Raw genomic sequence first — 72089 nt, 5'->3', positions numbered from 1 at the left:
TGCAAGCTATCTTCTAAATCAAAATCCCCCCACATAAAATTATCTACATTAGTTATTTCTAAATTACAAATATCTCTTAACCAATTTGTATTTTCAATTCCTTTCACAAAAATCTCATCCTCATCATCATAAATATACTTCCTTATAATATCTTTATATTTATAGTAGGGTGAGTAGCCATCCGTCCAATTTAAACCGTGATAATTTAGAAAGAACCAGCTAAAAAGAAACATTATATTAAACAAAAATAATATATATTTTTTCTTTTTCATATACTTACTCTGTCCGCTTTCGCTCCTCTTCACTTAGCCACGAATATGAATAGGGCGGTGAAAATAAAATATGGAACACTTTTTGTTCTTGTATAACAGCAAATTCTTTGATTATAAATGACTTATCCGTCAAACGGAATCCTTGAAAATCAACGAACGATGGTGCCATTATGCCTACGTTTTTTATACTAAAATAATTCTATTTAAATATGAATGTTTCATAAAAATTTCTCCCTCTCTTCAAGCTAATTGTTCTTCATCCCTCCTACTATCCTCACCATAGGTCAAAACTATCTCCCACTATACGTAGCATAGGTCATAAATATTTTCTTGAGGACCAATGACGTTTCCGTTCTTCCAAGAGTGGCAGGTCAGTCATTTCCCCACCGTAGGACAAAAGTTTTGTCAACCCTTAAAGCATCTTAGAATTACCGCCCACTACATGTAGCATAGGGCAGAAAATATTCTCTCTTAGAGCCAATGACGTTTCCGTTTTTCTAAGAGTAATATAGGCATCTTCCTACCGTAGATTAAAAAAATTGTTGACACCTCCCTAACAGTGCTTAAAAGCTCGAAGAAATCGTAGGACAGGCATCAGTATTGCTTGAACGTTTGATTCGTACGACAAATAACATTCCATTTTAAAAATGTCTTCACTGTTTCATATTACACATATAATCGATTTTGACGGGTTTATGATAAACAGAAAGTTTGTGCATAAAGAAGTGGCAATCAAAAACTTAACTACGGGAAATACGAATTACGGTGCATTTCGTGTTCATGAGCCGTATAAAAGTTTATCGACTAAGGACCAAAAAAGCGTAAATTTCGTCTTCAAAAATATTCACGGGATAAAATATTGCAACACAGGATATGAACATTATAATCAAGAAGATATTTACAAATTTGTGAATAGAATAAAATTGGATTGTGAATACCCCCTAGTAGCTTATAAAGGGGGACATGTAGAACGGGATGTTCTGAATTACTTGGATATCCCAAATACAAATTTGGAAAGGTTTGGTTGTCCTAAATTTGATAATTTGATAGCCACTATAAAACCTTGCAACACCCCGTGTAAACTACACGTAAAAATGTTCACCAATCATACGAGAAAGCCTATACATTGTGTATATCAAGAGGTAAACGTTTTCGCACGATGGGTACATCAACAAATAGATGTGAGTATCAAATGTTAAACTTACAATTTGTAAAATATTAACTGGATTTCTCTGTTTCAGATGATTGAATAAAATATATATATATATATATATATATTGATATAAGTTTAATTATTAGTTTAATTGTAAAACATTTAATTTTATATATTTGTATAAATTGATGTATATTTCCTTCATTTTTTATATATTTGTATATCAGATCAATTATAAGTTTTTATCATTTATATAAATTTTATGTATATTTGTTTAATTATAAGTTTAATTGTAAAAACATTTCATTTTATATATATAAATAAATTCCGTCTGTCATGTAACTCTTCTACCAATTCTTTCTTCTCCTCACTCCCATGACTATTCCACTACGTATTGTTTACACTAGCTCATCAATCACTGGCGGTAATATAAGTTTCTTTAGAGCATAATTCCAATCATTTTCTCTTTTCTTCTCATTGGCAGTCGTGATTTCCTCTTTTTGATGCTCATTAGAGATATAATTTGCAACAATTTTCAATCTACCATACATATCTTTCCGTAATGCCTCAACTTTTCGCTCCAATTTATTTTCAATATAATTGACTTTATCATTCAATTGATTAATTCTTTCACTAATATCATTAATTTTTTCATCAATTTCATCAATTTCATCAGTTTTTTTCAGCAGAGTTGTAACTTTTTCCTCAAGGCGGTTACCTTTTAGGTAATAGTGAGTTAGCTTTTCACTGTATTCAAACAATTCCCTCATTAAGGTATCACGTACAGTCATCGAATTACGTAACAGAGCAGCCATATTCACAGCACTTGTCTCATCAGTAACATCACATTCTAAGTTTGAAATTATTTTCTTCTTGGCATTAAATGCATTCCTTTTTATATCAAACTTTAACGTATCATTGTCAATTTTGTGTGAATAATTTCTCACTTTACCGGTATTGAAACCAGATCCGAATTTATTTATCGACATAGTGAAGTAGCACGTTGAACTAAGAAAATCTTGAAACTGCAATCTCTTTTATAAGATACATAGGTTTAGTAACAGCTAGGACTTAATAAGTTGCCCTATCAAAATATTAATATTCCTGAAATTGATGTTAAATTGTTATTCTCCCCAATAGGGGAGACTATTAAAACTATACCCTTTCATTTAGAGGATATTTCGTTATTCGCTTCATAGGTTTTGTTAAAGCCATGCAAAGTTATAATTCCATGCTCGATGGAAAGTTAATTCCTTGCACGATATCAGCAACTTATCACAATAGCTATCTACAATTTAACTAACGAGAAAAGGGGGGATTGCGGTAGCCACCTAGCGGCAATTACTGGTACTATCAATTAAATTGAACTAGTTCACCCGTGTGTGTAATTACGTAATATTAAAATACCATTAGCGCGAAAGACGATTAAGGAAGGCAGTCACCTAGCGGTGACTACTGGAACTAGCAATTAACTCAACCTAGTTTATCTGTGTAGCAGAGTCGGAAATAGTTAGGCTACGTAAGGTAACTAACCATCGACTTCGAAGGGTGAAAAAACCTTCCCTCAACTAGGGCCCCGTAGGATAACTTAGGTCCCCGTAGGATAACTAACCAACGGTACCATAGGGTGAAAAATACCACCTCCCTAACCAAACCCGGTCCCACTATAAGACCTTCCAACTGTGACATAGGGTGAAAAATACCCCCTACCTAACCAAACTCGGTCCCACTATAAGACCTTCCAACTGTGACATAGGGTGAAATATACCCCCACCCTCCCTAACCAAACGCGATCCCACTATAAGACCCTTTCCTTCCTCATCCCTACCACTACCATACTAAGAGAGTCTTATCCCCACCCATCCCCCTTCCACACCACAAAACAGCTTCCCCCACTCCCTGTCATCGGAACCGCATAGCTCCTCTACTGTTGTAAATAGCTTATTTTGTGAATAAACCTCAGAATTTTCCTAGGTAAATCGTGCCTTTTCCTTTATTCGAACTTTACCCCATTCGTTAAGAATTCCCTTAGTCGTTTTAGCGAAAGCCTCTCCTAACCTGACCCCTCTCCATCATTCAGATCGGGACCGAGCTAGCCCAGCATTTTGGGGAAAACTCTACTTATCGAAGAAGTGAATTTTGCGGAGAATAGCAGTCTAGAGAAAACTGGTCTATGTGGACCTGGTGCCCAACCTATCGTTCATAGAGTTCCAGTTAGAGCATTCGAAGAGAGACGTAGGAATAATCGCGAATCAGTTTTTGACTGTATCGTATCGTTCCCCAAATACCGTTAATAGAGTCTTGCATATTTTGCTCTACGCAGCAAGTTTTATCCATAGGGATTTTTGCCGCGTAACACACTATACCAAAAACGTGCTCGAGCAGAATCAATGGGCACATGGGGTATCATATGCCTTTCTCTCTCACTCTTATGCTATTAGACAGAGGAAGAAGAAAATTCTTACTATACAATTTTATCCCGAGATGATATATTTTTGACAAAAGTAAGACGATCAACCGCTACACTCGAGTATATGCAATTTACCAGATTCTCCTTATTCTCCCCACCACGACTCCTATACGTCATCGTGACGTCATCTGACGTCACCGTGACGTTTCACGTTTTGGTGAGAACTAGAGACCTGAAGCTGTCCAGCTAGTTACCAATCTAGTAGGCCATTCTTCACGAGCAGATTCGATGAATGTCAGTGTACTACTAATCTTATTATTTTTCGCATCCACAATTAAAACATATAATTTAAAATGTAGATATACAAATTTAAGTTCAATAATAATTTGAAAATATATATTCTCCCTCATTACTAGTAAATATATGCGCCGCAGTTGCGCTCGCATATGCGACGCTGCCATATTTATTGTCTTTCACGTATATCGTGTTACAATAAAACTTTGAATTACATTTTCTTGGCAACGGTACGTGTCATATTTTTCATTTTTTTTATGTGCTGTTAACAAGTATAGTCCGTAAAGCATTTATTTTTTAATAAAATATAAAGAACCGTTTATCTAATATTAGTAAAAAAGTTGTCTTTTTAGCAGAATCTCCTATATGTTCCATAGTAAAAGTGATAACATTGATATTGAATTTCTCTAGCTAGAAACGTTTCATCAATCTCAGATTTGACTATCGTGTCAATATTGTTATATTTAACCCATTTCAATTAAAATTTAAACAATCTTAGGAAAATCATTTTGGGGTAGAACATCCTTAATCCAGTTTAAACAAGACTTGTGGAACCGAGCCTTAGCTGGCTTGTCGTAAGTCAGGGCTGGACGCTGTTGGGTATAAGTACCTATCTGCTATAGTCAAATACTTTTCTATATATGTGCACTCGTAGTAACTTATAAAGACGACGCGCAGCAGCACAGTCGCATAGTAACTAGTACAGTACAATGATGGCAGAATTAAGCCTTTTTGCAATAAAATAAAAAAATAACAATCTTATGTAAATATGCGTTTGTTGTGTGGATTTTTATAATCCTTGGTTCGTTTTTTTCCTGTTGCCAAGAGACTCAATTCAGCCAATTCTAGCATCACTAGTGAGCAGGGAATACTGGGTAGAAGAACGGAAGACGAACATAAGAGTCATAAGACGTATTTCAGAGCTACAGGAAGCAGCTGCATAAGTAGTGCAATTACTTATATTAGATATTGAACAATATTTGTACTGTTATTTCATCTGTGGTGATACGAAGTATATTTTTAAGAGCCTGCTGTTTCAGGTAATTAAATAAAGTATTTTTAACAACAATTCCTTTTACGAATAGAAGTGATTTAACTTCATAATAATGAGTGGTTCGATGTTTTGTTATTGTTCGACGTTTTTCTCGAAGCTTCGAAAAAGTTAAACTTTGTTGTTAACAGTATCCCACAAAAAACAGACTTCGCCTGTAAAAAAAGGCGGCAAGTACATAAACCATCTAGCATAAATAATATAGTAAAATTATCCAATTAAAAATAGTAATGAAATCCAAATATTAGGTAAGTGTATTTTTTAACCTTAGCAAAAGTTAAATTTTTGAAAAAAAAAAGGAACAATCAGTTACTTGCCGGGCACGTAATGTCCATGCATAATGGGAAATTGAATCGTCTGTGAGATTCAGCTATAGCGTAGTACAGCAAATTTCATGTTAAATACAGAGTGAAGTTAGCCGAACCACAGACGATTCTATTTCTCACTGTGCATGGACATTACGGGCCTGGCAAGTAACTTTTTGTTCCCTTTTTTTTCAAAAATTTAACTTTTGCTAAGGTGAAAAAATACACTTGCCTAATATTTGGAATTCATTACTTTTTATAATTGGATAATTTTACTATATTATTTATACTAGATGGTTTATGTACTTGCCGCCTTTTATTACAGGCGAAGTCTGTTTTTTGTGGGATTTCATAACGTTTTCTAAGAGTATAATATTTAAAAAATTAAATAATTCTTTTAATTTTTCTACAGAATTTAAAGAAAATTTTCACACTTCTCATTTTTTGATACAGCAGCGCTTAACTAATAAAATAATATATATTAATATTGAAAAAATATCACAGTCAACATATTGAATTTATTGATATTTGTAAATCATTCTGCACTAATGAACTTCTTAATTAATGTCCCGGCTACTTGTTTAATATTTTCAGTTTCACTATAATAAAAGTTTGATTAAATTTTTCATAATCAATAAACATACTTTCAACATATAAAAATAATTAAGTAAAATGTATGTTTTAATTAATTTACATTTACTGTTTATCAACATTTGACTTTTTACCACCATCTGACGTTGCCAGATTTCACTAGTTTCATCAACTACTTGAGTTGATACTGGGGCAAGACTAGACAAGCAATTCGCAAAGCTTTGAATAAGCTGCAATCAAGCATATATTCAAAGCTGACATTGTCGTTTTTCATACCACATTTCTTTTTATCACCAATTATTCTCACATTTATGCTGCTAATTTTTGACAAAGGTGACATACGAGATACATTGGCGAGTCGTCCTTATAACATTTCCTGTGCCAGAGTCCTCAAATGTTCGTTTCGCTAATTTCTATACACTGTTGAAACTGGTCGGATTTCTGATGCTGCAAAATGGAGTGGAAACCATTAATTTTTGATTGAGTTTCAATTGAGAATAAACGTGCATTTTTTCATCCATACCATTGACCAGTATACTGCCTTTGGCCTAGAATACTAGCATAGGTAACGGAGTAAAACAATCAGCAGGTACTAATTCAATTTTACAGAATTTCATCTAATGAATTTCATCCTTAAATTATGGCTGAGCAATGGATTACCTTTTTCTGGAAATTGGCTTATTCTTACTTTGCCAATCTTTCAATGCTTTCATCTTTGCCTATTTCAAGTACTAGAATGCAGGAGTGAAAAGCCCAATGTTTGATTCAACTCCAATAGTCAATATGTGAGCGAATCTTCTTCCTTGGTTTTCTAATTCAATTGTACCAAATGTATTTAACTGAAAGCACAAGTATTACTATTTGCTATAATACACTTGCACAATGACTATAAAATACTAAATGATAACACTATGAGTAAGCCTGTAATCAAATTCATCATTTAACAATCTTAATCTTCAAAGAAAATAAATATTTGAAGGAACGTGAAGCATCTCAGTTACTTACCAGTATTTGATGTTGCCCAATCTCCATTTTCTTTATTGCTTGGTGACCTAACTTCTGTAATATTTGGTTGTCTTCGCATCATTTGTAAACATCTGTAATCGTATAATTAGCTTAAATCCAAACACTAGTCAACTTGTACTTTACGTGGATGAAGGTTCATCGGAATGCTTCATATTTTCGAAACAAGCATTACTATAATTTAGTCTGAAATATTTGTTTACATAAATGATAAAACCTATTGAACAATTGATATCCATATCAGTTTAAAAAGAGAAAAAGTTAAACATAAATTTAATAAAGATTTCCACACCTGGAAGGCGAGCATATGATTATTAAATACCTTAAAAATTTCTTTCAATTAATATCCTCCTGATAATGACCGATGCACATTAATGTTGAAAGAATGCTTCTCATTGGCACAGAGTTGTAAATATTAATCTTCTTTAATTCAGTCAGCTCTATCCTCATCAAAGAATATGAAAATGTTCTGTCTTAATTTAATCTGAAATAGAAATACTACAAAGTACCACAAAGTATACTACATCCTGTATTGTAAAATATAATGTTATACTTATCTAATTCGCGAATCTTTCAGTCACTGTTAATTGAATTATTTGTGATGGCAGAAATTAACAGATGCAATATCGCAACACGATGAATAACCTCACATTACAATTTACACAGTTCAATAAAGTCGCCTAAATAACAGTTTACAAACATATATAGTTTGGTCGTTGAGTATATTATGTTTGAAGCGTTGTGAAAATGACGTTACTTTCCTTAGCGGCCAACTTCAGCCATGGTACATACATTTTGGCTGGAAAAAGAGATGAGGAAGAAGAAAAATGTTATTTCGGCATATATATAGATAACAGAGTATAATATCTCTGGATTGCGTGAACCGATTTTCATTTTCGTGGGCTCAAATGAAAGGGTTTTCAAAACCATTTTAAGTAAAGCTTCACTTAAATCATGACAATTGATCATTCATAGAATTAAATTGGTTTGCAACTTGGAACGGCTAAACTTGCTGTATAAGTTACACGGTAGTGCTCGGCGGTATAGACATGTCATTATCTACTTTTATATATACTTGCCGTCGAGACACTGCCGTGTCTCTTGATTTTGGAATATATAAAATTACTTATAACTGATTTGGCATTTTATAAATTTAACTTTACATTTTATACTTCTATTTAGATATTATTAAAAAAACCGTTGAAAGATACTGTTTATCAAACAGCTACGTGCATATATAATTAACATTGGAGAAAGTCATTGTTACACGGTTGCCAATTTGATGCTCTTATATAGTTTCAAAAAGTATAAAGTTGTTAAAAACTAATGAGATGGATGCTTACACTGTTGCTTTATTAGAAAATTGGGACTTTTCAAGGTTGGTTCCCATTTTTGCAGGTAAATAATTCTTATATTTTATTGTTGACTTTCTATTGAAACGTAGTACATTAGATTATGATATTATACTGTTCAGGTATTACAGCCTATTTCTATACAATTTTACAAGATTTAAAATAATTATGGAAATATCAAATAGTAAATTCAAATGGTACTAGAAGTATTTTATATTTCCTATGGAATACTGTTAACATTATATTTTATTACTAATATGTATTGGTATGTGTTCTTTCTGTTAGAGCCTTTACTAGCTAAAGTAAGGTTTCTTTCTACTTCCATTGGTAAAATTAGTTTAATTACTTTTTTGGTTAGTACACAAGTTTGTAAACCTTCTTAATATTTAAATAATTAAACTATAAAATTGTTTGGTATTCTCTTAAATATTGGTCTCTTTCATAATATCTAGCCCATTTATTTTTCTATTGCATTAAATTTGATAGAAGTATTTCACAAATTATATTCCCACTTTTACCTACAGAGCTATCACATATAATACTTCTTCCTATAAGTTCTGTTGGTTTTCGCAGAGCATAATATTAATGAAACTGTGATACCTCAATTAGACTATAATCTTTTGAATGAATTGATTCCTCAAATAGAAACACGAGTATTATTTAAAGAAAAATGGAGCAACCATTTCAATAAAAGTCTAGATTTATCTCATTCATCGTCATGTTTGTCAAAAGTGTGTGTATTTTTTCATATAATTTCTTTTTTAATATGATAAAGGATGAGTCACTTTACACATCCTAAACGATAAAGATTTTGATGCTACAAAGTGTTATCTGTGTAAAGCCGGCGCAGTACACGATGCTGTATTTCGTACTAGATTGCTTACTACATTTGTGAAAATCAATAATGATTCAGTTATGAACTAAAAGTAATAATCTCATTGGACCTAACAAATTCAGCAAGCCGATCCAGCACGGATCCAGCATCGTGTACCGCCGGCTTAAAACACTAAAGGCAACCAATTTTTCATAATTGCCTAGAAACTATCAAATGGAACACCCTGTACAGTATTTTAGGATAGAATTATTTTTAATTAAATTTTGTAATTGTAATAATAATTACACCGAAAGGAGTAAGAAAGTATTTTCAGCCAGGTTTAATGAATTTGTGGAAGTAAATTTCAATAAAACAAAAGACTAAGGTTGAAATAAAAATTGTCTTACTGTAATAATTTTTTAATTTATTTCTCATAAATATATAAATGAAGTCATTGTTTATTCTGTGTAGAAGAAATCCTCAGACAAAATTGAAACTATCGTTTCTATAGAGAGTGATTGTCAGTCAGATTCTGAAAAAGAAAACTGTTTGATTCCACAAAACCTTTTCACAAGTGTGACGACTTATAAAATTGAAAGTTTATCTTTATGTAAGATAATAAAGAAATCAGTAAAAGGAGTGGCTATTTTGAAATCGTATAAAAAGAAAAATTGTTTAACGAGGAATTTGAGAAATATTTTGGTTGACCTTATTATTGCAGATGTTTTCAAAATAGCAAATAGGTAATCATTTATATTACCAATATAAATAAATTATTTTATATTTTTAATGTTTTCTGTTTAAATGAAATTAATACCATATATGATACAAAATTTAAAGATTGACAAATGATCATCTCTATGAAATAAGCAACAAGATTGTTCAGTTATTCCCTACGGAAGATGCAATGACCTATTATATACCTCCGATAAATAAACGTAATTCTGCTTCTGGGAAATCGATTATTTCGACAGGAAAGATAGTTAGCAAATACAGAAATTATTTGCGCAAATTAAAATCATTTCAATATACGGTTGAGCACAACGGTACAAGCACAAATGATATTAGTCTGGTAGAAAGTGAAGGTAATATCTTAACAAATATTTTCTTTAGGTGAATATTTCTTTAAAAAATCATTTTATATATGTTTATCTTTACAGTTGAAGCAGAAAAGAGTGCTAAAATCTGGCTTACCAAAAATGTTGCATCTTTTGAAACAGTATTATTACGTTGGGGCGAATCATTTCAATTACGACAGGATATGCTAAAAAATTGTAAAAAGTCGTTAGATGAAATTCTCGATGAATGGCCAATTCTTAAACAACCAAATGGCTTCAAGTTGATAGAATATGATTTTGAGCATATGTCTATGTCTCAACAAATTTTTAATAGTGAAATATGGGATTCTTTTTTCACAAAGGTGAAGATTCTCAGACCTTTTAAATCAAAGGATGACAATGCAAAAGCACTAAATGATTTAATGTTGTTAGAAGATATAAATGAAGGTAAATTGAAATATTGTTGCATGTATTTCAAGAAATGTAGTTGAGTCAAATATAATCGAATTTATATACCAGACATTATATTATTCATTAAATAATTGTATTTCCTATTTTATCAACAGATACAAAAGTTACTTCTCAATTATTACTTTTACCTCATTTGATAAGTCCAAAAGGAAGAATAAAATTTGGTAACCATCACTGGAAACCGTCAATTTCTGACTGTAAAGACAGTTTAATTGTTTATTTAAAAGTAAGTAAATGTAGTTAAAAAAATATGTTTTATTTAATATATAAAAATAGCAAAGTAACATACATGCTCTTTTAATTAATACAATGCTGTGAAATGGGATATTTAGTAACAGTGATTGGGTAATTAGAAACACCTACAATAGTATGCTTTGGCTTTATTACTACTTAGTTGCTTGCTGACTTGTATGAATAATAAACAACAATCGTATTGATAAAAATCTGTATGTAATCTGGCGGTAAAAAGACAAAAACAAACTAATATAGGAGTGTTACTTTTTACCCGTCACTATTATTAATTATCCCAGAAAATTGAATTACATTAATTCTTATATTTTATGTTCATGACGAAAATACCTCTTTTCTTAAGTTAAAATAAACAAAAATCTTACATTTTTATTGTAACAAATGTTGAAAATGAAAAACCACTATCTACAGTGTAACGTTGCGTTCCCGCAGCGTTACAATAGCTGCCATCTAGCGCTTTGCTAATCTCAAGCGCTAGAGAGGCGGGTCGTATGCGAACTAGGAAGTTAACAACCGATGAGTTATTGATCGAGGATCGATAACTTGTCGGCTTCCTAGTGTCGCGCGATGGGTGTAGCGGGGCAGCGGCGGGACAGGCGCAGGGCCTTACCTGCTCTCGCGGACTGCCCCGACACACGTAGTTTAGATGTCAAAGGTGACACTTGGTGCCAGGATATTTTCCCCGCCGCCGATACCAGTTCTGCGATAGAGCAGCAGCCGCCGCATACCGAAAAAAAAGGAAAACGTGCGATTAAGTGCGACGACTGCCACCCAGCCGCCAGCCGTACCGGACAGCGGAGCTTTCCAGCCCTAAGGGCCAGCATTGGGCATTCGGAGAGAGAGAGAGGGACGAGAGAGAGAGATAAAGAAGAGAGCCAGCCCAAGGTAGCTGATATAAGGGTGATTATTCGTATTGTAAAAAAGTCCAGTGACGTCCCGGGGTGTGCTAGAGCTTTAGGGCTCGTAGTACCGAACGGTGTTATAGGGAACCGCTAGCCCGGCTCACCTGTCACGGGTAAGCGGGCAACCTAGCGGAGTGGTCATTCCGTCGGACCGATAACGAACGTCATAGTGTGTAAAAGCGCGAATTAGTAAAAGTGTTCGCGATTACATCGATTCGTTGTGCGTTTGACCGTTGACAGGATCGTTCCCTTGAGTCGGTTCAAGGCCGCGGACTTAGTACAGTCATCGTGAGGACTCGCGACCTTAGACTCCCAAACATGAACAATCTGGGTCGTGTTGTCATCGAGTACGCGAGAACGGAGTGAGTGTGAATAACCGTCGAGTGACGCGCACGCGCGGAAATAGGGACTTATCCGCGTAGCGTCGCGTAGTGGTTAGCCTAGGAATCCGCCGGTGGCGCGCGAGTACCGCGCGACTTGGTGGGGACCGCCGCGAACGCCGACTAGTGGCTCGAGCGCGAGGCTAGCTACTACGTCATCGGGGCTTCAGCCGCGTTCGCACTACTTAGGCCGCGTCCACACTTAGGACCTCGCGTCACACCATTGTACCGTGTAAGGAGAACCGGTTATTGTATCAAGTACGGAATTTATAATAAAGTGAGTTAACCAAAGCTGAGGGATTATTGTATTAGCACCCCTTCCCCGATAATCGCGTACGAGGGTTAGAACCCCCTCTGTATAAATAAATATTCGGGTATTATAAACAAATTTACATCGAAGGCGCCCGGGTCTTGTAGGGAGTCGCCTATTGGGACGCGAACGCGATCGGTGAGGGATTACTCCTCCCTCCCCTTCTACGCTATCCCTCGGGATAGATAGTATCGTCACAACAGATATAAACATGGAATCTTCCACCAAACACAAAATTGCAGTAATGTAACTGTTAGTTTTAATTTCCTATTCAACAATATCAATGCGATATAACAGGCATATTTTAGAACAATTATTTATTATAGTACATAGCTAAAATTGGGTACATATTTGATCCGATCATCGTCCCGAACCGAGCAACTAACCACACATACATGTTGGTAGGGGCCAAAATGTCAGAAATAATATGGTGACAAAATGGCGGCGGCATCATCTGTTTTCCTAATGGTGTATACCAATCTTGATAGTTACTTGAATTCTGTCTGTAAATTCGATCACGTCAATATGCACTTCCGGTGGGTACAGTTCGCGAGAATAAATCATTTGAATAATCTTGAGATTAGGAGGTTGGAATTTGGAATAATTTTTCCACTTATTCGAGTAAGAAGCTGAATAAGCACAGGATTACAATAGATAATTATATATATTAACTAAATTATATGTTCGGTACAAAAAGAAATAATTCGTGAAGATGCCAAAACAGATACAAATGACGATTGTGCACAGTACAATTTCCAACAGGAATTAATAGAGGTAAATCGGCAGGGTGTTTAATGTTTACTCGCTAAGCCCCATATATTATTTATACTCTTTATTTTAGATATGATGGAACTGGTGGTCATGAGAATTATCGGGTGTACAGAGCTGAAGAATTCCCAATATACGAATTTTTCAAACTTGATTCCCTTGTCACGTCGCCTAATATTAAAAAAATTATTTTTGAAGTAAAATAGATTAAACCAATCTGTATTAATGTCAAGATAGAATTAGCTCACCTTAACAGATAACATTTTGTCTTCCGGTCCTACGCTCAGCTCTGCAGAGTTAATAATTGTTAATGTTATTTTGTCTGTAATATAATCACACACAAAATATTTATCTAAAACTTTTAGAATATATAAAAAATTATGAATCTAATTTTTATTAAATATTGCCAATTTAATACATACCAATATTTCGTACAGCTGCTTGAACTTTTTTAATAAAATTCGAATTTTTAAAAACGGCCATATACATAAATTCATCTACAATTTTCTCCTTTGATTCCGAAAGAGTATAATTATTAAATAATTTCCAACCATGTGTGTGATTCAGCAACCATGAAATGAATTCTACATCGGACCTCCTCTGACTAGACTGATAAACTTTTAAATTGTTATTAACTTGCCGAATTTCTCGAATTGTCACGTTTATTAAATGTTTCAATTTTACTGCTGAAAATAAAATATATTATGTATATATTTTTTTAAATTAATTATCTTAATATTCATATAAGTAAATTATAAAAGCAAGGGAAAAAGATACGAGGAATAAACATACGCAGAAATGTATAAAAACTAGGTCTTTTATCCATGCTTTCATTGAGGCTTTTGTGGTACCTCTCTTGATTATTATTTGTTTTATTTTTTTCATTCAAAACACTTAAAATTTTGCAATCAATTTTGCCAAGCCAAAAATTTTCAATATAGTTCAAAAGCCTTTTAAATTGCAATCTATTATTTATGTCACTAATTTCAAACTCTCTTTTAATGATCGAAAATCTCGTTGCAATACAGTCATATGGAAGTAAAGGAAGATTATACAGGGATGTTCAGATAATTCGTATCAAGGGGTGGGGGCCCACTTGAAACGAGTCGAAGCCTAGCAGTAATGCCTATGCGCGTGATTGGCCGATATGAGAAAGTGAAAGGTTGATTGGGTAGGGAGGAGGAGAGCACGCTACGCGTGACGTTTCTCTGTCACTCCTGTTAGTTCCCTCTCTTTCTCTCTCTCTCTCTGAAACGTAGCTTAGCTAGATTGGCTGGCTGCTAGAGTGAGATGCTATTAGAAATGAGCGAAAGGCAGCGATTTTACGAGATGGAGACGTACACTATTCAAAACTGAATCATGTACAGGTATAGTTTCTGCTTCCCTATACTATCTTGTAGCAAAAATGCTTCTCGCAAAATTGATTCATGTCCCATCTCAACTCCTCTATACTATCTTATAACAAAAGTTTACAGACAACAGCAGACGAAACGCGACATCAACAAATATGAAGATGACGTTTCGGACTTAGTAAAAGCATTATCCAAAAAGCATATTATTTATTTTGGAAACGTAGAGATGTCGAAAAATGGAATGGAAAATAATGCAAATATGTATAATATTATTTATCAAGTATAAAAGGGGAGAGGTCGGATGCAATTTTCAGCCTATAAAGAGGAAAAAGCATCAGATAAGTATCGGGAGCAGTAAATCAAAAGGAAGATTAAAGAATATTTGGCCTTGTTAAATTAGTCTTTCTTCTGACTTGCTGCTCCCGATACTTATCTGATGCTTTTTCCTCTTTATAGGCTGAAAATTGCATCCGACCTCTCCCCTTTTATACTTGATAAATAATATTATACATATTTGCATTATTTTCCATTCCATTTTTCGACATCTCTACGTTTCCAAAATAAATAATATGCTTTTTGGATAATGCTTTTACTAAGTCCGAAACGTCATCTTCATATTTGTTGATGTCGCGTTTCGTCTGCTGTTGTCTGTAAACTTTTGTTATAAGATAGTATAGAGGAGTTGAGATGGGACATGAATCAATTTTGCGAGAAGCATTTTTGCTACAAGATAGTATAGGGAAGCAGAAACTATACCTGTACATGATTCAGTTTTGAATAGTGTACGTCTCCATCTCGTAAAATCGCTGCCTTTCGCTCATTTCTAATAGCATCTCACTCTAGCAGCCAGCCAATCTAGCTAAGCTACGTTTCAGAGAGAGAGAGAGAGAAAGAGAGGGAACTAACAGGAGTGACAGAGAAACGTCACGCGTAGCGTGCTCTCCTCCTCCCTACCCAATCAACCTTTCACTTTCTCATATCGGCCAATCACGCGCATAGGCATTACTGCTAGGCTTCGACTCGTTTCAAGTGGGCCCCCACCCCTTGATACGAATTATCTGAACATCCCTGTATAATTTCCTTAATAATACCAATGTTTTAATATAATTTTGAGGGGTTTCTGTTTTTGAGCTTTTAAACAATTTTATTTATCGTGCGTATTTTCTAACATCCTAAAAATAAAATAGGAAATGTAGCATGTTAAGTGAGTAGTTTAGATATAAAACTTTTCTTTAAGAAGTTTCATTGATAAGTATAAATGTAATGTTTGCTTAAATTCAAAATGACTTTTCCAAATTTGCTTATATAATCGGTTTCCAAATTATCTCCCTCGAATGTTGTAACCCTCGTGTATCTATTAGCCTACATTAACAAACCTAGTAGCTATTTTTTTATTCTGCCTACAGATCCCGGCTAGGCTCGTTCCGATGTAGAACAGAATCAATCTCGCAGATCTCTACTGCAGAGTGCAAACACTCCCTACATACTATCAACAGGCTATATACACAATTTGATCAGTCTGCATAAAGTTTCTGCATTGGGAATACGTTAAATATTTATGTTCTTCAATGTGCCAGAACCAGTCTAGCTAGGATCTGCACACAGAATAGAAATGTTACTAGGGAATGTGTTCAAATAGCTGAATTTTTTATATTTTTTAATATGTTTTCCCTTAACTTTGCTTTCGTTACCTCGATTTTTATACATAAATTACAAACATAGAGGATACTTTTTCATATAGTTTGACAAGGTTCAAAGTGCAGGAGTACAAACTGTAACAATGGTGAAAAGGAAGAAATTTAATTATCTTTACATATACGTAGTGGAAGTAGCATCCTTTTATTACACAATTTGGATGCACTAATTTTATTGCGTTACGTAGGCCAATTTCATAATCGCACATTATTTTTTTGATTTTTAATTTTGTCATAAGCCTTTCTTTAAGAAACTGCAAGATTTTTACATATAATAACTCAGCTTTACCAGACATTAATATCCAGCATAATGGATAAAACTGTAATAGCAATGAAATTATTTAAAACATTATCGTTTTGTGTGTGTGTGTATATAAATTTATTAAATATTAATAATATAAATTTACTTTATCCCCAATTTGCCCCATTAGCGTTAATAGTTGGTAAATATCTTCTACCTGTGGCATTGAGTAATAAGTTGCATCAATACAATAATTTTCTACGGTGCATATTTCAAAATGTATTTGCAAACTTTTATCTAAAAGCAATACTTGAATGGATGAGCCAACTTTTATTTCTTCTACTGATATTTTGTGAAAATTATTCTGGATTTCAAATGGCATTATTTCTAGCCAAGGTTGATGCTTACAAATTGATTTAATTTATTCGAGTCTCTTTAGCCTATATACACCTGACTTCTTTTTACGCTTTTTTAATGTGCTTTTTATATTTTTGAAAGAAATTAATTCTGTAGCTTCTTCATGTCTACAATTTTGCGACAGAATGAATATTTGTGCACCATAATGACAAGAAAAATACAAATATTGCAACTTACTTGTTTGCAATATGATCATCACTATTCTTCATTGACATTGCAATATTTTCAATGGCTTGATATAGCTCCTCTCTAAATTCAGCTTCTTTAGCATAATCTCTTTCTATTTCGTGGTTATGCATTTTGACAGCTACAAACTTTTCATTAATTAATTTCGCTGTACCACTACATTCTTTGCGTTTACATTTAAGATATCTGCTTTAAATTAATGCCATGTTATTAATAAAACTGAAAGCGCTAAACTTACCCGTTGAATTCGTCATACTCACATCACTAAAAAGCCAGACTTATTTTTCTTCGTAGAGCTTTTGTAGTAGCAAAATTTATCTTCATAAATAACTTTCGTACTTTTCAAAATATTCATGATCTTTTTATTGTACAGAAGAATTTAACCAAAAGGTTATTTTAATTTTCGCAAACAAAAAATTTGCCGAGAAAACAATGTACGTGCTAACATGCAACAATAATTTTTGTCTAACTTCTCTTTGTAGTTAGAATTCTACGTTTTTTGAAAATAATAGCTTTCACAGTACGAAAAAAGAATAAATAACTTTTTAAAAGGTATGAAAATTATTAATAACAATTGTTGCAATTTCTGTCAGAATTCAAAAAAATATTAAACTTAGACAATGATATTTGTTTATATAATGAATTAAAAGAGTGTGTAGATCTATATTAATAGGATAAAAAAAATGTATTTTTAAGAATGGTTTTATTTTCAAAGGAGTTGTATCATATAGGAAGAATATACTGATGTCTCTCGTCAATAATGACGATCGTGTATTAATAAAGCAGCTATCAATGTACTGATTTTTTTCTGAATTAAATAACATAAAAATCTTGGTCTTGATTCATCAATTTAGTTCTCACTGTTGGTTTTTTTAATTTCTTTATTTATTTTTATACAATACATTTGAGCCCTTTGTGAGTTATTAGTATGAACGCATATATTTATAATATAGATGTATATAAACGCAAAGGATTTACATTGCATTATACTGATTAAAATTACATTTTGGTTGCACAACATTAATTTATATAACATATATATGTTTATCTATAAATTTGAACATAATTAGCAGCAGATGGTTAAAAGATTTCCGTATTAATTCCTCAATACACAATGATAAGTAAAACCCAAATTTGGTCAATGTGATTAAGGCTCTGAGAGATCACAGCGCAGCACATTAACATTTAATAAAATAATTGGGATTAAATGAAGCAATACATGCGAGAGAGAAATTAAGATGGTAATAATGGAATGGTTTAACGGCGTCTAGCAATTGAAACGGCGAATTTTTTCCGTAATGTAAAATTGTGGAATAATGTTTGAGCATCATCAGAGAAGTAATTTTGGGAAAAAAAACTTTTCCCTTATCGCTTGCTTCCTTTCTAAGTACCTGCAAAGAATCATTCCTTCCTACTCTTTTAAAAACAACATTTATAGGTCAGTGTAGAAAATCAAATAAGATTCATTACTTCGCACACAGGAAACTTGTTTAGCACAAACATCTTCTACTTCATTATATCTAACACCTACGATGCGATGAATTCCAAAAGAGGTAGATATTAAAATTGGGTCTGAAATAATAAAAGAAAAATTTGTTCATGTTTTTAATTTAACCGCTCACCCTGATGTCTCTCATAGCTTGGGTATAAGAAATAGCCTGTATTACACTAAGGGAATCAGAATCAAGGTGGCCGGTTAACTATGACCAATCGGAAAGCATCATTGAAATATAAAAATTAGTAATAAAAAGATATAAAATTTTGTAATATTTTGAATACTTTTTAAGTTATTTAACAATATATTTAGTTTCCGAATATGCGTAAATTATTAGGCAGCTCGATAAGTATTAATAATATGACAAACATTTATAAGAATTTGTTGAAAATATAATAATAAGAAATGAAAGTCTTACTTGTTTCTATAATATTGATATTTTTCAAGATATATAAAAAACGCTCGTTTAAATTCACGATGTTGCAATGGTAGCTGACATAAATCAAGAGACACGGTAGTGTCTCGACGGCAAGTACATATAAAAGTAGATAATGACATGTCTATACCACCGAGCACTACCGTTAACTTATACAGTAGGTTTGGCCGCCTCAATTTTCAAACCGAATTTTTTCCGTGAATGATCCACTGTCATGATTTAAGTAAAGCTTTCCTTAAACTAGTTTGGAACAAGCTTTCATTTAAGACCATGAACATTAAAAACGGTTCATGCAATCCAGAGATCTCATACTGAGTTAGCTATATATATATCGAAAATTGAGATTCTTCTCCTTCATAATCTTCTTCTTCTTCTCCAGCCAGAGTGTATGTCTCGGGCTGAATTTGGCTGCTTAACGTAGGTTTAGTGACGTCAGTAGACGTAAACGTAAATATAGTTGCACACAATCGTAAACAGTGTGTCTGTGTATGTATCTCAGCGATATATATTTACTTTGTTTATTACGGTAAATCAGGTTAAGCTGCAAGTTTGACAGTATTAACCTTAAAATAATTTGAACCAAATTTCGTTATAAATAAAGGAAAAAACAATATTAGACTGTTCCTATTTGAATCCGATGAGGTTATACTCATTAAACGAATTTTTTACATAAAGGAATCAACAAATTAGATAAGCATAACAATGAATTTTATAATATTAAATGTAATATATTTTGTGGTACTTTGTGGAATTTTATTTCAGATTAAATTATTGTGATGTGTTTATTGTATCATTGCTGGGGATACAGCTGACGGGATGAAGTAAGATTAATTTTCAACACTGTGCCAAGGAGAAGTATACTTTCAATATTTATGTGCATCGGTGATTGCCAAGATTGCAAGAAATTGTTAAGGTATTTGAAAATCATACGCTAACCTCCAGGTACTGAAATTAACAAAATACATGTTTAGTTATTTCTTTTCTTTAAACAGATGAGGATATCAACTGTTTAATAGGTTTCAGATTAAATTAAGGTAAAAAAAATGCTTATTTGGATGATGTGAAATTCCAAAAAAATATTATTTACGTAGAATACAAGTTGACCAGTGCTTGGATTTGAGCTAATTATATGATAGTACATTTTACAAAAGAAACAAAGATATAATATATATGTCAAGAACAAATATTGAATGCTTTGTAACAATTAATTAGATTAAATAAAAATATTACTTCATTTGAACAATCTTAAGATATATATCAGTTTACAAACTGATCAATTTGTCGTGTAAGATTGTAAATTTTTAAATTGCAGGCATACAGTGGATGAAAATAGGAAATTGGCAGCAGAATATCTATGAACCAGAGGCTTCAATCATCTTATCTGTGGTATTTCCTGATACAGAATGTCCAGAGGAAGATAAAAAAGATCTTGGTATGGCAGAGAATATTCCAGAAATCAATGATGATGTTGAAACCTTGCAATTTATAAAAATATGAAAAAAGGGTGCCCGGACAGCAGACCTACAAAATATTTTTAATGGAGTATACTTTCTATCCATTCTATAAATATGACTGTCACGGGTGAATATTCGCGCATGCTCACAATTATCACGAAAGAGTTCCACAGGAAAGACACAAATTCATACTGCTTTAACCGATTTGCTTCATTTTCACCGTGTTTACATATGTCAAAATGTGAAAGGCTAAGATGTATTAATGAAAGTCAGATAAGTAATTTATATTTCTATTTAAATTATAACTTAGTTCATTAGTAAGAAATTAATTCTCTTTTATACATATATTGCAGATAGATGTTTATTAAACGTGATATACAGCCACTGAAGGAGATTCTACAGCTACTGATTTTTAATTAATGGCTAGGGACCAGAATACGCAAAGAGAGAATTAAATAGAAAGTATTGTTGTATTATTTAATAGTTTATTAATTAACCCCATATACCCATAATATGTCTGAAATCCTTTTATAATGTTGTATGGTATTCTGTCTTACAAATTAAAAAAAGGACAGCCAAACTATTAATATTATGGGCACAAAGTAACACAATTTAATTTATACATTTATTATAAAGCAATTTCTCTTTTTATGTATAGATAAAATAAGTGACGATTATGAAGCATGCTGTTAACGTGCTATTACTACTGTCAAATATTGCCATAATGTGATGTAAATATACAGGGTGTAACGAAACGACCGCCTTTTCTCGTAACTGGAGGTTCGGGGTGACCATCCAAATGCACGTGTAAAATTTTGTTCGAATCGTTCAAGGGGTTTAAATGTTATTTACATTTAAAACTCACCCTTTTTCGGTCCTTTTCGAACGACTTTAACTGTGCATAATAAAGTGGAGAAAGTGAAAAAACAATTGACGAACACCCCACTAGAATGTAAAAATTATCGATCGCGCGCGATAATACATTTGCTATTTATTTCATTAATTTGGCTATTAGATTAATTTTAAAAATAGCAAAATCCTTTTCATTACAATTCCAAATCAATTCAATACAAGTATCATTGACTGAATTGATGGAAAGAAGGAGAAGATAGAATGAAAAGGAAAGTATCAAAAGCTAAGATGTCACGCGACTGCACTGATAATTTAATAGGAAACACATCAAGGCATTTTCTTTCTACAAACGAAGGTAAAAAGAATTATTTAAAATCAATTCATTGATGATAGAAAAAATTAAACTTACCCATTATTGTTCTCCAAGTTCCTTTACACCGAAGTTTTTGAAAAAGCTTCAAACTGGCTCCTCGATGATTTCCAGAATGCACACTTTTATTGATTTTGCATTTAAGAACTCGCGAATTTAAGCAAATTAGGTGTTAACCTACGTTTCTTCAAAACACCGGTTAATTTGACACTTTTTAACTGTTTGAAGTAGGCTGAAAAGAGAGACACAGAGAGATAGAATAATCAATAATTCGTTTCGACCACTCTTAATCATCCTACTTCAAACAGTTCAAAAGTGTCAAATTCTCCAGTGTTTTGAAGGAACGTAGGTTAATACCTAATTTGTTTAAATTCCCAAGTGTTTAAATGCAAAATCAGTGATAGTGTGCTTTCTGGAAATCATCGAGGAGCCAGTTTGAAGCTTTTTCAAAAACTTCGATTTAAAGGAACTTGCAGAACATTTAATGGGTGAGTTTAGTTTTCTCCTTCATCAATGTATTGATTTTGAATCATTCCCTTTAGTTTCGTTAGTAGAAAGAGAATGCCCTCATGCATTGTCTATTAAGTTATCATTGCGCTCGCGCGATATCTTAGCTTTTGATACTTTCCTTTACATTGCGTCAACTCGCTCTTTCCATCAAATCAGTCAATGATGCTTGTACTGAATTGAATTGAAATTGTAATGTAAAGGATTTTGTTATTTTTAAAATTAATCTAATAGCCAGATTAAAGAAATAAATAGCAAAAGTATTAACGCACGCGATCGATAATTTTTACATTCTAGCTGGGTGCTCATCAATTGTTTTTCACTTTCTCCACTTTCCATTATGCAGTTAAAGTCGTTCGAAAAGGACTGAAAAAGGGTGATTTTTAAATAGAAATAACTTTTGAACCTCTTGAACGATTCGAACGAAATTTTACACGTACACTCAGTTTGTCACCCCGAACCTCCAGTTACGACAAAAGGCGGTCGTTTCGTTACACCCTGTATAATGATCAGCTATATATAAAGGACTGATATACAAATTAGACTATTTCCATGAAAATTTGTATACTACCAGTGTTTAATATAATCATACATATGATATTTGGAGATTAGATAAGTGTTTGATATTTTTTCTTAATGTATAACTATTTTAATTCAAAGGAAATTGATTCTTTGTTTTTCATATATTACAGATTCTTAGAATTCATCTTGTAGTACAGAAGTGACTGATGCTCTTTGCGTTTCAGTGCATGGTTTAATTGAGGCTTTGAAATTATAAAAAATATATGTAAAAAAAGGAATGAGAGCTTAACAGCAAGACTACTCAGCACCACATAAATTATCGATACTTCTCTACAATCATTAATTCAACCGAAGCATACCAATATCACAGTACTGCATTTCCAATCCTGTAATGGTTTACCTGAACATTGTTTCAATTGTGAGAAGCGGAGCTAACACAATTAACGCATACTTACTTAGCCTGTCATTTTTGTTTTTCTAAATCGCATTAAATATCATGCAAGTATTTAAATTTAATAATACATTCATAGCGTTTATTTAAAATGTTTTAATATAAGCTATAAAATATAGTCAATTAAATATGTAATTTTATAACACCAGTACTTAGTTAGCATATCATATTTGTATCCCAAATTACATATTTTTTTTGAATTGTATGATCTCTTTATCTATTAATCCTTATATATCATACTTCTTATTAATACAGATTAATGTTGTAAAATGTATATATGTGGTTTGAAATGAGTATGCCAAAACAGTGAAGCCAGACTGGGTCTAAAATGCTTCCCCACTCTGCCTCCATAGGCTCACTAACACGTAGAGCTACTGAAGCATCGGTGAGAGCACCCCACTTCTACCTCCTCGAACGTTGCAGGCATACCATTACTGCAGTACGTGCATGTTTCGTTGTCCTTCGTATAGCTCCGGTATATTTCGAGTACGAGAGAGAGCGGTATACTTTTCTCGGACCTCTCTTTCTCGCACTCCTTCTTCGCTCGTTTAGCCAACGAGCTTAAACGAGAGAAGCCGAGCTAGCCGAAGGAAATTAAGAAATGTCTTTTTCGCGGTCAGCTATGATAAAAGCTGAATACGCTAAATGTGAATGTATTAAGATAAAATATTTATAAGCAGCCGTTAACTTATTAGATTTTATAATAAATAAGGAAATGCGATGATATTACGTAACATTGGTCAATTGTCTTAAGACTCATATGTTACGTATTATTGTTAAAAATATTTTATTTTCTTAATTTATTATTTAATCTAGTAGGTTAATGGTAATTAAAAAAGTTTACATAAGTCTGCGGGAATCGAAACCCGACCCCGCGTAAGTAGCAAGCAAGCGCCTTTCCATCTGCGCTACGGAACGTACTTGTTAACTGTGAAGCTTAGTAGCCTGATAGAGCAATGGAAGCTTTTTCTATGAAATTCAATTTACAGAATAAAATATCAATTATAATCGTACATATATTTATTTCGTATGTCTTTTCCTAATGAAATAAAATATTTCTTTTACATATTTCTAATCATTAATCACTTTAACAGCTGTAGCTTCAAAAAGTGACTCCAACATTACGAAGAATATTTTTGATAGCTGTGGAATTAAAAATAAGTAACCCAAGATTTGTATTTGGGATTTAATTTATTATTTCTATTGTAATCAATTTATTTTGAAATAGCTCCTATATAGAAAAACGATTCATCGTTCTTGACAAGTAAACGCGCATGACTGACAGAGATAAGACGATGTAGCCAAACAAAGTATTTATATAGCATATATACTGTATTAAAAGGCTAACAGAATATAAAACTTATATATTGAGTAAGTACAACAGAGATCCCAAATACGAATCTTGGGTTACTTATTGTTAATTCCACAGCCATCAAAAATATTCTTCGTAATGTTGGAGTCACTTTTTGAAGCTACAGCTGTTTAAGTGATTAATGATTAGAAATATGCAAAAGAAACATTTTATTTCATTAGGAAAAGACATACGAAATAAATATATATACGATTATAATTGATATTTTATTCTGTAAATTGAATTTCATAGAGAAAGCTTCCATTGCTCTATCAGGTCACTAAGCTTCTGAGTCAACAAATACGTTCCGTAGCGCAGATGGTAAGGCGCTTGCTTGCTATTTACGCGGGCTCGGGTTCGATTCCCGCAGACTCATGCAAACTTTTTAAATTTTTTTTTTCGTCATGATTTTTTTGTATTACCATTAACCTACTAGATTAAATAATAAATTAAGAAAATAAAATATTTTTAACAATAATACGTAACATATGAGTTTTAAGACAATTGACCAATGTTACGTAATATTATCGCATTTCCTTATTTATTATAAAATCTAATAAGTTAACCGCTGCTTATAAATATTTTATCTTAATACATTCACATTTAGCGTATTCAGCTTTTATCATAGCTGTCCGCGAGAATGACATTTCTTAATTTCCTTCGGCTAGCTCGGCTTCTCTCGTTTAAGCTCGTTGGCTAAACGAACGAAGAAGGAGCACGAGAAAGAGAGGTCCGAGAAAAGTATACTGCTCTCTCTCGTACTCGAAATATACCGGAGCTATACGAAGGAGACCGAAACATGCACGTACTGCAGTAATGGTATGCGTGCAACGTTCGAGGAGGCAGAAGTGGGGTGCTCTCACGGATGCCTCAGTAGCTCTACGTGTTAGTGAGTCTATGGAGGCAGAGTGGGGAAGCATTTTAGACCCAGTCTGGCTTCACTGTGCCAAAATCAATATTTAGTCTATTTGTTATTTCAATTATTATTTATCACGAAAATTATTGGACGATTTAGTATATTTTAAATGGTGTTTAAATATTACTTATATTTTAAGCCGTTATTCGATAAAAACTATTCTTGAAAATATTAACAAAGGAAATTAGTAGATACAATTATTTCGTTCTGTTCAAAACTTGTAATGTTTTTAATTTTTAATTTTATGAAAAGAAAAATTTATTCTGATAAATTTGAGAGTTATGTTGCATTTAACAAACTCCTTACAATTACGTACAGTTAACAAAATATTTATTCACGCAAATGAACAGAAGGATCTTTATAAGATTTGTGGGTTTTAAATTTCGCTAGTGATGGTATATCTAACTTGTAATAAATAATCTATTAAATCAATATAAGGAGCTGAAAAACGGTAATCAATGAATCACCATATAAATTTAGGTTTTGTGATATTATATTTCGAAGAAAAATAAGAATCAAATTGTAGTATACTATAACAGCAGGGGATAAGGTAAATGCAATAGAAACTTATTATATATTAAACCAAAAGTAAATATTGTTAAATAGTTCAATTAATATTGCATCAATTCAACTAATTTATCTTCAATAATAGTTGTATCTGTAAAAAGAAAAAACATTATAAATCAAAGAAATATAAAAATCTTATACATATAATTATAATACACTGTATAGTCCAAGGAAAATGTAACCAACGTATTTTCATAAAATAAATATTTGTCATAACAAAACCCGGAGTTCTCCAGACATTTTTTTAGGGGAAACATTAATTTTTACTACCGTCGACTTAGCGACTGAACCCATGTTATGCAAGGTGTACTACCATTAAAATCTGGAATATAAGTGAAGTCAAACAGCATATTATTTTAAAGTTTTATTCAATATGATTCTAATGCTAAGCACTTATTTAATCTTGGACTAGTTGTAAGTGAGAAAGAACATTCTAAGTTGAAAGAAATAGAAGAAGCTAATTAATTTTTAAATGATTATACGTTCAAATTAAAATTTTTACCATCCCCTGTCGTAAAGCAAAAAGACTTGTCGTTTCATAGCCGAAATTTCGAAGCTCTTCCAGTATTTATTTTTGCATATTATGCATACTCTTTTTCAGCATACTTTCTTAATACGCTGAAATAATACTGAAAATGATTTAACATGTTCAGTTACGACTTTGAAACAAAACTTCCTTTTACTGTACGTATGGTCGTTGGCGATCCAAATTTCTAAAATTAAATGAAGTAAAAGTGATACGACTATGAGGTATGCATTTTAAAATATAATGATCACTTATCTATCAATATCATACAAATTAAAAGAACTGCACATTATTGTAAAGGAATTAACAGAATTTTTCATCACACCCCCACATGAGATGAAAGTATACTATTACATGCCTTTTTTCCGGAATGAAATTTACGTTATGAGCATGAGCAGGAGGCAAATAAATCCGGCAGGGGGAAGAAGTAAATTGCCGAGATGAAAGTAGATTATTTCACTCCCCCCTCACTAATTTACTCTCCCCCTGTTGAATTAACCTTCCTCTCCTTCAACAGCAAAACACATAATTATTTAATCCTATAAAGCATACATGAATATTTTTATTTCCTTTTAGTTGAAATGAAAATAATATGTCCATGAAGAAAAATCAATTTCTAACAAAATTTGAAGTTTTTATGTACTCTGCTACGTTAACATTCTCCGTTTTCGGCTCAGGTATCAACATCACCTTTTGCATATAAATTTCGTACCTCGACGAAAATTGTTCAATTTTCTACCTTGGTTAGCAATTTACTATTAAAATGATCTAATGTAGTTTAACTTGGCCCTTCTTATTTAAGATTATTTTACAAGTTTTCCACTCCATGCATTAGCAGTTTAACGTAATGGGATCGGCAATAATATGGAAATAAATTGATTCTCAACGTAGTACTTAACGCTAACAAGCATTTTCATAGTAAATTTATGTGTTAATGAAACTGCCTTGATTAGCTTTTTCTTAAGCCACCCTGTTTATTTTTAATACCTGTGCTTCCAGAAAGAAATTTTTGAATCCTTTTTTTAAACTTTAAGTTAGCAAAAGATACTTCTACTAAAAAATTATATATAATTTTGTTTTCATTTTCAAATGTCATGTTCAAGAAAGATGTATTCCATAATCTTCGTAAACACTCTTCGTATTCTCTCGTTTTACTTTTAACACGTCTGATCGTAGGCACTTTTCTGTTAATATTTTCTACTGTATAAATTCGTATTAATTTTTTAATTTCAGCTATAAAAGGAAAACAAGGACACTATGTTTTAGCATGAATATATACCTATTTTTCCACTTATTAGGCTTATTAACAATTACTGTGTGTTTTATAATATTATATACAGAAATAATTTACTTATAAATTTAAAGCAATCAGAATGAGATCCGAATTTGCGGTTTATTTGGCTATGATAACTCTCTATTGCGTTATTTGTCCTATTTTTTGTATTAAAAACAGATAGTACATTAGAATCTACTCTTCTCAGCTAATATCTTTCCATATATCTGAAAAACCTTTCAAATCTGCTAAATACATCTGAATGTTCTATTTTCATTCGAATTATGTAAAATCCTGTATGCAGCAAAAAATTTGGAAGCAAGGGAATGCTATAAATGAGCCTTAAATAGAATAAGATTTCTAGTCTTATTTGTGGCAACAAGCACTTAAAGCCGTTAAATAGATTTAATTTTCTTGCATTATTTCTTACATTCTGGAAACGAAAGACTGCAAGATAATTTATCGTGAGGCATTAGTAAATGCAGCCATTTTAGCTCACCTGAACAAAATGGAAGTAGCAGCCTCTTATGTTAATTTCCGGAAAATGAGCGAATATAGCATTATGTAAACCTTTTTCAAAATCTACATGTATTAAATCGAGTTCAAAATTTGGTAAAATCTTTAATTTAGTAAAGCTTAATATTGCTAAGTAGAGCTGCTATGTTTTATTATTCGCTAAGATCCATAAAAACGGAATTGCCTTCATTTTCAAAATAAATACATTTACAATATTTGATATGTATAGTTTTAAAACAGCTTATAAAAACGAAGAAAGATAGTTGTATGTATATTAATATGCTGAAATTCTTTATAATACGTATAATACCTTTGAATTATGCACTGTCATTACAGTTATGACCTGGTAAACCTTAGTTTTTAATTTTGGGGTGGTTTCAAAGGTTCCATCAATATGTATTTGGTTAAAGTTTTCAAGCGATTTAATCAGTTTCTTGTCATACAAAAAAACCGCTATGGATGGATATTCTGTATATTGCAAAACAGACAATTTGTGGTTTGACTTTTTAATTTCAAATTTTAAAACATTTTTCATTTTTTTATCATTTAAGATATTTTCCATATTTTCCAGGGTAAAATCTAATTTTAAGAAATCTTTTTGCTTCCATCTTCTGATGCTGCGGTCTACAGACTGGAAATGAACTTTTTCTGCACCTATGTGGTTTCTGTACGGATTGAATAAGTATTTTTAAAGAAAAGATTAATTTATTCCTAACTATAACGTTATTTCAACAAGACTAGAACAGTGAAAATAATAGCAATTAAGCAGTTTCAATGAAATTCATATAACTGCTCACATCATTTTACTCTACATATTTAAGCTGTACGACCTCAAAATCAAATATTTCATTAACGACTGCATAAATTGTTCAGGAATACACTGTAATTCTTATTTCACCTGAGACGTCGAGATATTCTTGAAGATTAAGTTGAAAAAAATATTTAATAACCATACAAATTATTTGAATAAGTTATATGCGATGGATATGAAATAAAGATACACAGATTTTACTATAAAAGTTATTTAAAGGGCGTACGAAAAAGTCATTTTGAATTTATATTGCACTTACTTATGGGCACATAAATCGTAAATAGTTCTCGCTGACGTTGAGGGTATTAATGATTTAGATTTAGAAAAGCTTTTCAAACTTTTCTTAAAATCTCTTTGTATTTTAAATTGTTTATTAATTTGATGGTTATGTGGTTTAATCTGTTCAAAACATTCCTCATTATTAAATTTTACAACTATCCCTCTACCAGCACATGTATTGTTGAAAATGCATTTCAAGTATCTGCAACGTCAAAATTAACGATAAACAATTTACAAAATTTTATACTGTATAGACTTGAGATATGCGAAATAAAATATAAAAATACGTCGTTGTCGTTCCATTTCTCTTTTGATACGACTTAATTCTGTGATAGAAATGTCCATCTGGATAAATTATATCCAATTTATTTCTAATTAATTCTTGGTCCATCGAAAATATATTTAATTTTACACAATAAACATAGGATAGTTACCATTAAATAACAATTGAAATGCTCGAATATTTACTCTTGTTAATATTATACAGATGAAGCAATTTATTTTGAATATTACAAAAATATTTAATCTTAAATAAAGGATCGGACGGATAAATATAATCAGCCTTCAATAATATTTCTATTTTTTATAAAAAACTGAGTAAAGCCAAATTATTAACTATTCAATTCTCTAAACATTAAAAAAAAATTCTTAAATTTGTTTTACAAGTAAAAATTATAATTTTAAATAGCATACACAAATGATCAGAAATAAGGCATATTTTATAAATGAGTTTTATTTTAAATCTGTTTTAATTAGTATTGAGTGCCTAATGTTGTAGTTTATACTGTCAAGTAAATTTTCTATAAATTAGTATTATAAATGTAGTAGAGACTAAAGCCAGTAAATTGTTGAACTTCAGTTAAATTTTAGTGGATTCAATATTTTTTTTCTACAAAAACTTTTAATTCTTTTCATAGTCAAATATAATTTCATAAGTATCAACAAAATTTCAAGACCAACAAAATAAATAAATTACCAATTATCCAGACTGTACATGCAATAATTGTGTTACCTCCGCTTCTCACAATTGAAACAGTGTTCAGGTAAACCATTACAGGATTGAAAATGCAGTACTGTGATATTGGCATGCTTCGGTTGAATTAATGATTGTAGAGAAGTATCGATCATTTATGTGGTGCTGAGTAGTCTTGCTGTTAAGCTCTCATTCCTTTTTTTTACATATATTTTTTATAATTTCAAAGCCTCAATTAAACCATGCACTGAAATGCAAAGAGCATCAGTCACTTCTGTACTACACGATGAATACTAAGAATCTGTAATATATGAAAAACAAAGAATCAATTTCCTTTGTATTAAAATAGTTATACATTAAGAAAAAATATCAAACACTTATCTAATCTCCAAATATCATGTGTATGATTATATTAAACACTGGTAGTATACAAATTTTCATGGAAAGAGTCTAATTTGTATATCAGTCCTTTATATATAGCTGATCATTATATATTTACATCACATTATGGCAATATTTGACAGTAGTAATAGCACGTTAACAGCATGCTTCATAATCGTCACTTATTTTATCTATACATAAAAAGAGAAATTGCTTTATAATAAATGTATAAATTAAATTGTGTTACTTTGTGGCCATAATATTAATAGTTTGGCTGTCCTTTTTTTAATTTGTAAGACAGTATACCATACAACATTATAAAAGGATTTCAGACATATTATGGGTATAATATGGGGTTAATTCCCAGATAACCATCCCTGCTAAAGCAGGAAACGACAAGGGTTGTTCACATACTCTGCCAGCATAAACTTGAACAGTTGGCGCACAGATTGTGCTTCATCAAATGCAATGAACAGAATTAGCGAATATTTCGAGCATTTACTGCTTTCAGAAGATGGCGCACATAGTTGTTAGTTTATCCTCTGGTTATGGAGCAAGTCTGCAGACAGAATTTAAGCATCTTTCGATCATGTATTGCTATGCAAATACTGATGTAATATTTCGCGTTAATTTCCTGCATTGTTTGCGTGTAGAATCTGACGCATATTGGAGTAATTTTGTCATCTGAATTCAGAGCAAGCCTGCATACAGAATATAAGCATCTTTCGATAATGTATTGCGATGCAAATACTGATGTTATATTACACGTTGATTTCGAGCACTGGTTGCATGCAAAAGCAGGAAGCATATTGGTCCCATATTGACATCTAAATTTTGAAAATATCTAGAAATAATTATGTAATTTTATGTATTGTATATCGATCGTATAAATTGTGTATTTTAAATAAATTAACCCCTTAAATTCTTTGAATAATTGTAATTTATTTATTCTTTATAAAATAAGAATATAAATTTTTTTATATCATGAGAAAATAATTTTCAGGTAGAAAATATGTTACTTTCATTGCACCAGCGTAAATTATAGCGTAACTGCAAAATGAAATCAACTCCGGTATCGACTGATGCTCGATTTAAAAGTTTTGGCGGGTTATTAAAAAATTTTCAAATTGACCGCCTCCGATGTTTTATCTTTTTAATCAGTGTGGCGCTGCAATAGAAAAGATAGTGAAGGAAGTGCATCAACTTTAGCGCAATTTTTAGCGGAAATCTTCCTTTTTCACGTGGACCTCCGAGGAGTTAAGACGAAGAGACGCGTTCTCTACCCTCAGGCTTTTACGTTGGACTTTACGACAAGAGATATTGAGACTGTTTCAATGCCAGCACTTTCAAGTAATGTAAATCAATATATAAGTAATAATGAAACTTTTACTTCTTCCTAGTGCTTCATAAATTATTTTATTTTCAGATTCTTTCTGTAACTGGTGATAATTCTACAAGCGAATATAGAGTATTCTCAGTGATTAGTGCTGTCCAATTAATTGAACTCCCAAAAATTTTGACGCTGACAAAAGAATTAGGATTACTGTGTGGCGGTACTCCAAAATTTTGTGATAGCTAACCTCTCTAATACTGATCTACTGCAGCTTAATGGTAGAGTTATTAACTTTCAATAGACAATATAGCATAATTGTTTGTGCATAGTGTATTAGTATTATTGGTGATCCTGCGAACAATTAAATAATAGACAATTGAAGTGCGTTCTGTACCCTCAGGCTTATACGTTGTACTTTACGACAAGAGACACTGAAATTTCTTTAATACTAGTGCGTTTAGGTAATGTAAATCAATATTTTTACAATTATGAAACTTACTTCTTACGGCTATTAGTTCATAAATTATATTATTTTCAGATTCTGTGTTTAAATGCTGATCTTGTAAGATGGATTCACATTGAAGCTGCTAATTTTATATGAAGCTACTAATATTGCATCATCTAAACTAAGATGCCCTTTCCGGTAAGCAAGATTAAGAATCCTTGTAAATTATTTTAACAGCACGCCTTTCTGCAAACCACATAGTACTGCTTTCGATTCCACACGCCCTACAGTATAAATATAAAGTTGATTTTCTTAGTTTCATGCATGATACAATACAAACATATGATCATCTACGAACTGTGTGTATCACATAGAGTTCGCATAACTTTCAATCAAAAAGATCATTTATAGCTGAAAAATTGCAGATTGCTCGAAAACCAATAAAATTACTATCAACACGACAAAAATTTAGAAGAAAGGAAAGACAACGATTGTCTGATTCAGCGAAAAGAAATCGAACCTATATTAGGAATTCAGTATTACAGGAAAATGCAGATTGTAATAGTATTAATGTTGCTACTCAATCAAATGTTAATTGCGAGTTAACTGAAACATCTACATTGAGTGATACTTTGATAGATAATGGAAATACTGCGTCCTTCTCATTTTCAAGCTCATGTAATGAATCTAGTGACTCTAGTGATTGTATCTATTATGAAGAAACTTTCCAAGAAAAATTAGCTTCTTGTTTCGTAGAAATAAACTTAACGCATGTTCAAGGAAATAGTAAATTGCATCTGCTGCGAAGTCATTCTTGTTTTCATAATTTACCTAAAGATTATAGAACTATTGTCAACACACCTCGAGAACCACTAGAATTATTTCAAGTCGAGCCAGGAGAATATTTACACTTTAACATTGAAACTAAGATCATAGAATGCTTAAAGAAAGCTTCGTTGAAGAATGTAAAAGTAATAGAATTAGATATAAGCACGGATGGCTGCACGTTGGATAAATCGAATACAATGCAAATATGGCCAATACAATGCAGAATAGCAAATTATTCAAATACAAAACCGATTATAGCAGGCATTTATAGAGGCCCCAATAAACCAAATGATGCGAATAAATTCTTTAAAATGTTTGTTAAAGATATTAATACGATTATTAATAATGGCGGTATTCGATATCATAAATCTACTATTGAAATTAAATTAAGATGTTTTGTAGCCGATGCTCCTGCCCGAGCTTTTATTTTGTACCATCGAGGCCATATGGCAATGCAACCATGCTCAAAGTGTAAAGTTTGTGGTGTGTACAATGAAGGCCGTTTTGTATTTAACACAGTAGATCATGTTCCTAGAACAGATGAAGAATATGGAAGATTATATATAGGCGAAGACCACCATAAAGAAGGCAGAAGTCCTTTATCATTATTACCTTTGGGCATGGTTAGTCAAGTTCCATTCGAATACATGCACCTAGTATGCCTAGGTGTAACGAAGAAACTTATAACTGCTTGGGTTTCCGGGAAATATAATAAACAAACTAAACTATCAGGTGCACTTATAAATACAGCGAATAATCGATTAAAATCAATAGCTAAATATTGTCCTTATGAATTTGCCAGACGTCCACGGTTTTTAAACGATTATACAAAATACAAGGCGACCGAATGTAGGCAATTTTTAATATATACAGGTCCTGTCGTAATGATAAATCTATTAAACGATAATGTTTTTAAGCATTTTCTTATGCTTCATGCTGCTATTAGGATCTTATTATCAAATTCGCCTTGTTCAGAACTTGTCGTCTTTGCAGAAGTCGCCTTAAAAAAATTTGTTTTTAATTGTCAGTCACTTTACGGTCCAACATTTGCTAGTTACAATGTACATGGACTTTTACATTTAGCAGATGATTTCAAGCGTTATGGTTCTTTAAATTCCTTTTCAGCCTTTCCGTTTGAAAACAATATGTCAATTTTTAAAAAATATTGTCGTAAACCGGCTTATCCATTGCAACAATTGTTTAATAGATTTACGGAATTAAACATACATGATAAACGAAAAACTAATACAGTAAAATGTCCATCCGGAAGTGTAAAATGGTCTAATTTTATATTAAGTTGTGGAATACGAGACAATTGTTGCATTTTACTTGATGGTAGTATCTGTATTATTGTAAAAATTGTTAAAATCGATGAAACGTATCATTTACTTATAAGAAAATTTTTAAATGTATCACAATTTGATGACGTTGGAATACCGTCTGTATTGTTAACTGTATATAAATGTCAAGGTTTGAGCGCAGATGCAGTTTCTATTTCTTTGAATCAAGTTCGTGGTAAATGTTATAAAATGCCGCTAGCAACTGATACGATGTTCAGTAATTTTAGCTCTTCTGATGAGGATGAAAATGAGGCGGATGATCTTCAATATATCGTTGCTCTAATGATACACACAGATGAATGACAAGAATAATTGAACTAAAGTCTTGTAGCTATTATTAACTGCATTTAATCTTTTTTTATGCGTACACGTTTCATTTTATCCTATTTCTTTCCTCTTTCTTATTCTACGTTGTTTTTCACTACTGTTTCTTCTTTTCTACCGTCATAAATGCCTTCTCTTCTTTCACTTATATCTTTATCTCCTGTCTCTACTGCTCCCTATCTTACTTTTCCTCTCTTTTTCTTTCTTCCTGTGTAATCGTTTCTCCTTTTCCTCCTTTCCTTTTTCCTGCATCTTTCCCTATTCCCTCTTTCCTTTCTTCCTCTTCCTGTTTCCTCACTATTACCTTTTTCCTTCTCGTCACATCCTTTCTTTTCCTATTTTCCTCCTTTCTTTCCTTTTTCCGCCATCCTTCATTTCCCTATCCTTTCTTCCTTGTCCTGTTCCCTTACTATTACCTTTTTCCTTCTCGTCACATCCTTCCTTTTCCTATATTCCTCCTTTCTTCCCTTTTTCCGCCATCCTTCATTTCCCTATCCTTTCTTCCTTGTCCTGTTTCCTCACTATTACCTTTTTTCTTCTCGTCAACTCTTTCCTTTTCCCCTCTTCCTTCTTTTCTACCTTTATTCTATTATCCTTTTCCTCTTTTTACACATAAATCCAATATTACTTTTGACCAATCCAATTTTTCTCCATTTTATTTCCTTCCCTAATTAATAATAATTCTTTCCAAACTGAACAATAAATATTAGGTAGAAAGACCAAAACGAACTGTTCCGAAACCTATGAGGTATCAAACCACTAGTTCCGAAGATGAGCCTGTTATGCATAAAAAAAGAAATGTACAGTCAACCAATATAAATACAAATAATATTAACAACGATATTAATGAAATGAGGGAATTATTTGCCACTAACGTTAATACTGTTAATGATAGGAATAGTATTTATTTAGAGCAACATAATACCGATTACTCTCAAAACGCATCCAATATTGTGAACACGCAATCATATTATACCTCCGAACACCATTCACCAAGGAACTGTGCACCGCCTATCTATTATTCTGCATCGTCTGCACATTATGTATCAACTACATCCAATATCGAACCTGAGAACAGGTTGGAAAGTCAGGTTTCCAACACAGTATTAGCTACACTAAATAACGTCACGCAAACATCGCAATGTAATAATGAGGATCTACAGTAAATATCTAATGGCTTCTTTTATAAATAAAATAATTTTATTTAGATTAAACAATACAATTCACTTCATTTGTAGGGAAATGAAGCAACAATTGAATAGAATAGAAGAAACTGTAAAAAAGATCTTAAAAACAGTATCAATAAAGAATACTGCGACTACAACGAAACCTGAAGTAATACCTATTCAAAGTACCAGAGACTTAAATGACTTTGAAAAAATAAATGAGGATATTTATACAAGCGTTGTAAGTATGGCTTATTATTCCAGTTTCCTTTTCAATCTCAGTAATAATGATCAATAATAGCTTAGATTAATTGTATATTACTATCAGGTCACCTATTTGCAATATGTAGGAGGTCATACCGCAAAAGAAGCTATCTCTCTTTGTTTCAAGGAATGCTTCGATGTATCCATTACAAATGAGGTCACTTGGTTGGGTCTAGAGGAGGAAAAGGTGTCTTTATATGATAGACGTATCGTTAAAGCTATTTATGGTAAGTTTTTGTATAATGAAATGAAACAGTATAAAAATATTTAAATTATAATCCATTTATCTCTTTCAGATCCTATTTGCCGTAATCCAAACTTTGATAAACCGCTACGCAGTACTTTTCAATCATTAATGAGAGAGTCATTAAAAGCAGCAAAGGAAAGATACAGGCAAAAATTACGGAAACCTATGCAGAATAGAAGCGGACATCAAAGAGAGGAAAATTTGTGGGATGACAATATTTCGGATGTGGAGAATGTAGATGATACAGCATAAGTTAAGGTTGATACATAATCAAGACAGAAAAAATGTGAACTGATTTGTTTATGTGTATTTTTCTATTCAGTGTTTCTGCTATTGCGCTTTGGTTAATTAACCTTTTTTACTTTATTTGGAAGTTTATAATATTAAAAGCAGTTTATTTTTATGTTTCCGTTATAGCAGAAATGTGAAAAAGTAATGTTAACATTGTATAGTTTTTTCTTTTTTAATTCTGAAATAATTTCATATTACTTACATTTATACAATGATACTACATATAACTTACGTTAATCATCTGTTCATAATTGATATTATAATATGTGCCTGTATTCTAATTTTATGCTTTCATGACCGCTATATTGTATTAAAAACCTTTGAAATTTCTGCTGAAATATAGTACACTTTTATATTATATTAACGTTAAATCATAAAGCTTTTCCTCATGTTTCTATTAGCGGTAAATGCTATGCAACTCTTTGCGCTTAAACAAAATCAGAACATCTTTGTTTTCTCAACAGGCCTATCTTTCTATACGAAAGAGTAACAAATCAGTATTAATGTCGCACCAAATAGCAATGATCTTGCATCAGAAACATCTCAAATGCAGAACAATAAGAACCTGTTCAACATTAAAACTTTGCAGACTGCGTTATTATTGTTAATTGACTTTGAAAATGGTTTAAGGATAAAAACGATGAAGGCAAACTTGATAGAAGACGGCATCATCAAATAGATATCTTGGGAAACAAAAATATGTTATTGAAGATGAGCAGATATAAAAATATATTTGAGGGATCTTGAATTAATTTCGAATTAGTTTATTCAAATTGTCTTCGTATTTCAATGAAAAAGTAAGTATTGAAATAATAAGTAATGTTAATATGTAATTTATTAAACTTCTTATAATTTGAATTTCAGTATGGAGCAAAAATCAATACAGCTTTGAAGGACTGTTGTTAAACTTCCAAAACGAACTGCAACTGCACTTCTCCAGAAGGTGAAAGAAGAACGGAACAAGAAAGTGAATAGAAGACTTCCACTGAAGTTGAATTAAGTGTATTAGCAAACAAAACTGTACTTTTCGCTATAAGTTTTATTTTAATGGTGATAACATTATTATTCTTATAGAATTTCTTTAATTATAATCTTTAAATAAATACGAATTTTTACAAAATTTTAAGAGTGGATTTATTTTTAATACAAAATTTAAATATACAAACAATAACATAATCTACTCATTATCTGCGCTAGATCTGTTGTTAGTTACTAACTGAAATATGCGTTCAATCTGCTGTGAAATTAATACAAGAAGCACCTGCTCGAAATCTGCTTTAAATCTGTATAAATTCCATGTGCTCATAACCTGCTTCAAATCTACTTTAAATTTGCAATAAAGTTAATGTAGACACGACCTGCTCGAAATCTGCATTCAATCTGCAGTAAGTTATACAAGCAGTAGTAAGTGGTAATATGCATATTTTCTGCTGTCAACGTTATAAGTGCAGTACTGTTTCAAATTTGCCATTAACTTGACGCCAAGCGCTGTGCGCATGCCTTACCAGCAATATTTGGGAAGAAGAGTGACGTACATGTATATGAATCTACCCACAGGTCTTGCAAGTTTCTACCATCAGTCTGCGGTCATTTTGCCAGTAAATTGTTATCTGGGTTAATAAACTATTAAATAATACAACAATACTTTCTATTTAATTCTCTCTTTGCGTATTCTGGTCCCTAGCCATTAATTAAAAATCAGTAGCTGTAGAATCTCCTTCAGTGGCTGTATATCACGTTTAATAAACATCTATCTGCAATATATGTATAAAAGAGAATTAATTTCTTACTAATGAACTAAGTTATAATTTAAATAGAAATATAAATTACTTATCTGACTTTCAATAATACATCTTAACCTTTCTCATTTTGACATATGTAAACACGGTGAAAACGAAGCAAATCGGTCAAAGCAGTATGAATTTGTCTCTTTCCTATGGAACTCTTTCGTTATAATTGTGAGCATGCGCGAATATTCACCCGTGACAGTCATATTTATAGAATGGATAGAAAGTATACTCCATTAAAAATATTTTGTAGGTCTGCTGTCCGGGCACCGAAAAAAGGAGTAAATTTAAAGTCAAATCTTGAGAAAAGAATGGCTTGCCACTCAGTTTGGACTGTAATTCTTTAGAATATGAGGCTAATAGTTCACAAATATTATGACCAAAACATCTAGAAGCTTATAATTATGAAAATACTACCAATTATTCACTTTTCATATTACAGGCATACGGTAGACAAAAGTAGGAAATTGACAGCAGAATTTCTAAGAAACTGAGACTTCAATGAAATTCTCTGTGGTATTTCCTGATACAGAATCTCCAGAGGAAGATAAAAAAGATCTTGGTTTGGCAGAGAATATTCCAGAAATCAATGATGATGTTGAAACCTTGCAATTCATAAAAATATGAAAAAAGGAGTAAATTTAAAGTCAAATCTTGAGAAAAGAAGGGCTTATAACTCAGTATGGATTGAAATTCTTTAGAATATGAGGCTAATAGTTTACAGATATTATAACCAGAAAATCTATAGAAGCTTATAATTATAAAAATACTACCTATTTATCATTTTTCACATTACAGGCATACGGTAGATAAAAGTAGGAAATTGACAGCAGAATATCTATGAACCAGAGGCTTCAATCATCTTATCTGTGGTATTTCCTGATACAGAATGTCCAGAGGAAGATAAAAAAGATCTTGGTATGGCAGAGAATATTCCAGAAATCAATGATGATGTTGAAACCTTGCAATTCATAAAAATATGAAAAAAGGAGTAAATTTAAAGTCAAATCTTGAGAAAAGAAGGGCTTATAACTCAGTATGGATTGAAATTCTTTAGAATATGAGGCTAATAGTTTACAGATATTATAATATTTTTATTAGTTAAGCGCTGTTGTTTCAAAACATGAGAAATGTGGAAATTTTCTTTAAATTCTGTAGAATTTAAAAGAATAATTTAATTTTTTAAATATATATTCTCTTACAAAACGTTATGAAATCCCCCACAAAACAGACTTTGCCTGTAAAAAAAGGCGGCAAGTACATAAACCATCTAGCATAAATGATATAGTAAAATTATCCAATTAAAAAAAGTAGTGAAATCCAAATATTAGGCAAGTATATTTTTTTACCTTAACAAAAGTTAAATTTTCGAAAAAAAAAGGAACAAAAAAGTTACTTGCCGGGCCCGTAATGTCCATGCACAGTGAGAAATTGAATCGTCTGTAGTTCGGCTAACTTCAATCTTTATCCTAATATGAAATTTGCTATACTACGCTATACTTGAATCACACACGATTCATTTCCCACTGTGCATGAACATTACGGACCCGGCAAGTAACTTTTTTGTTCCTTTTTTTTTCGAAAATTTAACTTTTGTTAAGGTAAAAAAATATACTTGCCTAATATTTGGATTTCACTACTTTTTTTAATTGGATAATTTTACTATATCATTTATGCTAGATGGTTTATGTACTTGCCGCCTTTTTTTACAGGCGAAGTCTGTTTTGTGGGGGATAGGTACATAACTCATTACATATGAGCATTTTCCAAACGAAGTATAGAATAATATTATAAAATATGGTAATATGTAAGAATAAAGTGGAATAATTTTTTTTTCTTTATTGATATCTATTGAGTTAAATAACAATACATATCGCCAAAACATTGACTTACATAACTCATTAATAAATATCAATAATATGAAAAACATCTATGGCAATTATATGTTCTAAATAACCATATCCTTAAAAAGTTGCTCCACACTTTTTTCAATATAGTTCATAAATAATGAGCTTATAACAATTTATATTAGCTGTGAACTTAGTAAATTTAGGCCTAAAACATTTTGATCTATAACTTCAAAATTATAAGAAAATTGTTATTAGATTTTCTCCTTAATATTATATCTGCAAAAGCTCGTATGAAATTTGTTCATATTATCAATATTTATCGAGCTGCATAACAATTTAGGCATACTCTTGACCAAATGACATATTGCTAAATAACTCAAAATGTTCGCAATATTAAAATATTGTATAAGAGTTTTTTATCATTAATCTTAATATTTCAAAGGTAATTTCTGATTGGCCTTAGTTAACCGGCCATCCTGCCTCGAATTGTTTTTTCTCACTTTCCTTCAGTGTACTTTTAAACGCTAAACTCTTTCTAATATATTATCAAACTTATTTTACTTGGCTTTTAGAAATATTTATCTTTCGTTTATTTTATATTTATTTTTTACATTATTTCTACCTTCTTCTACATCGGCCTCTCTTACATCTAAAATAAATAATTTCATTAATAATATCATTTAATCGATGGAGAAAAAATTTTTTCTATTTTGGTATAGTGGCGTTGTGCGAAACAGTGCCTCAAGTTGGCTCCGAACCTGTGGTCAGAAAGGAAGGCCTTATTCTAAAATAAAGTATTCAAAGCCAGGTTATGTGGTAAAAGAGTTTTTATTTAATAAATAAATATATACAAAAGTTTACAATATTTTTACAAAAGAACCGCTAAGTTAAAAATGATCGTCTTCCTAGGGAATTTGTCGTCGTCGAATTCTAGGGAATTTCGGTAGACGAAGTTTCCCAAGAACCCCAGAGACTAGAATTCCCCAGAAAGGAGCGCGGACTTATAAGCTCCCGGACTGGACAATTTCCCTAGGGTATTCCCTAGTAAAATCCCCAGCCCCGGGAGGAAGCGAAGTTGGAGAAGTGGTTTTAGGGAAGGGGAAGTCCCCTTGCCCTTCGGCCGCCTTCTCCAAGAGCTCAAGTGGCTCCAAGCCACCCCAACCCCTAGGGTGAATTCTACCCCTCCCATTACCCGACTCGTCGAGAGCCCTGGACTTGGGGGTCGGAACACTGGGTCCGAGGTAGTCCTCGGAGGCAGTGTGGAGGGGAAGGAGAGGGTTGAATTTCTCCCGGGCAGTCCCCGGAGAAATCTCCCTTAAGGAGGGAGGAATGTGCCGCAGAGGGGTAGTCCCCTCTTGGTAGGCAGTGGGTGGTGGGTGATACTTACCAAAGTATCCCAAAAAGTTGCCCAAGTGGAGGCGCTGCCGTTGAGGCGTCAGTTAAGTGCCGTGTAGGCGAACAAAAGCTGCTTCGTTGCTGCGGTTGCTGCTGCTATACAGCGGTCGAGCAAGGCGAGGGTGCGATGGGTCCTTATCAAGGACCCATCTATATAATTACGCGACACTAATCTTGCCAGCGAGAGAGCTGCCGCGGGCGCTGGCCACCTAGTGGCCAAGCGCGCAAGTAGTGTCGCTTCGCGGCCGCGACGCGCCAGGGCCAGAAGACGCGCAAGCGCGCCGCGGAGAGAGAGACAGATAGAGCGGCTAGACGCTGTCGGTCTAGCCGTCTATTGTGAGCGCAATAGAGATGGGAGATATAACAGAGAGTAGATAGGCTAGGATGGTTCTGGGACCGCGTGGCGAGGGGGTCGGGGTCCCGCGGGGGCAAGGGAAGTAGGGGAATTGCCCCCTCTCCTCGTGCGCGGTTGTGCACATGCGCATCGTCCTCCCCCGACGTTAAACTCGTAGGGTTCACACGTGACCTCCCCCCCTCTAATGTTAAGCAGTGGACGCCTGAGAGAGAGAGAGAGAGAGAGAGAGAGAGAGATTCCAGCAGAATAAACTCGTAGCGTACACACGTGGTCCCCCTTACGTTTATCCGTACAAGAGAGAGAGCCCCCCATCCCCCTTACGTTAAGCCATACAAGAGAGAGAGAGAGTAGTGCGATGATGCGACCTCCCCCCTCTTACGTTAAGCAGTGTACGTCTAAGAGAGAGAGAGAGAGAGAGAATACTCGTAGAGAGCGATCCAGTGATCGCTCCCCCATATTTTTTTTTTTTTTTTTTTCGTAAGTTAGAAAAAAGGGAATCTTTTTTTTTTTTTTTTTTTTTTAATTATAATTTATTGAAGTATTAAAAAGGTTTTATTTACAATGCTTTTTTTTAGAAATTTTTTTTACATTCAATTGCATGATGTATATATTTATGACAAATGCTACACCACTCTGGTAGTGAACAATTGATGCGTAGGTGACCATATTTTGTACAATTTGTACACCAGTAATGTGGTGTGAGATCTATCTGAGGCTCCATTTGCGTAGCCTCAGTTCTTGTAGCAATGGACTCCGTTTGTGTGGCCATATTTTTCACCTGGGACATATTTGAGAAACATTTTGTTATTTTTTTTTTTTTTTTTTGATATTGTAATAACTATTTTAACAAAGCAAATATACTTACAAAAATCACAAACTCTTCTTCTTCCTCTTCTTCCACCATCTCCTCTTCTTCCACCATCTCCTCTTCTTCCTCCCTCTCCTCTAAAGCAATGGCTGGTAAAAAATAAAAGAAAAAAATTTTTTTTTCGTAATTCTTCGTTTTGAATAATAATAAAAAAAAAAAAAAAATTGGTCAAATAGTGGGATTGTTAACAGTTTTCAAATATATGTGTCGTAAAATTCTTTTATGATTCTATTTATTGAAATAAACAATCTGTATGGATGGGTAGGGTTTTTTTTCTTTAAAAGAAATTAAAATAAGTACTTACAGTTCATGTGCATATTATGATGAAGCATTGCTTCATATTCTTCAAAATAACGATTATGAGAATCGTTAATTCTTTTGATGTAATCAGACATCGATTCTGCTTGATTTTTATCCTCCTCCTCCTCTACTAGATTTATTGTCACTAAACAACGTTCACTTTCCATTTCTTTAATTTTCTACTTTACTATCCGCACTGATGAACGTTCGAGGACTGAATGCAGCCTCTGAAGAAATCCCGTCGAGAGAGAGAGAGAGAGAGTCTTTATCGTTTGTTTTCAATATGAAATTACATTAGAAGTCCATTCTTTCTTTCTTAAAGGAGACACTATACCCTCCCCGTATATAGAGATATCCATAGATATTTTTCCCTATTGTGTTATACTGTGATAAACCTACAGGTCAATCACAATGGAAATTTATCGCAAGTAAGAAAAAAAAAAAAAAAAAATTACCCCTTCCATTATTTCTTTCTTAATTAAGAAGGATACACTATACCCTCTGAATAATCCCCGTATAGTGATATCCATAGATATTTTTTCCTATTGTGTTATACTGTGATAAACCTATAGGTCAATCACAATGGAAATTCATCGCAAGTAAGAAAGAAAAAAAAACAAAAATTACCCCTTCCAAACATTGCATACGCTTAATATATGATAATATCGTTCATATAAAAAGTCAGTCTGTTAAACGAGAGCTGCATAGTCGTACCACGCGTGCTTGAACTATTAAGAAAAAATAAGTTTGTGTGTGTTTGAACGCATTAAAAATAAACTTGATTCTTACATAAATAAAAAAAGGTAAGGATTTTCTTTTTCATTCGATTAGTAAATGCATTATTTAATTGATTTTTTTTTACTCTAATGAGACTAATTTTTTCATAGAGATAAAAATGAACTTCAATAAGATCAATGAATTGGGAAGTGTCATTCCAAAAAAATTCGTTAAATTAGATAGCTTAACGGAAAATGACGAATACGAAATATCTGAAGTTGAAATAATTAAGACAAAATATGGCATAAAAATTATTGTAAAGCTGCCAACAGCCGATTGGGTATTCTTGCCAGGGAGAATGGCAAAATTGGCGGAGGATACGGAGCAGTTGCAGCAGCTGCAAAAGGCTGCAACAGCCAAAAATTTAATAATGCTATACAAAGGAGGAAAATACCACAACGTGGAATTTAAGTGTAAAGTTTGATAGATATTTTGTATTAAAAATAAAAAATTAATTGATGCTTATAATTATTAATATTTATTTATTCCCTACGTTTAATCTCCCATAATGTAGAATTTAGGAATAAAACATTAAGAACTTTAAGAAAGTATTTTATTTTTTTTTTTTTTTATAAACTTATATTTCTAACAATAATTTTTTTTTTTTTTTTTTTTTTTTAACTTACATTTCTAACAATATTCGTAAGAGGATTATATTGTACAATTTTATCGTGTATGATTAAACAATAGGCTGTAGTATTATCCGGAATGATTTCCATACACTCGATCTCGAGTTTAACGTCGACCGTGCCGGTTTTTATGGACTCGTTCTGATGCGAGCAGTCGATGACGAAGAGCGGCCCGTACGTCAAAAAGTCCGTATAGTCGAGCATGGGTCTCCCGAGTTTCTCACCAGCGTAATAGGAGGTGAAAAACTTTACATACATGTCGTAGAGGACGGAGTAGCGGGATTTCGTGAAATCAGTGTCGAGACGATCGTACGGATAGGATTCGGAATTCAGATAGAGTTTGACATCGAGGACTTTGCAATGATTAAATCTCAGCACATCCTCGTGCTGATTACTCTTCTTGTTCGTTCTGAACGCCAGAATGACGTATCGCGGCTTCTCCAATTGCGTGGACGCTTTCACGGACCACGTGTGTCGCTGCGACTTGGGCAGAAGGGGATACTCGTAAAGTTCCCAGGCGCGAAAAGCGAGTGACAGACTCTTGTCCTGCTCGACGATACCGAGAAATTGGAGTTTCGTAATTTCGTTCAGAGTCACATGGGGTATTCTCCATTGCACTCGTAGCAGCTTGATCGACGAATCGGTGATTTTCACCGCCGAGTAAATGGCGTTTGTATCGTCGCGCGCGCGAATGAGAACGAGCTCGTGACGCGCGTTAACGACGACTCGCCGATAATCCTCGCAGAATCCCAGCAGCATTTTCAGGGGCACGCAAAAGCTGAAATTCTTAACAGCCGCCTCCTTTTTGAGCCGGTCTCTGGCCGTAGCGACGAACCATCCGGAATGACGTAGACTGGCGCTCTCCTCGGTGCTCAGGGAAACGAGATTCTTCAGAGTGCTGGTAATACCGACGTTTCTGCATCGGTCGATCTCGATACCGTTCAATTCATAACGAATCTCGTCGAAGAGGAAAGCCGCGGAATTGCAGTCGAGCGTAACTGTATCATCGTTGGTGGCGCTCGCGTCACGCGTACCCTCCACCAGCTGGCCCTCGACGTAGAGATAACTCTCGCACGGCAGGAGTATCAAATCTTGCTGCTGTATGGGAATGCGAATCTCGTCGCTGTTCGCCAACGAGGCGTTCGCATACGGATTATAGGCATGCATCTCCATTTTCGTGATGCGATTGTCGTAGGTCAGCGGTGCGGTGACGTTCAAGGGATCTGCCATTGTTCCACTATGTACTACCTTCGCCCAATCTCTTCACGGTGAATCCCAATGATTGTAAAAATTCGATATTTCTTCTCGTTAGCAGGAAGCTCCTCTTGTCGCGATTTTCACTCCGAGCCGGTGTATTCGACTCCACGTAGGACGAACGACTAGCGAACGTTTCATCCAGTTTCACCGCTTTATAATCCTCGCTACTACTTTTGTAAATTAACATTTCTTAATGTGTAATCTTATGGTAATTTCTTCACGTCCAAAGTCTACGAGACGATCGTCCTGATCGAGGATACGTAACGTGAGACGGTCGATTACTCTGACGATGACCGGTAGATAAATGACGGTTTTCGGTGCCTCCGAGATTTTATAGCCCGGTGGTACGCTGGGAAAGAACTCGTGAATAATGTGTCGTGGTCTACCGTTGGTGTACGCACCACCCGCAATGTTGCACTCGATGCGTAGAATATTTGTTTTCACAATGTCCACGGTATCGTCGGATTCAGCCTGGACGTTCGGCTCGATCACGCGATTCGACGAGAAGCCCAGTAGCGAGCCAATGTTATTCGGTTTTCCAAAGTCAATCGAATATTTACAGAATATTTCACTCTTCAGTGTATTGTTATTCGCTCGTAGAAGAATAACGCTGTCAATGTCGTCTTGAATTTCGTGTCTCGCAGAAATTTGAGACTGCAAATACTCATTTATCGCACTCAATTCGTAACAGCCTCTGGGTATCGTCAGTACCTTATCGTTGTCGTAGTAGAACTTATTATTCGTCTCGTCCACATTGGCTATCGAGTTGTACGTTTGCATGTCCACGAGACCGATCTCGTACCGATCGTCTTGCAGATTGATGGGGGGAAAGAAATCTGAATTTAATACTGATTTACGATCCGATAATGTCACGGTGAAAGACATTTTTTTTTTTTTTTTTTTTTTTCAAAGTATCTGTTCTCGCAGGAATTTCACGCACAACTGACCGCAATTGCTTTTATCGTACGATTGATATCGATCATGATTGTAGTAGATTGTAACGTTAGGGCCAAAGTAACGCACACATTCTTTCGGCGGTTTCAAATTTCCGAAGGAATCAAAGTATAGGACGATGTCGTTACGCTTGACGTAGGCTACCCAGTGGGTACCAGGACCGCATTGATCGTCGAGATTCACGATCGCGCACTCGTTGCACCGCGGCCCGTCTAGCGGCAGAGATGTGCGCATAAAGACTCCACGGAAGTATGGTATGCGTCGGCAGATGAGTGCCAATTGTACGTTACTAGTAGGACCTGAATCCGGGAGAGCATCGCCACGACGACGAAATTTTCCCTCATTCATTTTCTTCCTCGACCGTTTTTTTGTCGTTTTTTTTTTGTTTTTTTTTTTTCCACGGATACCCTCTCCGACGACTCGCTTGTACGGTTTCAGATAAAGACCTCTACCTCTCTCGCGCGACGCTTCCATCGCGCGATTGTGACGTTGCATTTCCCGCAATCGTTCTCTCTCAGCTTTTGCACGGTTTACAGCACTCGCTATACCCGATGCTCCACCTGCCAATGCTCCGACTGCACCTAGTAGTGGAAGTATAGGTATTATACCACCCCGTTTCCTCGGCATTCGAATTCTTCTCTTCCTCGTAATACCAATTTTTTTCTTGTTGTTGTTGTTGTTCTTTTTTTTAGCCGCTACTGCTTTCTTCATCGCAACAATATTATGTAATCCCAAGCCAAGTTTACGCTTAGCATTCATCGATGCCCATACGGCTGCGGCGACCGCGCGTTCACCCAAGGTCGCGTCTCTTGCGTTAATACGTTCACGCGCTCTCCTCGCTAGCACTTTATCGGCCTGATGACGCTCCGGTAGATCCTCGTTGTGCCAATATGCTAAGTCGTGATCGAGGCAGGCCTCGTCCAGCGGATTTATACCACGATCGCCGCGCTCCAATCTTTCGCGAAGTCGAGTGCCGGGTCCGCAATAATTGTAACCGGGCACGTGCAGCTCAAATGGCAATTTTTTCAAGACTTTATTGAAGAACGATCCAGACATTTAGAGCAACTGCTTCTCTTGCTGACAAACGTAACAGTCTTTTATCCGTCTCGGTGGTCCGTCGTGGTGAGTGGTATCAGGTAGATTGTAGTGTTGCAAACAATATTGATATTGCTGCACATCCGAGTCCGCGCGAATGTGCCGAGGTAATCTTTCCCACACACTCGCGATACTGTCTGGAAAGTACTCGAGCAATACGATCTTCGGTATGTGTTCGAGCTGATGATTCGTCAAGTTATGCAGGGAATCGACGACGACTAGCATGAACGCCATCGTAATGGCAACTGACCGAATAGTTCCGTGAATCGCGAAATATAAATGAACGATACGGCTGTTGCCGAAGGTCAATAGCGAGGATGCATTTCGTGAAGCACGTGCCGACTATTCGCGTGACAAATTTGGATGCTCACAATGCTACCGCGCAAATAAAAAAAAAACGTCACGGATCGCTATTACCATCTACGATACGCTGCATAGTTTGCGGTCCGTCGAATTGCGGTAAGACAAACGTGCTGCTGAGCCTCATAGAGAGTCCGCACGGTGTGAGATTCGAGAACCTGTACGTCTACTCGAAATCGCTGCAGCAACCGAAGTATCGATATCTGGAGCAGCTTCTGCAGGAAACGGAGGAAATCGGTTACTTTCAATTTTCCAACAATTGCGAGGTTGTGAACGTCGCGGATGCAAAGCCGAATTCCATTTTCATATTCGACGATGTGGCCAACGACAAGCAGGACAATATAAGGGACTACTTTTGCATGGGTAGACATTCCAACATCGATTGTTTCTACCTCTGTCAGACTTATGCGAAAATACCGAAGCATCTGATACGAGATAACGCAAACTTGCTAATAATATTTAAGCAGGATGGAACTAATCTGAAGCATATTTTCAACGATCACGTCAACAGTGATATGTCGTATGAGAAATTTCTCACATTGTGTTCGACCTTTTGGAGTCGCGATTACGGTTTCCTAGTAATAGACAAGGATAGCTCTCTGAGGAACGGTCGTTATCGCAAAGGTTTCAACGAGTACGCCACGATCGAGTGAACGGTCTTGTCAGGCCGGTAAGGTTTCGACCTTGCCGGTAAGGTTTCGGCCTTGTGAATGTCGATAATCATGCCGGTAAGGTTTCACGATCACGGCCTTGAGTGTCAGTTTGATACTGGAGCGCAGGCTGTTCGGATCACCGTGTCAGGTCGGTTAAAACCCGTGTCGGTTCGGGGAGAATACAGCATCGCAACAGGTCGGTTAAAAACCGTTCAATTCGGGGGAAAGCTGTTTTATACAGCATCGCGATGGATGAAAAATCGCTTCTGAAGAGGATCGCCAAGACGAGCGAGGTGATTCGCGACAAGCATCGTGCCTTGAAATCGGAGAAGGCGATAATGGAGAGCAGTTTGAACGAGACATTCAAGCCGATAGTCGAACCATTGAAGAAACTCGTTTCGCAAACGGAGGATAACACAAATAATAATAATAATAATAGTTCGTTTGTCAAATACAACGATAAATTGAAGAGGGGAGCCTACTTCACATCGACACCGCATAAACGAGCAAAGAATCTTAGTAGTAGTAATATTAGTGAAACTATTACGAATCCATTGGATTTCATGACCGACGACGACGACGACGAGTCTTCTATAACCGATCAACCGTCGCCCGATTCAAAAAAAAGTTTGCTAGAAAAATTAAATGTTGATGAAAAACAGGAACCAGGCTTGTTTCAACATGTCTTTCAACATATTAAATTACATCCGATTCCTGGCAAGTATATTAAATTACTTCTGACTGATAGGGAGAACTTGATTGATCATGCTTTTGGACCTCGTTATGAAGATGATCAACTGACGCTTGGTAAATGTAAATTTGAAATAAGTCATGAGGGAGATATTATTCTCGATAAGAAGTTATACACCGGTACAAGAGGTACTTATGAACTAATTTTCATGAGAGAACCCAATCGAGCCATTATAGAACCCGACGATTTGGAACGATACAAGAGTATTCTCAATCAAACTAAAGCGCATAAACTGTTAAACGATAGTCTAAAACAAATCAAAGGTAATAGAGGTGCAAAATATACAGAAATTATGAAACCATTGCTATTGGGAAAACCTATTTTACCACCTTATCGGTTACCATCAACATCACGCGCAAGAAAATCGTCAACTTCTGACGCGTCAACATCGGGCGCAAGTAAACCGTCTAGCGCAAGTAAACCGTCGGGCGCAAGTAAACCGTCAGGCGCAGCATCAACAGCATCGAAAAAAAGGGGTAAAGGACTAATGCGTGTCACCGAGGGACCAATCAACTACGTACATTGGAACGATCCGAATGAATTGATCGAACGTTTGAGACTTTTGATCGCGTCGGTGGCTGCCGGTAATACGAGTCATCACAACGAGATACAGTCGATAATCGAGGAGTTGCGCGAGGAGGATCTCATCGTATAAAGAAAGTTGCACGTTACACTCTTACCTCAGTGTAATATCAACGTCTTTCGGTAGTACGAGGTAAAAAAAAAAAAAAAATTAAATGTCTGATTCCTGCTGTTGTGAAATTTGCATTTGTTTAACATACATCGTAGAATGTTTACTCTCGACATTACGAGCCATCAAAAAGAGGAATAATAGCGAGGAAAAAGAGACTGATTTTTGAAATACAAAGTAGTGCATTTGAAATGTCGATAAATAAATTTGGAATTGGACTGGATGGTGAGAGTAGGAAACACGAACCCAATTTAGAGCATTTACTGCTTGAATTCAAGCAATATCTGACAATGGCATTGAATACACATAATGAACAATTTGAGAAAAAGATGGACCAAATTTTTCAAACAATTTGCGAAAAATTGGATGATAAAGTGAGTAAAAGAGATCTGGAAAGAGCAATACTTAGCAACACTTTTCATTAGGAATTTCGAAAAAAAAAAAAAAAAAAATGAGCAAAGAAAAGATACAGTTGGTGGAGGAGCTCCACGCACCGGCGAGGATAAATTTTCCACGCAGAAGAGTCATCGTGCGCGGCTTCGACGATCTCTGGCAGGCCGATCTTGTTGATATGCGCAATTACGTCGATGCGGGTCACCAGTACATTCTCACTGTAATCGATACCCTCTCAAAATACGCTTGGGCGGTGGCATTGAAGACCAAGAGCGGCGGAGAAGTGACGACGGCAATGACGAGAATCCTACTGAAGGACGGCAGATGTCCGAAAAATTTACAGACCGACAACGGCAAGGAGTTTTACAACAGTGACTTTCGGGCGTTGATGAGGAAACGCGGGATAAATCACTACTCGACCTACAGCGTGATGAAAGCGTCGATAGTCGAGCGCTGGAATCGTACGTTGAAGACGGAAATGTGGAAACGATTTACGTTGAACGGTAATTACAAGTGGCGCGCTATGCTGCAAGAGTTGGTGGACGCGTACAATGCGCGAAAGCATCGTACCACGGGAATGCGTCCCGTGGATGTGAAACCCGAGCATGCAGATAAGCTACTCAAGACAGTATACAGTAACATCAAGGTCGCAGGTCGTGCCAAGTTCAAAGTCGGCGATTTCGTACGAATCAGTAAATACAAGCAGATGTTCGCCAAAGGCTACACGCCAAATTGGACGACCGAAATATTCGAGGTGGCGAAAGTGCAGAGTACCAATCCCGCTACGTATCTCCTCAAGGATTCCAGGGGCACGCAACTGTTGGGTGGATTTTACGAATACGAGCTTTCGAAAACCATCAATCCCGATGTGTATCTGGTGGAGAGAGTATTGCGCAGAAAGGGCGAAAAAGTGTTCGTTAAGTGGCTGGGATTCGACAGTACGCACAATTCCTGGATAAATAAGAGCAATGTTTTATAAAAACTTTTATTAAGATGTATCAAAATATAGAATAAATACATAAATAACTAAATAAAGCGAATAAATAAAAACAATAAATAAATTATAATTTTAGACTATAATGTCCCCAGGGTAGAGTCGCCGTGGTGTCGGGTGTAACGAAACGCTTGTCGTCGTACGGACTGAGGGCGACCTTCCGCTGACTGATCGAGAAAACTCGGTGCAGCTTCGATCTTATTAAATTTTGACTGCGAGACTGTACGGTGAAATTGTTCAAACAATCCTTGTAGTCGTCAAATGTTATATTTCTATCGATAACGTAACCTTTGACACCTTTGGCTTTTTTGGTAATTCTCGCACAGTCCTGCACCTTGAAAGTATACATTTTTGCCCTCAGTCCTACGAACTCGGTCATGATACGACCATTGTTCTCGTCCTTCATCAGACCGGGTATCTTTTTGTTGACGCGTGGCAAGTCATACCGATTATCGTCAGGATAATCGCTGGTGTCGAATCGCGCGAGATCGCGTTTCATGACCGAGTAAACGTCGTCGCACTCGACACTGTATATCAGACTGTCCGTGTCGGTATACATCGCTCTACATTTACCGCCGAATGTAGGAAGCATATAGTCATAGTGAAATTCATACAAGCAAATTTTTGAAATATCTAAAATACTCATTCCCACGTAAATGGGTTTATCAAATTTCGCGGACAATTTCGATAATTGAATCGCGACCAAATTCTCCTTGAAAATCGCGAGACTGTGAAAATTCGGTTTGGAAATCAGGCTTTCCGCCCCGTATCTTCCCTCCCACTTGGTTGCGAGCCTCACGTCAACTCTATTCCTCACGTTCTCCATTGTTTTACCGAAAACCGCGTTGTTCATCAATTTGAAGAGATTCTTCTCAAATTCATTGGTGGACGCGGTGCGCAAACGCGTGTTCAGCTCGATGTAATCGCGTAGCCAGGTGGACTGTTGAAACTTTAAACCACGATGTATACGCTTCAGTACCAGTCCATTACGCATACATTGTTGCAGAGCGCGATAATGTATTACGTAACGGGTCTTATCGTTTAAAGTGGCCAGCAGCTTCTCCTGGCTAGCGCCCGGCGGTTTCTCGCGCACCATGCAGAACGGTAGGTCCGCGTGTTTGTCGTGAAGCTCGCGCGGATACTCCAAATCGACCTCCAAAATATAACCCTCGGGATGATCCGTGGGTATAGCGGAGACATCGAGATTGGCAGCGTCCTCGATCCATAGGAATCCATGGGTGGGCAGCGGCTGACACATTGCCCACCCATACAGATTGTTTACGTCGTAATACATGAGATATTTCGACGGTTCCGCCGGATCGTAGTCCCGCATGTACCGATTGTTGGCCCTCTCGTAACGATGGGAGCACTGACTCAAACCACCGCGTATACCGCGCTCTACGAACAGCAACATATCCACGTCCGTGAAAAGCTCCAGCCTGATTCCCGTATGCTTCAACATCGCGTCCCAGGTGAAGCCCGGTAGCGTATAATAATGGGCTGGATCCAACTCATAATTTAGCATGCAACTATCGCGAAAACTTTCGAAAACATCGGCCAACAATAGGACATCGGTCTTCAAGTACAGGTCACTGTACTCCCCAAGTGTGCGCATGTGGAATTTGGTCCATACCTCTACGGCATGATTGTATGCTTCCTCGCTGATATCGCTGTCGGTCAGTCTGTTGTGAAACGACTGGCGCGGTGGTAAAGCCGTCTCTTCCAATCTAGCCGCACTATCTACATAGTCGTAAGGAAAAATACCTTTCCTCGTAAGCAAGTCGAACTGCTCGACGCTCAATTCCGAAAATTGTGACCTCAAATTTGTCAGCTGAGATTCCGCCAAGTACGAGCTCAATTTGTTCAAACTGGAGGCCATAAATTTGAACGAATCGATAAATCTCAACTGTATATTATATTTTCGCAAATATTTGGTAAATGAAATGTATTTTTCCTTATGTACAGGCAGCAGATATACCGATCCCTCGTACAAATTAGCGATCGTCTCGAAGATAAAATGCGAATCATAGCCGGATAAATTGTGAAAAATTACTGGAATGACATGCGAATCTTTGAAATTTAAATTACAATTATTGTGAGCCGGTCCTCTGTATCTGCCGGTCAGATGATCGTGATCGCGAATTCGTAGTTGATTCGGAAGAAACGGCTTTTTGCATATATGACAATTGGGGTCATTATAGTGACGCAATTGTTCGCTAAGACTAAGATTATGCATGGGCACGATAGTACTTAGCGTCTCGCTCGCGATGCGCGCAATGTCCTCGAGCTCGCGTACGAACCATTCGATGCAGTCGGCACCCCGACGAGCGTCGTACCTCGAGAGTGACGCATCGCGAGCACTTTTTAAATAATAGCCTACACTAATAGGTTCATGTCTCTGATAAATATCACTACTACTACTACTACTGTTCGATTGTTCAACTTTCAATAATATGCACTCGAGATCCGCGTATACGACGAATGGCGCTCGTTCCCCATTTTTGATGTTCTTGAAGGAAACCCAGCGATCCTCGGCTTTGCTCGGCAACATCAAGCGGAGATTATCGTTGAGCTGCGCGCAATCCTGCTCGTGCGACTCGAGCCTCTCCACTGTGCGGAAGTAGTGGAGACATCTAAAAAATTTAATATAAAACATATGCAGTTATATTTGTATTTTTTCAGTATTATTATTATTATTATTAATACATACCGATCGCATACATAATGAGCATTTTCTCTCTTGGTGAATTGGCTTCGCACCAGTCTCGAGAGATTCCTTATGCACATAAAATGTGCAGCTCCCTGTTCATCGTTGACGAGAAGAAGATTAGCATGCCTCGATCTCTTCTTCCTCGTCACCTGAAGAGGCACAATTTTTGCGTCGCTATTTTGCTCTTCATTCTCCAAGGTGAAGATGTTCACCGACACGTCGTTATCCACCTCGAATTTCGGAATCTGTTTTAGCGTAGTCGGAAAGGTTAGGCTACCGACGTCTAAAACCGTCCGAAAATGTGGATAAGAGGACGTACGATTTGGATGAGCCGTAGGTTTCGCTGGATAGAGTGCCGCCGTCACGGACCACGCGAAACATGCATTATCACTGGTTTCTAAATTTATCAGAGCTTTCCTACTCGTGATAGCGGATGGCAGATTAATTTTACAACCCGCGTGCAACGGGTTAAAACGATTAATGTTAACTAGTAAATAATGAATTTTGTGCAAAGTCCATCCACTATCACGCTCTTGAAATTCACTTAATTTTTGTATAATAACGTCTAAAATGTTTTTCCTATACCAATCACTAAAATTATCAGTCTTATACAATGTAGCATTAGTCGTACTAATGTTTTTATCATCACTCTGGTCCTTAGAGATGAATTGTCCGTTAAATACACAATTAACCTTAACACTATTTGCACTAACAAATACCTTATCTATACGCGTACGCACTAATACTTCCGCGTCTACTAAAAAATCCTTAGGCTCTATATAATTACTATTAACTACCATGCCGCTGCATATTCGACTTCGAAACGCTGAATCAAGCTCCTCCCAGGTAAGTCCTTGTACGTCATTGCTACAACCAGCCCCTGATTTAATATAATTCAATTCTCTCTGCGCTCGTAGCAACAGACACTTTATACACGCGATTTCGGCGAAATTCTTCTGACGCGTTCCAACGGGTAAAGCTCGATCCGCGTTGCTCAATCGTCGAATATGCTCGCGACATTCCAGTACCCACGCATCGTACTCATTCGCACTATTAATTGTAAAAAATTTTCTTCGCAATTCCGTCAACATTTTGGTGTTTTTCTTAAATTAATAATTGCGAATGCGTCTCTCGCGAAGAGTAACGCTTATATATATCGAATAGAGAATGGAAGTAGGGGTATCTACACATCCCATTGTTTCGTCTGAGATGCATACTAACATTGATATACATTGTTTTTTTTTTTTTTTTTCAGAAGTCTTTTATTCCTTTATATATTGATCATATACAGATTTCATATAGTAGACATTTTGCAGTGAACATATACCATAATGATTCATACACTTGGGTAACGGTGGTTCGAAATTTTTACTCCATCCAAGACAAAATTTACCCCACTCACACTCCTTCGCATTGTATATATTTTCTAAGTTGCAAATTTTTCTCAACCAATCATATTTCTCCCGTCCTTTCACGAAAATCCAATCTTCATCGTACGACGTTACATACTTTCTTATTACATCTTTATGCTTGTAATAAGGTGAATGACCGTCGGTCCAATTGAATCCATGTCGATTAAAATAAAGCCAACTTTAAAAAAGAAAAAAAATTATATACAAAACATTACATTTAAAAAAAAAAAAATACTTACTCATTCTGTTCTCTCTCGAGATCGCTCAACCAAGCTTCTTGAAATGGTGGTGAAAATACATTGTGATACACTTCATTATCACGCAACACCGCAAATTCTTTAACTATAAAACTCTTGTCGGTCAATACAAAACCTTGAAAATCAACGAATGTCGGTGTCATTATCGTCAGTCGCTCGATGCAATACTGAACGATCTTTTTTTTTTTTTTTTGTTACATTTAAGAAAGTTTAATGTTTTTTTTTTAGGAGGGGATATTTTCTAAGAATTTTTTTCCCATTGTTAGTTTCTTCGGAAAAAAATATCTTCCAGAGATTAAGACTCCTTATCGAATGTATTTTTTTCCCATTGTTAGTTTCTTCGGAAAAAAAAAATATCTTCCAGAGATTAAGAAACAATGGACTCCTTATCGAATGTAACTTTATATTTTTAAAAAATCTTTCTCTCTCTACGGAGATATTTCTTCGGAGATGCTTCATTTCAGTTTTTATCTTCGTCGAGAATAGCGCAACAATGCATAGAATAACTCACATAATGGATATAGAAGGTTTCTTAGTTTATAAAAAAGAACTTAAATATAAAGATATAGCTATAATTGATTTAAAAAGTAATCAAATTTCTTACGCATCTTTTCGTTTGCGTGACAGTATGAAAAACCTTAGTGAAAAAGACAAAAAAACTGTGTGGTTTTTGCTAAATATGGTGCATGGTATAAAATACAGTGATACGGGATTCGAGAAATACGAGCAGGAGGATGTGGAAGATTTTATTAGAGGTTGCCTAACGTGCGAGAATCCCGTAGTAGCCTACAAGGGAGGGAACATTGAAAAAAATCTATTGAATAGGATGAATGTGGATAATATTAATTTAGAAGTGTATGGTTGCCCTAAGTTTAAGGATTTAATTGAATTATATGATTTTGAAAAAACACCGTGCAATTTACACGTTCGAGAGAAGAACTTGAACAATGAACGTATCCACTGCCCGTACGAGGAGGTGTCAGTTTTTGCCAAGTGGATACAATCAAAAATGTGACTCTTTAAAATTCATCGGAGGAATAAAGAGGGGAAAACAAGTCCTCGCAGCCTCATTCAATGTTACAACATCGTCGGTGACAGTAAGAAAAAATGAGCTGCGAAAAGTGTAAATTAATCATGATTCAAGAGGATATTGTTCCTCTTTCACCCACTCTTCCCAGAGAATTGACAGAGGAATACGTCAATCGAATTAACGATTTCTTCAATCGTTACTTCGAAGAGTATGAACGGAAACTGCACCATTATTTGCATAAAAACTGTAAGTATTTATTTAATATTTTTATATTTATTATTTGTTTGTATTTTTTTTTCTTCAAAAAATAAAGTGAAGAAAGACGAAGAGACTGAGGAAAAAGATATTGAGTCAAAGGAGACGAAGAAGGAAGAAGATAAAGAGGAGAAAAAAATAGAGGAGGAGGAAAAAGATATTGAGTCGAAGAAGGAAGAAGAAGAAGATAAAGAGGAGAAAAAAATAGAGGAGGAGGAAGAATGTAAGTATTAACTTTATCTTTTTTACCTTTTCATAATTATTACCTGTTTGTATTTTTAAATTAAAGTGAAGAAAGACGAAGAGACCGGGGAAGATATTGAGTCAAAGGAGATGAAGAAGGAAGAAGAAAAAAATAAAGTGAAGAAAGACGAAGAGACTGAGGAAAAAGATATTGAGTCAAAGGAGACGAAGAAGGAAGAAGATAAAGAGGAGAAAAAAATAGAGGAGGAGGAGGAGGAAAAAGATATTGAGTCGAAGCAGACGAAGAAGGAAGAAGAAGATAAAGAGGAGAAAAAAATAGAGGAGGAAGAATGTAAGTATTAACTTTATCTTTTTTACCTTTTCATAATTATTACCTGTTTGTATTTTTAAATTAAAGTGAAGAAAGACGAAGAGAAACAGACCGGGGAAGATATTGAGTCAAAGGAGATGAAGAAGGAAGAGGAGAAAAAAATAGAGGAGGAGGAAAAAGATAATGTGTCAAAGCAGACTAAGAAGGAAGATGAATCACCAAATTTCTTTTTCTTTTATTATTAAATTTTTATAGAATAGTTTAAAAATTATTGTAGAAATATTATTAAAAATATATATTAATTTTATTTAAAAAACTACAACGATTGTTCAACTAGCAAACCCCTGCTCCTCAACCTTGAATTCACGTGAAAAACGTTATCATCCAAAGTATGGACGAGGTAGTAGAAGAGGAGGAGGAGGCTGTTAATAGCTATTGTGAAGTGGAGAAATCTAATACGTATTGATAGAGAAAATAATAATAATTATACATTTCGTATTGAGCTTACATCTCTACCATTCTCAGTCTACCGAGTTTGCTTGACGTGACAGTTTCAACAAGAAAAAAAATGGGTGCAATTAAATTGTACAGGTTAACTACTGAACAAAATATTGAACAAAATATTGAAAACATTCAGAATATGGATGAATTTGTGGAGGAAGAAGAAGAAGAAGTAGATTTGGAAGGAGATTGGGGTGAAGTGAATAACAACGCGTTGACCGCGATTGTCAGAATGTTGAGGAAGAAGCTTCAGCGGCAAAAATCAACATCAAATATTGATGATGATGATGATGATGATGATGATGATGATGAGGCTAATCTATTAGATTATAGTAGTGAAGTAGAGTGGGAGCCAGAAATTTGGGAATAAATTTCTCCAGAAAATGTAATACGGTTCGACGAGGATAATGACGTTCTCCAACAATCGGTAAGAATCGATGAAAAAAAAAAAAAACTATCAAGTGCTTGGATAAGTAGTATAATTTTTCCTAATTTTTTTTTTCTCGTAGATGATACCGCTCCTACTACTGCTACTCTCACTACCACTTCATTTTTATAATATTTTATTATTATTAAATTCAATTATAACTTTTTTTTTTTATGTATGTTATTAAAAATATATTTATAAATTTTAATTAAAATAACAAAAAAATATCGTTCATTTCACAACCTCAAAATTCTATTTCTCCTTCTCCTTCTATTATTATTATTATTATTCACGTTCGTCGTATCAGGTCTCTATTGAAATTCTCTTTGACTGCGTTCCGCTTCTCGGATAGGAGGCTAATATGTTTTGATAAAGAGTTAACTAATATGTATTGATAAAGAAAGGTATCTGACTAACTAAAATGTACGTGCGTAATCGGTCAGTTCATATTTCATTGGGAGATCGTTTTGCATCTGAGCGACTAGTGACGAAAAATCTTGAGATCATTTTAACGCTAGCAACGACAGTGACAATGTTCCGTGCTACATCTAAAAAACGAGACATTTTTAAGGATAATCCTGATTTTGATGCCTTGATTGAAGTGCTTGTGGGGATAATAAGTGAAATAGAGGAACAAATAGAGGAAGAGGACGAAGATTTGTTGAGGAATCCGGAGGATATTCCTGAATTTAGCGCCTTGGTTGAAGAACTTGTGGAGATAATGGGTGAAATGGAGGAAGCAGTGCAAGAGGAAGAAGATTTGATAGTAATTGTTGAAAAACTAGTGGAGCTCAGAAATCGAATACAAGAAGGGCTAGAGCAAGCGGAGCAAGAGCAGGAGGAGGAAGATGAGGAGGAGGAAAACGAAGAACAACATTAATTCAAATATGTTTTTGAAGAGAGAAATTTTGGAGGCTGCGCAATCTGAGACTTTCGTCACGGGGGAACACAAGTTACGAGCCTGAGGTACAACTTACTTCGTCACGGTGGAAGCAAGCAAATACATATATATCATCAGTCAATAATGTATTTCAATAAAGAGGGTTTTTTATGCCGAAAGGCTTTTTCCCTTCAATTTTTTTTTTTTTATTTAATTACCTCTCCATCAATCCATAACAATTTCCCTTTTTATTGAATAATAACAAATTGGAATTATATCGCTCAAATACCTATAAAATTTTTATTAAGAAAAATATTTACATTTTAAAAATTCTTTATCCATAAGGTTTTTTTTTTTTTTTTAAAAAAATAACGGTACTCGCAAGCCAGCAACCATTTTCCAGTTATATTGCCTTGAGAGCCATTTTCACACCAATAGAACCCTTGAACACTGCTCCTAAATCTTTTCAAGTGTTTCAAATACGTCCCAACCACTTCTCTTTAGGTAAGGTCACGTAGGCTCCGCTCAAATTACAGAGCGGATGATAAGTATCTACGACGATGGACTATTCGCCTTAAAAGTAAACTTGATCTGAAGTGGAGAGAAGGCTAATATGTATTGTTAAAGATGTATAAACTTCATCTGGAGTATAGAGAGAGAGAGAGAGAGAGAGAGAGAAAATTTGAACACGTAGAGGAGAGCATTCTTCAAATCAGTCTTCAGTGAACCATCATGAGTTCCACAAGGAAAGTTAGTTTACCGGACAAGAAAGTGACGCTGGAGGATCTAAAACATTCCTCCAAACCAGTGGCAATAGTGAGGCCAATTGTGAGGCAGCAGCAGCAGCAGTCAGTGCGAAGAGGGTATCGCACGATACCCGAACAGCAGCAGCCACTGCGGCGGCCACATTCGCTGCCCATAGCCCTGCGGATGCTGCATGCAGCGGAGCAGCCTGCAGCGGAGCAGTCTGCAGCGGAGCAACCTGCAGCGGAGCAGTCTGCAGCGGAGCAACCTGCAGTCTCGCGTAGGCTGTAATTAATATTACGTTTACCTAATATGTAGCCTATGTGAGCTGCTAGGTTGTGTGTGTGTGTGTGACAGGCAGTCCCCACCAAATCGGTAAGAGTTAATACAAAAAAATAATAATAATAAATATTAATAATAAATATAAATAATTTTTCTTTTTAATTATAGATGCTGTTGCTGTTTTTATTGCGGTACCTATATATATATATTTCATATGTATTTAAATAAAGAGGGTTTTTTATGCCGAAAGGCTTTTTCCCTTAAATTTATGTTTTTTTTCTATTACATTACCTCTCCACCAATCCACTGTATCCCGTACTAGAAATATTGCAAAGAATCAGCTACAGAGGAACAAAGATGGAATCTCTCTCTCTCTCTCTCTCTCTTAGACGTACACTGCTTAACGTAAGAGGGGGGAGGTCGCATCATCGCACTACTCTCTCTCTCTCTTGTATGGCTTAACGTAAGGGGGATGGGGGGCTCTCTCTCTTGTACGGATAAACGTAAGGGGGACCACGTGTGTACGCTACGAGTTTATTCTGCTGGAATCTCTCTCTCTCTCTCTCTCTCTCTCTCTCTCTCAGGCGTCCACTGCTTAACATTAGAGGGGGGGAGGTCACGTGTGAACCCTACGAGTTTAACGTCGGGGGAGGACGATGCGCATGTGCACAACCGCGCACGAGGAGAGGGGGCAATTCCCCTACTTCCCTTGCCCCCGCGGGACCCCGACCCCCTCGCCACGCGGTCCCAGAACCATCCTAGCCTATCTACTACAGAGAAATGCGGAATCTACTTCGCAACATTTTCTGTTCCTCCCAATCTCGAACAAACTCCCCCCGTTGACGCGATGGCGTCAAAACAAGGAAGAAAGAGTGTAATCAGTTTAAACCAATTTTATTTACAAAAAAAAAATAAAATAAAATAAAAGATATAAAAACAGATAAGGACGAGACGACTATTTTTTCAGCTTCATATGGAGCTTCGCTGAATGAAGCTCTAAGGCCGGCGACCACCGCAGGGTTATTTTGCCCTGCGGGGCCCAGGCCTTCCAGCGGCGCAACTTCAGGGCCGTATAGAGGGGCACCTCTATCTCCTGCCCGAATGCCCGGACTCGGATTTTTTGAGCATTGCGCTCGAGCTCCCTGGCGCTGGGATCGTCGAGGACTTTCCCAGACCAGTTCGCCGAGGCAATGCTCTTCTTTGAGGCGATGACGGGCCTCTGCCGTCTCGTCCGCGGTCTTGCTGCGGGGGTTGGAGGTGGTGGCGGTGCCGGCGTCTCCTTTTGCCCCTCCGGGAGAATATGGCCGAAAAGCCGCCGAAATTCAGACTCCTCCCGGGGGGCATGTAACTCGAGGACATCATCCCCCTCGTCCTCATATCCGATGCCCAATAGGTGAGCCCAGGGATAATCCGCCATGATCAAATCTCACTGCACCAAAAAGGTAAATGATGAGTACGAAGACTCAGTAAGTATCGTGGGAGTTTTGGAAGAAAAGACATGGCGGAGATCATAAAGTGTTCCTGAAGGTTTGGAACAGGAAACAGGGCGACCTGAAGAGTCCCAGGACGCCCGAGAGAGGAGGTGGTAACCTGAAGAGTCCCAGGAAACCGGGGAAAGAAAGTTTAAGCAACCTGAAGAGTCCCAGGAAGCTTGAGAAGGAGAGATGACAACCTGAAGAGTCCCAGGATGCCGGAAAGTAGGGTGAAACTAGACCCTGATACGACCCAAAGTGAGGGCTAAGAGGGGAGTTTACAGAGTTGCGAGAGACTCCGTTGAATCTCTTTTCTCGCGGTTTTAAGGACAGCTACGCGAGCTACTCCGTCCACCCCAGGAACTAGTTTGAGAATCCGCCCCAAGGTCCACATACGGGGAGGATTGTTAGGTACTATGACAAGCACCAAATCTCCTTCACCGAATTCCGAGTTAGAGTTCTGCCATTTCGGTCTATGTTGCAACGTGTGTAAGTATTCGGAAGACCACTTCTTCCAAAAGGTCTCGGTGATTCGATTTACGGTTTGCCAACGATTTAATGATGATTCTCGTAAATCCAAGGTGGATAATTCAGGTGGGGAATTTAACGCCCGTCCTGACAAAAAATGCCCCGGAGTGAGTACGTCCAACGATTCTGGATCATCATGTAACCGCGATATAGGTCGTGAATTTAGGCAGGCCTCAATCTTCGTCAGTAGTGTGGTCATTTCCTCGAAATTAGGCACGAAAACTCCGAGGGAGCGTTTCAGGTGGTGTTTCATACTTTTTACAGCACTTTCCCAAAGACCGCCCCAGTGGGGAGTAGCGACCGGAATGAATTTCCACTCGATTTCACGGATGGACTCGGTGGGTTGAGCGCGGGCGGCTTCTAAGGCACATCGGTAGGCGCGTTTTAGTTCCGCATCCGCTCCTTGAAAATTAAGGCCGTTGTCTGAGTACATAACGGCGGGTTTTCCACGACGAGAAATGAATCGAGACAGCGCAGCGAGGAAGGCCTCGGTATCCAATCGAGAAACGAGTTCCAAGTGAACAGCACGGGTAGATAGACATACGAACACTGCCACGTAACATTTCATGGATTTTGCGTTACGACCGTGGTGCAATTTAACCAAGAAAGGCCCAGCATAGTCTACTCCGGTGTGTTCAAAAGTGAAGCTTCGCGAAACCCTAGCGGCAGGGAGTGATCCCATAAGCTGGTTACCGAGTCTAGCGCGTTCGCGAACACACGTGACGCATTTGTGAACGCATGATTTTACTAGATTTCGCGCATTCACGACCCAAAACTTTTGTCGCAACGTGGACAAAGTTAGTTGGAGCCCCCCGTGAAGTGTATCTAGGTGCGTTTGCCTAATGAGTATGGCCGTTAAGTGGCAATCCGGAAGAATAATGGGGTGTTTCATTTGTTCAGGAATTTCGGCGTTCCGAAGCCGCCCCCCTATTCTTAGGATTCCTTGTGAATCAATGACCGGATGTAAGGAAAGAAGCTTTGACCGCGACGGTATACGTAACCCATGATTCAAGGCTGAGATTTCGCTCGCGAAGTGCGTTCGTTGAACAACCTTTACCAAGGCTTCAATCGAACTGCGAATTTCCGTTGCAGACAGGAGGGAGTCCTCCCATTGGTCGTTTTTTCTGGTCCGCTGGACAAATCGAAGAACATAGGCCATAACTCGGACCAGTTTAGACCAAGACGAAAACTTATCAAAAAACCAACACTCAGTTGTGTCGAATTGAGCGGTTAACGCTACCTTCCGACTTTCTTCCGTGGTTTCAAAGACCTGAACGGGATTTGCGGTGTGCTCACGGAGAAAAGCAGGCCCATGCCACCAAAGTGAGTCCTCTGATAACTGTTGAGCACTGGTTCCTCTTGAGCACAAGTCGGCAGGATTCAACTTAGTGGGTACATGATGCCAGCTGGCTTCCGATAAATGTGTTTGGATATATGAAACGCGATTAGCCACAAATGTCTTCCAATGCACAGGTTGCTTTGCTATCCAGGCTAAAGCGACTTGCGAATCCGAATAGCAACGAATCGCATTACCACGCCCGACCAAGCTTCCCTTGACGTGAACCAATAACTTGACTAGAAGGGCAGCTGCGACCAACTCCAGACGAGGGATTGAAGTGGTCTTGATCGGAGCGACCTTTGTTTTGGACATCACTAAATGTACCGAGAGGTTACCGTCCTCATCAGTGAGGCGTTCATAAACGACTGCGCCGTACGCAAGTTCTGAGGCGTCACAAAATCCAATTAATTCGCGTTTTCCAGTAGTCAGTGATTGTCCGGTCCACCGTGGAATCCGTAAAGTCTGTAAGTCTCGGAGATGCTCATAGCACTTGAGCCATTTTGACTGAATAGGCTCAGGAATTTCTTCATCCCAAGAGAGTTTAAGCAACCAGGTGGATTGCATTAACTGCTTTAGAGTGATGACTATTGGAGAAATCCATCCCAATGGATCGAAGATCTTAGCATTCTCTGATAAGAGGATGCGTTTGGTTAGTACACCAATGTGTGAAGGAGAAACACGGAAGCGGAAGCTATCATCCCCGTGATCCCAATATATGCCCAAGACTTTACTTGATCCAGCAGGATCCTCAAAGAAAGAATGCAGCTCGGTAGGTTCAAGCGGGGAAGACCCCGGTTGATTGAATGCCCATTTGCTTAAGGAGAAGCCCCCTTTTGCCAGTAGAGCGATGAGTTGTTCCCTGACCGAACTAAGTTGCTGTAAGTCATGGGCCCCAAAAAGTATATCGTCTACATAAGTAGAATTTAATAGCACATCCTGCGCGAGAGGGAAGTTAGCTCCGTCCGTGTAAGCTAATTCGCGCAAAACTCGCGAGGATAGGAAAGGTGCCGGTCCAGTACCGTAGGTCACCGTGTTGAGTTCGAAGGCCTGAAGCTCACCGGAATCAGACTTCCATAAAATGTTCTGATACTTGCGGTCCTCAAAACGCACAAGAATCTGTCGGAACATTTTAACAATGTCAGTGACGCCTACATAACGAAAGGAACGCCAATTCATCAGGATCCGCGTGATGTCCTGTTGGAGTTTGGGTCCAATGAATAGCGTATCATTAAGCGAGACGCCAGTAGAGGTTTTAGAAGATGCGTTGAATACAACGCGAATCTTTGTTTTCTGGTTCTCGGTCTTAAAAACGGCATGATGAGGCAGAAAGACGCGAAAATCAGAGTTCAAAGGAACAGGAGACATATGTCCTAACACTTGATACTCCTGTAAGAAGTGAGAATAACTTTCAGCTTGTTCTGGAGAGGTTTCCAATCGCCGAAGTATTCGTTTTAAGGTTTTCTCTGCTACCCGAGAGGAAGAACCTAAACTGTGCTTCTCGATGTCAGATCGAAAAGGTAAAGCAACGACAAAACGACCTGAAGAGGTGCGTGATACCGTATTCACAAAATGTTGTTCACAGAGGGAGTCCTCTGTGGACATGGGTTTGACTTCCGGAACTTCTTCCAGTTCCCAGAAGTCGCGAAGAGTTTTTTCTACCTCAAAGCAATGATGCACCGTGAAACTATGAGAGCGACCAGCCTTGGGTACGACCCCCGAAACGATCCACCCGAAAATAGTCCGCTGAGCAAGCAACGTATGATCAGGAGAATGCATTTACGGGCCTTCCATCAATGCTGCAAGATAGTCTGCACCAATGAGCACATCAATTGGAGCCCTGGTTGAAGCGAAGTTATCAGCCAGATCAATTTTGCTAAGTGCTGGAAAGGACGACGGAGAATAAGTCGGAGGCATATACTGAGTAATCCTTGGTAAGATCAATGCAGTTACGTCCAACGAGACACCGTGTCGTGATAGAGAATGAAGCGTAATCTGTACCTCTGCTCGAACGTTTTGAGCCGAATTCAAAGAGACGCCATGAATGGTTGCGTTGACACGTTTTCGTGATACCCGTAGTTGTTGAGCTAGATTTTCCGAAATAAAGGAAGTTTCGGAGCCCGTGTCAACTAAACCGCGGACTATAATACGAGAACCGTCATGAGCTTCGATTCTGGCAGAAAAGGTGGCCAAAAGCACTGATCGGGTGTCGGAAACACTAAGATGTGTTGTAGTATTCGAGCTAGAGGGTTCTGGCTCGGAAAAGGAGTTGACCGCGGGGGTAGACCCCCGTGCCTTGCTCCCCCCGGTGCCAGATTTGTCAAAATGTAATAAAGTATGATGCATTTTACTACATTTCCTGCATCGTGACGAAGAAGAGCAATTGGAGCAACTATGCCCGGGCCTCAAACAGTTGATGCAAAGATTCTGTGAAAATGCGAACTTTGAACGGGCCTGAGGGGTCAATGCAAGGTAGTCCTTGCACTGATACAAGAAATGGTTACTACCACAGTGAGCGCAACCGGTACTATTCACGCTAGTAGCGTGTGACTTCAAGGATCTCCCCGATTCCTTTTTGGAAGTTTTAGGTTTGTTACCTAATGATTGCAAAGAGTTAATGTGACGCGTTAGAAACTCCGAAAATTGAAGAAAGGTGGGATAATCCTTGCTGCTTCCCAGATACATCTCCCAGGCCAAGCGGAGGGTGTCATCCAGTTTGTTCTTCAGTGAATGAACAATGATGGGATCCCAATGATCAACGCCGTAACCCATAGTTTTGAGGGCGTTGAGCGCAACCGTGACCGAGTCCCTAACTTCCTTGAGAACTTTAAAATTGTCACCCCGCAGCGTGGGGACTTGCGAGATCTGGTCCAAGAACGTATCCGTGATCATTCGTCTGTCAGTATACCTAGCTACTAGAGTGTCCCATGCTATCTCATAGTTCTCGGAGGTGATCGCTAAAGATTTAATAACCGTAGCCGCTTCACCTTGCAAGCAAGATTTTAGATAGTGGAACTTGTCTCGTCCGGAGACATATGCCTTTTCATGAACAATGGAACTGAATGTTTCATAAAAGTTGTTCCATTCTAAATAATCCCCGGAAAACTTCGGCAAATCGATAATTGGAAGCCTAATGTGGTTTATTTCGTCTGAAGGCGCCGTGGGACCTGATGCTGGCATCACCTGATTGGAGCGAAGTTCATCTAAATGTCCTAGGATGTATTCTTCCGCGTCACTATGGGCATCAAGGGCCGCTTCATACCAGCTTTCGGTTACGTAATCCATTTTAGCTAATTCAGCCGGTTTAGTATGAGTAGTGATCTTAACGTGAGTTTTATGCAACACCTTAAGCCACTTCTCGACGGCCGCAAGCCTATCCTCCAAGAAAGGGAGGGTGAAGTTGCGTACTCCACGTTTCTTAATGTTAACGACCAACCGAACGAATTCATCCCGAATCATGGGCACGTAATTGATCGCTTCTAGTAATTCCCCTGAGCTAGGCGTAGTCATCTTGAATCTCTATTCCAGAACAAACCACAATCTTAACCCAGTCAGAATCTCCAACTTAAAAACACTGATGCACTTCGAACGTTTTTTGCCGGAAATCCGGCTCGAAGGACCAAAAATTTGTGCGAAACAGTGCCTCAAGTTGGCTCCGAACCTGTGGTCAGAAAGGAAGGCCTTATTCTAAAATAAAGTATTCAAAGCCAGGTTATGTGGTAAAAGAGTTTTTATTTAATAAATAAATATATACAAAAGTTTACAATATTTTTACAAAAGAACCGCTAAGTTAAAAATGATCGTCTTCCTAGGGAATTTGTCGTCGTCAAATTCTAGGGAATTTCGGTAGACGAAGTTTCCCAAGAACCCCAGAGACTAGAATTCCCCAGAAAGGAGCGCGGACTTATAAGCTCCCGGACTGGACAATTTCCCTAGGGTATTCCCTAGTAAAATCCCCAGCCCCGGGAGGAAGCGAAGTTGGAGAAGTGGTTTTAGGGAAGGGGAAGTCCCCTTGCCCTTCGGCCGCCTTCTCCAAGAGCTCAAGTGGCTCCGAGCCACCCCAACCCCTAGGGTGAATTCTACCCCTCCCACTACCCGACTCGTCGAGAGCCCTGGACTTGGGGGTCGGAACACTGGGTCCGAGGTAGTCCTCGGAGGCAGTGTGGAGGGGAAGGAGAGGGTTGAATTTCTCCCGGGCAGTCCCCGGAGAAATCTCCCTTAAGGAGGGAGGAATGTGCCGCAGAGGGGTAGTCCCCTCTTGGTAGGCAGTGGGTGGTGGGTGATACTTACCAAAGTATCCCAAAAAGTTGCCCAAGTGGAGGCGCTGCCGTTGAGGCGTCAGTTAAGTGCCGTGTAGGCGAACAAAAGCTGCTTCGTTGCTGCGGTTGCTGCTGCTATACAGCGGTCGAGCAAGGCGAGGGTGCGATGGGTCCTTATCAAGGACCCATCTATATAATTACGCGACACTAATCTTGCCAGCGGGAGAGCTGCCGCGGGCGCTGGCCACCTAGTGGCCAAGCGCGCAAGTAGTGTCGCTTCGCGGCCGCGACGCGCCAGGGCAGAAGACGCGCAAGCGCGCCGCGGAGAGAGAGACAGATAGAGCGGCTAGACGCTGTCGGTCTAGCCGTCTATTGTGAGCGCAATAGAGATGGGAGATATAACAGAGAAATGCGGAATCTACTTCGCAACATTTTCTGTTCCTCCCAATCTCGAACAGGCGTAAATATTTTTCCAGTTTGAACAAAATACCTTTCAAAATTTTAACTGCTTTTTATCAGAAAGAAAGCTTCTTCTCCTTCTAGATCAAGATTTTGCAATACTTTCTTAATAATAAGTATAGAAATAACTGAGCGTATTATTGGTACGTCCATGTCTATACTTATGAATATGCTGCCAAAATATTATTCCTCTAACATATTCTATGCTATTTGTTTTTCGCTACAGAACTCATGCAAACAAGTGGCAGTTTCCCAATACTGCTGCTACTGCATACAAGATCTATTTGGGTTAGTAAAGGAACAGCAGTTTTTCTTGAATCTTCAGAATAAGGCCTACCATTATCTTCTTCTCGCATGTCTGTGTGTATAGCCAGAACTCGTATCTACAATATTTCAGAAAATTTTATAAATGAAGATAAAATTTCAAAAATAATGCGTTTACATTTATTACTACTGAGGCTGTAAACATTTTAGAAATGTATTCATGATATTTTAACTACATGATCTATACAATACATACTTTGCGTTGTTATTTTACTGTATTCAACCCATCTTAGTGTAGGAAAGTTAATACATTCTACACAATAAAATCTGTAATAATTGCTTGCATGGTAATCATATTGATAAAATTCCTTTTTCTTTTCCAGCTTCTTGTATAATCTAACAAAATGAAACCTTAATCAGTAATGAGATCCTATATCAACTCAAATATTATTTATAGCATATAAAATATAAACTGGCTTGATTTAATAAATTCAAATAAATTAAGATAATCGATACTGATTAAGAAAATTTTATTACTCTATATAATGTAACGTTATTGCCGTCAGTGTGAGGGGCCACTCACACTACGGGTTTTCCTATTACCTTCGACCGTCCTTATTTATCGGTATCAGGGCGCCAGTTGGTCAGTTGGATGGCCAACAACCTTACGGTATCATTTGAGTCTTTCGACTCCATTTTCTATGCTTCTTATACGGCCCTGCGGCCATGCATTTGGACGGTAGCGGTAGCCAGGGTCGCTCAGTATGCTAGGTCGTGGAGAGAGGGGAGGGTTCCTTGCGGAAGTCCGAACCTCGCAGTCCTATCCGCTGAGGGGCGTATATCTATCCCTCACCACCCACACACAGGTGGTGGTGAGGAGTGCGGGAACATGCGGTATCATTGCCAAGCATAGAGTTTGCCAGAAGCGGACCACCACGGAGGCAATGTTCGCGGTCCGTCCAGCCATAGCGGAAGCTTATGGAATTACGGAGGGCACCGGGACACATTCCAACGGTCTCACTACGCACCTGCACAGCCCACTATGCATTGGACGGTATCCAGTCGTGACGTACGTGCAGGCTGGCCTATAGCACACGCCTCACGTACGCGAACCGACCCATGGCGACTGAGTGCCGCGTGACGCGCTCACCAGCACGCACGGACACATCAGCACAGTCCTATGGTCCCGTTCCATCTGCCTGTTATGGCAGTCTGCGCACGACATTCGCGCAGCCTGCTTGAAGCGCGTAACCAGCGTTCAAGCCAGATTCGATGTTCTATCTCCCCTCCTCGTGGGGACTACTAGACACGGTCATTCTTTTTAGGACTCCCCGAGGACGCTTCTCCTTATCTCAGGTTGCCTGGGTTGTTTGGCATGGCCCTGCCTTACTTCTCAGGAAAACCTGGACATCGTTTCCTGGAGCGCCGGTCTTTTCATCCGGGCCTCTGCCTGTCAACGGGGTCTATCCTTGACGTTAGCTATAATCCACTCGTGAGCCTATCTCACGAGTCGGTAACGTAGGGATTATTAATATCCACTGTTCGGTAGCTTTTATACTTTTTATTCGGTATCTCGTATACGTAACGGGGAACTTCGTTACAATAAATTATGAATCAACAGAATTTTAAAATTACAAAAACTTATTAGACAAAGCAAATGAATAACTTCTATATTTTTGTTCTTATTAAGGGGTTTAAATAAAATCAGAATTGTGTTAAAGTTACAATTTTATCTATACTAACAGTCCAAGTTTGACTTAGAAGCTTTTTATTAGAGAATATGATTACTGTTACTCTATTCTCGACTGATTCTAACTCTAAAATGAAATTAAGGAATATAAGTCATATTAATTGAATCATCGCTTATATAATATTTGTTCTATTTACCCTATAGTAACTGTAAAATTGAAAAAATGGCTCATTTTATTATAAGGTATGGAATATTGTTTGTAACAATTATCTTAAAATTAATAATATTTTGTGTCATTAAAGCTTGATAACGTTGGTAGCTTTTGGGAAAAAATGTCGGCTGACCTTCCTCATTGTATTCCTACACTGAAAAGATATAGCATTCCAGTCTTGAAACTTAAAAATGTAAATAATTTATGAAATAATATATCTTTGATATGTCAGGGAAAGGTGATTTTTCATATACTCTATATACAAAAGCATAAATATGCTGCATTTACACCATTTATGGATATTCCATTTTTTCACTTCTACGTCAGTCAAATAAATTGACAAGCCAGCATTATAAATCGAGATTACATATAAGTAATATTTTTCTTATATTTCTTTTTTTTTAAATCTTAATAAACAAAATGGCTTCAAGTTGTATAAAGTTAAAAATAAGATAGTTTATTAGAGATTTTCAGTGTTGTAGAACGTTTAAACTTTGCATACCTGTAATCACTTATTAGGTATATAGGAGCATTACCA

The 72089-nt window shown here is 36.4% G+C and overlaps 3 protein-coding genes across 3 annotated transcripts; 2 read left to right on the top strand and 1 right to left on the bottom strand.

Annotated features, from left to right (window-relative positions):
- The first annotated feature begins 32937 nt into the window (after nt 1–32937).
- On the top strand, nt 32938–35222 carry LOC136772161 (uncharacterized). Its single transcript, XM_066724934.1, has 2 exons — nt 32938–32949; nt 33126–35222. Exons 1-2 carry the CDS (start codon nt 32938–32940, stop codon nt 35220–35222), a joined length of 2109 nt encoding a protein of 702 aa, XP_066581031.1.
- A 98-nt stretch (nt 35223–35320) lies between these two features.
- LOC136772153 (regulator of nonsense transcripts 3A-like) lies at nt 35321–35897 on the bottom strand. The gene is made up of 4 exons (XM_066724922.1): nt 35872–35897; nt 35772–35829; nt 35429–35622; nt 35321–35378 (listed from the first exon to the last, which is right to left on the bottom strand). The coding sequence occupies exons 1-4, from the start codon at nt 35895–35897 to the stop codon at nt 35321–35323; spliced, it is 336 nt and encodes a 111-aa protein (XP_066581019.1).
- Nucleotides 35898–58149: 22252 nt separating this feature from the next.
- Nucleotides 58150–58819, top strand: LOC136774222 (uncharacterized). Its single transcript, XM_066728392.1, has 2 exons — nt 58150–58519; nt 58586–58819. The coding sequence occupies exons 1-2, from the start codon at nt 58318–58320 to the stop codon at nt 58741–58743; spliced, it is 360 nt and encodes a 119-aa protein (XP_066584489.1). The 5' UTR covers nt 58150–58317; the 3' UTR covers nt 58744–58819.
- The last annotated feature ends 13270 nt before the right edge of the window (nt 58820–72089 follow it).

This window comes from Prorops nasuta, unplaced genomic scaffold (assembly GCF_024137725.1).
Source record: "Prorops nasuta isolate Cenicafe-Biocafe unplaced genomic scaffold, Cenicafe_Pnas_1.2 PNAS00001, whole genome shotgun sequence".
In the NCBI taxonomy this organism is placed as follows: Eukaryota; Metazoa; Arthropoda; class Insecta; order Hymenoptera; family Bethylidae; genus Prorops; species Prorops nasuta.
Note: the sequence above shows the minus strand (reverse complement) of the source record. Positions and strands in the feature narration are given on the sequence as shown.

Bases quoted from the DNA above. Each gene is read 5' to 3' on its own strand.
- LOC136774222 (XM_066728392.1), top strand. From the start codon at position 58,318: ATGAAGAAGGAAGAAGAAAAAAATAAAGTGAAGAAAGACGAAGAGACT. The intron at 58,520-58,585 runs GTAAGTATTAAC...TTTAAATTAAAG, and splicing joins AAAAATAGAGGAGGAAGAAT to TGAAGAAAGACGAAGAGAAA.
- LOC136772153 (XM_066724922.1), bottom strand. From the start codon at position 35,897: ATGGAGAAAAATTGGATTGGTCAAAA. The intron at 35,830-35,871 runs GTAATATTGGAT...AAAGGATAATAG, and splicing joins AAAAATTGGATTGGTCAAAA to AATAAAGGTAGAAAAGAAGG. The intron at 35,379-35,428 runs GTAAGATAGGGA...AAGTGAAAGAAG, and splicing joins GAAAGAAAAAGAGAGGAAAA to AGAAGGCATTTATGACGGTA.